This window comes from Sapajus apella, unplaced genomic scaffold, assembly GCF_009761245.1.
Source record: "Sapajus apella isolate SASKATOON/1434 unplaced genomic scaffold, GSC_monkey_1.0 scaffold5, whole genome shotgun sequence".
Lineage (NCBI taxonomy): Eukaryota > Metazoa > Chordata > Mammalia > Primates > Cebidae > Sapajus > Sapajus apella.
In genome coordinates, this window is record NW_022436945.1 from 14738830 (window position 1) to 14810918 (window position 72089).

A 72089-nucleotide genomic window follows, 5' to 3' on the forward strand; every position below is an offset into this window, starting at 1 on the left:
ATGGCCCAGCCAAGTTGACAGATAGCATTTTATTTGCTTATTTTCCTTTTTATTTGTGCAAATTTATGAGGTACATGTGCAATTTGGTTACACGCATAAATTGCATTGTGGTGAAGTCAGGGCTTTTAGGGTATCCATCACCCAAATAATGTATATCATAACCATTAGCCAATTTTTCTTCATCCTCCCCACTTCCACCTCCTCACCCTTTGGAGTCTCTGTTATTCATAAAATTAACCACCACAGTAAAGAAGGCGCTGAGCTGAATAAACCCAGCCCTCTAGAAGGTCATAGGAGAGCAGTGGAAGCAATGGTATGTGCTTGAATAATTGCACAAGTTTGAAATTGATGCATGCTATAAAAGAGACATAGAAAAAGTGCCGGAAACCCGAATGCATTTCCTTCAGTCTTGGGAGGAAGTAGGGAGCAAGGGGCTTTCTGGAGAGGAGGATTTGAGCAGGATCTTGAATCGCGGGTAGGATTTGGATGGGTGCACATGCACATGGAGGGAGGAACGTGACCAGCTAGATGGACAAGCATGAACAAAGAGGGATTAGAATCCATACAGGGAGCATCCAGGAAGTCATTGAAGGCAGAGGAAATACTGAAAAAATTAACAAGCAATATGACAACCAACAGAGTAGACACAGGCCATTGTACCCTATGGGTGCACACCAGCTAGACGTCAGCCTCAGCTACAGCACAGGGTTTTCAACATCTTTCCTGTCCCATTCCTGTGATAAGTGGTCTTATTTCTTTGCACAGTTATACCCAACACTGTGCGAACCAGGCTGCAGGAGGCAAGCATTCCGCTGTTTGCCCCAGCATCCACTAAACCCAGCCTCGGCTTCCCTGCAATCTCCATCCCATGCTCTTCAGTGTGTACTTCATCACTGGCTCTAGATGGGCCATGTGACCCAGTCCTAAGCCAATCAGAGCCTCACGCCCTCACTGCTGGGGCGACTGGTCAAGAACAATGACACCACTGGAGCCAATCACTGCAAGGCTATTGCTCTATGTTCCCGCGTCTGTTCCCATCCGAATATGAAAGGTGATAGGAGTGAAGCCAATGTCCCATGTTCAGTTTGAGACTGAAGCCAAACACACTGATGAGCAAAGCAGAGAAACAGAGGGAAGTTGGGTCCTGGTTCCGTCAAATCCAGCTCAAGCACGTGGAGGAGGCTGTGGGACAGACAGGATGAGTCCAAGATCCACAAGCATTTGGCAACGATTCAACACCGTGATAATAACCTTAACAACCAATGTTTGTTAAGTGCTTACCATGTATCAAGCACTAACATTTTATTTAATCCTTTCAACCTTCAAAGGTAGTTACTATTATCTCTCATTTTATAGCTGAGAAAACTGCCTCAAAAAAAATTTAAGAAACATTCTCGAGGGCCCCCTCACAAGTCAGCAGTGAAATCAAGTTTCAAACCCAGGTCTCTCGGATGTTGAACCCTGAGCTCTTGGTGCCTCAGTGGTTCAGAAATATCTGGAAAGAGGCTGGGTGTGGTGGCTCATGGCTGTAATCCCAGCATTTTGGGAGGCTGAGGTAGGCGGATCGCCTGAGGTCAGGAGTTCAAGACCAGCCTGGGCAACATAGTGAAAACCCATCTCTACTAAAAATACAAAAATTCGCCAGGTGTGGTGGCACACACCTGTAGTCCCAGCTACTCAGGAGTCTGAGGAGGGAGAATCACTTGAACCTGGGAGGCAGAGGTTGCGGTGAGATGAGATCACACCACTGGTAGTCCAGCCCGGGTGACGGAGTAAGGTTGTGAGAAAGAAAGGCAAGGAAAGAAGGGAAGGGAAGAAGGGAAGGGAAGGGGGGAGGGAAGGAAGGAAGGGAAGGGGGGAAGGGAAGGGGGGAAGGGAAGGGGGGAGGGAAGAAGGGAAGGGGGAAGGGGGGAAGGGAAGGGGGAAGGGAAGAAGGGAAGGGAAGAAGGGAAGGGAAGAGGGGAGAGGAAGAAGGGAAGGGAAGAAAGGAAAGGAAGCCGGGAGGGGAAGAAGGGAAGGGAAGAAGGAAAAGGAAGGGGGGAGGGGAAGGGGGCAGGGGAAGAAGGGAAGGGAAGAAGGGAAGGGAAGAAGAGAAGGGAAGGGGGGAGGGGAAGAAGGGAAGGGAAGAAGGGAAGGGAAGGAGGGAAGGGAAGAGGGAGGGGGAGGGGGGAGGGAGAGGGGAAAAGGGGAAGGAAAGGAGAAGGGAAAGGGGGAAGGGAAGGGAGGGGAGGGAGGGAAGAAGGAAGGAAGGAAGGAAGGAAGGAAGGAAGGAAGGAAGGAAGGAAGGAAGGAAGGAAGGAAGGAAGGAAGGAAGGAAGGAAGGAAGGAAAACTTTTTTTTAAATAATAAAGATCCAGGTCAACCCCTAGAGATTTGAGTCACTGGGTCTGGGGTGGGGGCCCAGACACTAGAATTTTTTCAGTGTCCCCAAAGTACTACAAATGAGTAGCCAGGATCAAGAGCCACTGGTCAGGGCATGTGGGATGAAGTTCTTGTTTCTGTAAAGCAGTTTCAGCCATTTGCACAAAAAACAAGTGACACTGACCTTCCAAACTCCCAGCAGCTCAGGGAAACCCCACGTTCCAGTAAACACCTCCCTTCGGGTTACCTACACAATCTCGGCCAGCTCCTGATGGATGGAACTGAGATCTGATTTACAGGAAGCAAGTGAGGAGTGAGAAACGGACGAGATGAGAAGAAGAGAAGCTCTCTTTTTATTTGGCCTGTCATTTCTAGAAAACACACTTTATAGTACTGGGAAGGAACAGAAAGCAGCTGCTTTGGGAAACTCTGGGGGACGTCGGCTTCTGGCTTGTCACGGCTATGATCCACGTTCTGTTCCACTCTACTTACAAGCACAAATTTCCCTGTGAAACGCAGGGTACAGTGTACACAGCTGGGCCCACCACGCACACCGCAGCAAGGACCAGGAAAGGGCGTGGCTTGAGATAGTGCGTGAGCCAGCCCTCTACATCCTGGGGCCAGTTGGTTTTGTAGTTGTTGGAGGAAGGAAAGGGAGTTATTTGGTTTTTTTCCCAGAGGTTGGCTGAATATAATCTTTCAGGAGTTCCTCCCTGAACATTCTTCCTTGCTTTTAAAAAAAAAAAAAAAAAAAAAAAAAAAAAAACCCTGGATTGCAATTTTGTCTTTATGGCCTTTCCCAGGAGATCAGCTTTTATTTCAAAAGTAAAACCCCAGCACAAAGCATAAGGAAGCTTGCAAACCTTTTGAGGATGGCTGTATAGCAAAGGCTTTCATTGAAATGCTTCTGCAACTCCTATATTATCGGGAACGTGGCTTTTGCACTTGTTCTCAAAAATCTCCAGGTTCCTTCTGATTTTATGATTCTGAGTCTCTTGGTTGTAGCACAGTGCCGGGCATATAGTTGCTATTAAGCAGGAAAATGATGGGTGTTTTTTTTCTCTCTCTCTCTCGTGTATGTGTATGAAAAAACAAGAGCAGAAAAGAAAACCTATTGGCCAGGCAAGGTGGCCCATGCCTGTAATCCCAGCACTTTGGGAGGCTGAGGCAGGCGGATCACCTGAGGTCGGGAGTTTGAGACCAGCCTGACCAACATGGAGAAACCTCGTCTCCACTAAAATACAAAAATTAGCTGGGCATGCTGGCATGCACCTGTAATCCCAGCTACTCGGGAGGCTGAGGCAAGAGAATCGCTTGAACCCAGGAGGCGAAGGTTGTGGTGAGCCGAGATCACACCATCATACTCCAGCCTGGGCAACAAGAGCGAAACTGTCTCAAAAAAAGAGAAAAGAACGCCTATTGGCCAACTAGCTTCCTTCTTCATCAGCAAGACTCAGGACTTCAGTATTCCCTGAAATGTGAAATGATTACCAAATGGTTTAAATTTTGATGATACATTTCACCATTGGAGTAAAATTTAAGAAAAAAAAATGCAAATGCAAAATTATCCTATGTTTGTTGTTAGTATTTTAATGTGTTTCTACAAACAAACAGGAAAATGTTAAAACTATATTCAGGGGGTGGGGAGGGAGAGGAGATTCAATCCAGTGCTGGGGAGGATGGATCCATTGCTAAAAGGCAACGAGAACTTTGAACCCAGGATTCAAGTCTTAAGACCTTCCTTTCAAACTGATTCTTACTCAACATTCTTTGCCTACAACCAGAGAAAAATCGACCCACCTGTGCCAGATCGTATTTCTCCTTCCTGTCCGAAGGGATGTTGTGAGGGTCTCTGATGAACATCTCACAAGATCGAGGTCCATCGGGCCTCGAGCATTTCACAAATCCATACCAGACACTTCCCTAACAGAGACAGTGAACCCAGGACGGTCCTGGGGGCTTTTACTCTTTTCTTCTGCCAGTGTGCCAAACTGCCTAACAATTTTACAAGGGATGAACACCACTCCAGCCTGGAGTTTCTACAATTTACTCTTTTTTCCTTAAAAAGGAACTGCAAAAGCGCTCTCCATCCCTGGTTCTCTCCTGCCACTCCCATACGTTGTGATTCCTCAGGGAATACTGACAGCAGCTCTGTGGCCATATCGGCAAGTTTTTCAGTGTCTTAGGATGCAATTTAGCTGAGCTTTGGACATGGATAGCAAGAACTTAAAGGAGCTAGACATTTTTTCACTATCCTCCCGATCTGAAAGATCAGTTTGCCTGTTCTCTAAATAGTTGCTCTAAAGGTAAGCGTCTCTGAAAGGCTAAAAGCAGGCCCAGCATGATTATAGTCTGTTCTGGGCTTCACCACTTGCTCACTCTCTACATAACAGCTACGCTTACTGAAGAGCAGAGTGCGTTGGGCACTGAGCTGAGAGCTCTGCTTACAGGCTCGCAAGGAATCCTTGCAACACCCCTGTGCAGTGGGTACGGCTGTTTCCCCCTCATGCAGAGGACAAAACTGAAGTGCAAACAGGGCAACTTTTCCAAGGTCACACAGCTCGTAGATGACAGAGCTGGCAATGCAACCCCTGTCCTGAACCTCCATGCAACTCTGATCTGTTCCTTGTCACTTATTTTGGGCTTAGCTTGAAAAGTCCTTCATGACTGGGGGGCAGAATTATGGGGAATGATTTTCTCTTTTCTGTTCAAATGTTTTGCATCAAATGATTGTTTGTAAAGCCCTTTAAGATAGCTCTAGCACCCCGACTGGCCCCAGCCTTCGTGGAACCTGAGCCTTCCTCTGCCAGCCCCTGGCCTCCCTGTGTCCTTCAGGCTCCCCATGGCTGACAGCATCAGTCACGGGGCTGCTGCCTCCTTCACTCTGCTGTGGCAAAGCCCACCCGGCTCCTTGCCTGTCTCCTGACTCATCCCTCGTCAGTCCTTTTGGGAGCCACAGGCCTAACGGAGCTGGATGGTAAAGACCAAAATCTCTCCCCTGGAAGCATCATGACTCCAAGAAAAGACTTGAAATTATGAGTTGAATTATGTTCCCTCAAATTTATATGATGAAGCCCTAACTCCCAGCTCCTTAAAGAGTGACCTTATTTATAAACAGGGTCATTAAGATGTAATTAATGAAGATGACATCATAGTGGAGTTGAGGGGCCCAATCCAATGACTGGTGTTCTTACAGAAAGGGGAAACTTGATCACAGATACACACACAGAGCACCATGGGAAGATGAAGGCAGAGATGGGTGATACATCTACAAACCAACGGACACCAAAGACTGCCAGCAAACCCCCAGGAGCTGGGGAGGCAGGGAACAGATGCTGCTTCACAGCCTCAGAAGGAACCAGCTCAGCTGACACGTTGATCTGGGCTGAACTATCACACACTTCTGTTGAATATACCACCCGGTTTGTGGTACTCTGTTACACAGCCCTAGGAGATGAATATACGGAATATCACATGATAAAGAGGAAAGAAGAAAATTCCAGTTAACAAAATCCCCCAGCTCTCCTCTTAGATTCCCTTCTCTTGAGAAGCCTTTCCAGAGCCCTTGACCATGGCCCTACAGAAGAGGGGACTGGCAGAGCCCCCTGGCAGAAGAGAAGGCCAGGACGTGGCGTTGAGATGGTGTTGTAGGGATGACATGCTAGTGTGTTTATTCGTGGTGCCCTTGGTGGAAAGCTTGTGAGGCTGGGAGGAAACAGAGGCACCTCCGAGGCACCTGCCGGGCTCCATCCTGCCCCGAGTCTGGGGAAGGGCTCCCTCCACGTGTTTCCTGCCTCAGCTCCTTAGGCATCCCCCCCTTCCCTCCCACCACATGGCCTGAAGATCGTCTCTTTCCCTCTTGGCTCCCCCACTAGACTCGCTCTCAGGACCAGACTGAGGTCAGGACGGGCCCACTGGCTCCCCGTTGTATCTGCCTGGCCAAGTCACAGTACACATCTGTTAGATGAATGGCCGGATCATGTGAGTATAGGAGGAAAACACGAGTCAAAGAGCTCCAATGATGAAGCCAGGTTTTGGTGGCTCATACCTGTAATTCCAACGCTATGGGAGGCCAAGGTGGAAGAAGAGCTTGAGACCCGTGTTCAAGACCAGACTGCACAACAAAGCAGAGCCCCGTCCGTCCAAAAAGCTTAAAAATAAGCAGCTGTAGTGGCATGTATCTACAGTCTCAGCTACTTGGGAGGCTGAGGACGGAGGATTGCTTGAGTCCAGAAGTTCAAGGTTACAGTGAGCTATGACTGCACCCTTGGCCCCCTGCCTGGGTGACACAGCAGGGCCCTGTCTCAAAACACAAACAATAAAAACAAAAACTACAAAGACGAAAAGTAGAAAGGGAAGGTAATGAAGAAGCAGAATATTTTAAAACTAAGAGGAGGAGTGAAAAGGGAGAGAACAAGGACAAAGAACAAATGAGAGAAGGAGAAGAAGAATATGCACTTTTCTGATGCGGATCCACAATTCCTGGTCTGATATTCTTGGGACCAGGTGTTTTCCATACTGAGAATCTGGGGTTTTTAAGGAGGGTTACTGTGGGGCATAGTACCCATATGGAGGCAGACTCCTGTACACAAACACGCATGGACATTTCTGCAGCAAAAACGTATGTATAGTCACACAACGTGAAGAAACAAAGACTAGAAAGAGCCTCGCGTAGTTGGAGTCGGGTCAGATGTTCTTAGACCGTAGGTTTGCAGAGGATTTTGGACTTAGGAGGATGTTCGTGGAGCGTGGCTCTGTCATGGAGCCTCTGTAGCCCAAGCCAGGCTAAGATGGAGGCTGCTCACACTTCTCGTGTCTAAGAAGGGAAAAGGCCTGGGCCGAGAGCCTTTCCCCTGCTGTTGTGTTCTCATGTCTCATCCAGGGTGAATTTTGGGCCAAGGGTTCCCAAGAAAGGATTGAGGACAAATCATTTATTCAGCCTAAAAAAAGACAGGGCTTTGTTCACACTCAAAGCCAGAGGAAGAATGAGAGACAGGGAGAGAAGGCTTCGCATGGAAAATCCAGTCCTTTCAGTGCTAAACTCTTCACTTTTCCCCACGAATAGGCTCCCCATTTGCCATTGTTCTTTTCTGGGAAATGGTTCCACAGTCATTTTTCCCAGCGGCTGGCTGCCCCCCCCACCCCACCGGCTGTCCCGGCTGCAGATGACCTGGGCAGCATCTGGTGGAAGCCCCATGGGGCCTCCAAGCATTGAGAGTGCTCCCCTCCTACAGGATCTGTCCTGGAAGCAGCTGACCTTATTCTTGAATGGCCTGAGGCGGCTGTAGACATATTTCAGCTGTCACTCAAGAATGCTGGAGCTAGTCCAAGCCCAACTCCTGGTGTGGCATCTCGAGGTGAGAATCAGGATAGGGCAGAGGAAAGAAAGTAAGATTCTCGGCCAGGCAGGCTTGGTTTCAGGCTTGTCCCTGCGACTTGTCATGTGATCTTAGACACATGACTTCATCTTTCTGAATTTCATTCTCCTCCTCTGTAGAGGTGAATAATGATATTCTCTTGCAGAGCTGTTGTGGAGGGGAAAGGAAATAACATAGGAAAATATACCAGAAGCCTAGGCCCTTTTGAATAGCAGGTGTTCCTGTGTTTGCTGTTCCGTGAACCATCTGTGGACACTTCTTGGGGGAATGGCTTCCTCTCTCCTAGGTGGTGGCAGGGGTGATGGCCGTGGGAAACATCGGAAGACTTTTGAGGCAAGTCTCAGCTTCTCCTGCCCTGGTCCATACTCCCCAGACCTCAGGCAATTCCACAACTTTTGGGACCCACCAGAAAGCTGTTATGCAATTGGGCCGGTTCCTATAAAGGGAAGTTGATTTCAAAACCTCCCCCTCCAAGATGTCAATGGTTAGAAGCAATCCACTGATGATCCCACCAGCTCACTTGACCTGGCCTACCCAGAGGCCAGCACAGCTCCACGGCTGGCCCTGCCCCACACAGACACCTCCACGTGCCTGGGCACATCTGTCCTGGGCCAGCCCCTTAGTGCTTCCCAAGTCAGCTGCTGCAGTGGTCAGCAGCTCACAGAGCCCTTAGGGAGGAAACCCAGCCAGCACTGACCACTGGTATTGGTGCCCAGGGCAACACAAGGCCTCCCCAGTTTCCAGTTCCCAGGACTCATCTGCATTAGGTTGAGATTCCATTCATTGTGCATGGTCACTATTGTCTGTGCAGTGCTGTTGGCTCCTGGCGTCTCTCTGTGGCGTCCTCACGGTCCAAGATGGTTGCTGCAGCTCCAGCCACCATGTCTGTGTTCCGCTTGCTTCCCAGGAGCCTCCCCACCCAGTGACTGTCACTGAGCACACATCTCACTGATTCATGTGGTGGTTCTAAACAAATCTATACATTCTTTGAGAAAGGTGGGAGTCTGTTCCCCCTCCTCCTGAGACTGGGCCAGCCTTTGTGTCTTGTCACCAATAAAGGCAATGGAAGAAAAGCCGCATGCCTCATCCCAGAAAAGTCATGCAGTTTCCAGCTGGTACTCTTGTCAGACTTGCTCTTGGGGACAGCCACCACTAAGTTTGATGCCCCAGAATCACCATGGTAGAAAAGTCACACCTGAAGGGAGTTGTGTTGTTATAAAGTCTACTGGATAGGGCCAGGTGCAATGGCTTACTCTTGTAATCCCCGCACTTTGGGAGGCTGAGGCAGGCGATCACTTGAGGTCAGGAGTTTGAGACCAGCATGGCCAACATGGTGACATCCTGTCTCTACTAAAAATGCAAAAATTAGCCAGGCATGGTGTCACGTACCTGCAGTCCCAGCCACTGGGGAGGCTGAGGCAGGAGAGTTGCTTGAACCCGGGAGGCAGAGGTTACAATGAGCAGAGATCACGCCACTGCACTCCAGCCTGAGCAACAGAGCCACTCTCTCAAAAAAAAAAAAAAAAAAAAAAAAAAAGAAAGAAAGAAAAAAGACTACTGGATAGGAGTCAGCAGGTCCAGTGCTGGTCAGGCCGCAGTTCCTGAGAAGTGGCTCCACTCTCTGCCCTCCTGTGCAAGCAGTGGGGGCAGCTGGCAGGAGTGTGAGCTCTGGAGGCTGAGTGCTGGGAGTCACATGCCGCTTCCTCTGCTTCCTGGCACGTGTCCTTATGCAGGCAATGTTATCCTCCCCGGGCCTCCTTTTCCTCATCTGTAAAATGGGTATGATACTTGTCAACACCTCACAGAACTGATATGAAAATTAATACATGAGACATTCTCAGAACTGTGTCTCACTCAATATCACCTGTTTTCTTTACTTCATGCCACCAATTATTTTGTAAAATTACCATTTCCACATGTATAGCTTTCTCTCCACTAGAATGTGTCTGCGCAGGGCTGACACCATGGTCACCATGCTGGGGACCATCCTCACTGATGGGTCCCCACCACCTCAAAGAATGTCTGTCACACTGCAGGGACTTGAATTAGTTTGGATCAGGTTTTTCTTTTTCTTTTTGGGTTTGGATCAAGTTTGGCTATGTGTAACAGATAAAACAACAGTGGCTTTAAAAGGGAGCAGTTTATCTGCCTCTCAGGAATAAGAGGTGTCTGAAGGTGTACGCCCCAGGAAAAGGTTTGTGAAACTGTCATCATCAGAGGTCCAGACTCCTTCCACCTTTCTACTGCAGCAGGTTTAGTGTAAGTAGACACTTCGTGGTCCAAGATAGCTGCTTGAGCTCCAGCCATCACATCTGAATTCTGTGTCAGGAACAAAAAGAAACAAAAAGGTGTAAAAAGGTACACCACTTTTCCTTTAGGGAAACTTTCTAGCAGTTCTATACAATAATTCAGTTTACATCTCATTGGTCTAACCTTAATGCACAATCACATCAGCTAGGAAGTTTACCCCACTGGGAAAGGCAGCATTATTCTCAAAGTTAGAGTTCTCAGGAACAGGAGGGAATATTGAGAAGAAATGAGCAGTCTCTGGCCAGTGCTCAGTAAATCTCAGACAGATAGATAAATGGTCCAGCCAGACTCAGCCCTTTCCACCCACGCCCTGGGGGTTCTCGCTGCCCTTCAGGCCAGCTGACTTATGATTCGTGCCAGCTTTGTCTCTAGAAGGCTGTGCCTACTGCCTGAGTGGGAATCAAAAGGTAGGAAGGAGGCTGGCTCAGGAGAGGGGCATGGTGCAAGGCAGAAGCAGCCACTCTTCCATCCTTGACAATGACACCGTCATCAGTCATCCCCTCCATGCCCAGGTCCTGCTCTGGTGGCAACTTTGGGGACTTGATCCAAGGGAGGGAGGATGGCTAAGGATAAGACCAACCTTCTTTATTTCCTAGGACTTCATCACCCCAGGACTTCATCTGCTTGGTTACCAGATGGTTCTCACCATCCACCCTCACAGGACACAAGCTGTCACCTGGTGGCCACCGTCAGTGGGAGTCAGCAGTCCTCTGGGCAGGTGTGAAGGTTCCAGCTGATGTATGGGAAACTTCAGACCAGAGAAGGAGGGCAGGAGCCCTACTCAGCCTCTTGGGTCCCAAGAGCCCTGCATCCTCTTTGACTCAAGGTGCAAAATCTTCTGAGGTTTGCCCAGAGTGGGTTCCAGAAACAGGTGCCAAGTCACAAGCTTCTGCTTCTGAAAGGGGAGAGCAGGGAGCTGGATTTGGGCAAATCTAGGCCATGTTCACACATGCTGAGTGAACAGTCTCCAGCTCCTACCTGGATCCTGCTCTGCAGCTTTTTCAGCTCAGTCATCATCCACCTCGCTCCATCCTGGTATCTTCTGCTGATCGCCAGAGCCCCACAGATCATGACCTCTGGCCTGGGCTGATTCCTCTGGGTGCTAGGAGTGGAGGATTCCCAAAGTACACAATCTCCTTAGTCCTCAGGAATAAAAGGTCCTGCTTGGCTACTAGGTGATTCCTCACCATCATCACCAACACCAATGCCAAGATCAAGGGCAAGACCATCACAGGTCTCTTGAGGACCTGAGCATGGAGGCAGGCACCAATGACATGCAGAACACTGAGCTCTTCGTCAGCCTTGGCAGAGTGCTTGTCCCATGCCAAGCACCATACTATGCACTTTGCACCTAGCATCCTATTTCGTTTTCCCATCAACCCCATGCTGTCGAGACCATTGTTATTATCCCCATTTCACAGATGAGGAAACTGAGGTGTAGAGAGATAGACTTGCCCAAGGACAACCCCTACAGGGAGGCTCCAGTGACCGTGGGGAGGTATAAAAGGACATCACACCAAGGTGTGATCTCATGTTGGTGGCAGGCGCCTCGCTAGCACAGCAAGAGCATTGCAGACGTGAATCTGGATCTAGATATTTTGGTTATCACCTGGCACGACAGAGTGCTAGAGGTGCATGGACCTGGGAGAGGACCAAATCCAAAATTCTCATTATACAGATGAGGAAACCGAGGCCAGAGTGGGGAAGCGCCTTGCCCTGGCTTCATATCAGCAGGTTCAACGTGCAGCCTGTTCTCATTTAGTTTGGTCATTTCTTGTCCCTGATAAGTTGCTATTTTTTTTGAAGGCTTTTCTTTGGTTAAAAAAAAAAAAAAGTATTTCTGTCCTGTAGCATGTTTGGATTTCCCTCAACTTTTCACTAGCACCAGGTGCAAAAAAGGCTGAGGTTGCACAGAGACAAGCACCCCCTATCGGTATATTTTGGGAGGACAGACAACTTCAAGGGACTCCACATCATCTTATCATGACACCTCCCACACCCAAGAGTGATCTACGTGTCATGCTAAACACTTCACAGTTACTGCATGGCATCCCCTAGTCCCTGAGGGAGGAACTCCTCCTTACCTTTCCTATCTTGTAGCTGAGGACACTGAGGTTTATCCAGGGAACCTATCCAAGGTTACACACTTGATAAACAGCAGAACCAGCTCTGAAGGAGGGTTGGCAAACCACAGCCCGTGAGCGAGATCCAACCAGCTGCCTATTTTTGCATGGCCCATGAGCTGAGAATGGTTCTTACACTTTTAGAAGATTTGGGGGGGAAAAAGCATGCAAAGAATACTTCACGACTCATGAAAATTATATGAATTTCAAATGTCAGTGTCCATAAATAAAGTTTTATTGGGACACTGCCATGCCCATTCATTTACAGATTCTGGCCACTTTCGAGTAGGTGCAACAGAAATGGTATGGCCAGCAAATCCTAAAATATTTACTGCCTGGCCCCTTACAGAAAATATTTGCCGACCACCCCTGCTCTAAAGCAAAGTCTCCTACCCCGTGTTTCAGTGCTCCAAGAAGGCTCCAAGGCTGGTGTCAGAGCTGTGAGCACCAGTTTCCAGACCATATCCTTAGAATGACGCCAGACAAGACAAGCCATGGAAGTCACCAAACTTCACTGGGGCTTAACTGCAAAATAAGGATAATCATCACGCCCTGCCTGGCTCCAAAAACTGTCAGAAGATGAAAACAAAATAATGTGCATCAAAGCATTTTGTAATCCAGAAAGCACTCTACAGAAATGGGAAGGATTAGTGCATTATTTGATTCAGAGAAAGAGGGCTGGTATGAAGGAGAGAATCCAACTGGAGGAGGTAGGGGTGGGTTTGCCTTGCTTTTGCAGGATTCATTAATAAAACAGACCAAGCCTGTTAGGAACGGCCTTTGTCACAAACCCTGTGCCCCTTGCACCCCATGGAGCGTATTCTTTGACCCTGAAGCATGGATTCATCTCTTAAACATTTACATTTGGGGCCAGTGTCTTCTGTCCCAGAGAAATGGCTTGCAGGCGATTCCCAGCTTTGGGCTTCTTCCCAAGGTGTGAGGAACCACGAGGCAATTTTAACGTAGGAAGAGTTCCCTGTCCCCAAATTCACTCTGCTCTTTTCTGCTCACTGACTGGCAAAATTTCATAGAGATTCATTTCTATGATTATTCCAAATCTGTTAAAACAAATATTTCTGGACCAGGTTAACATTAAACACTGTTTGTTATTTCTATAGTGTGAACAAATCAGTTGATCATTTGTTCAAGAAATATTTGCTAAGGTCCCACAAAATGTAGGAGATCAATGGGCATTCAAGGGACAGGCAGGGGAAGTGAGGAGGGTGAAATCGAGGTCACCACTCTGTCCAGCCAGCTCCATTTATCAAAGTGTTTAAGAAAGAGAAGGGAGAAGGAAAAGAAGGTGTGGCAAGAGTTCCAACAGGCAGGGTTAGGGCTGGAATCCTTCTGTGATGGAGAAGGGTGACTGTGAATATTTGGAGCTGCTGCCTGGTAACTCCGGAGTGGAGTCCATCGATGCCATAATCCTCCTCCCACTTACAGGGGAACCTGCTGTTTTCGACTGTCAGCACAAAAGCCAATCTGAACCGACAGCAGCCCAGCTCTCCTATCACTCCCCACCCCCAGCCACAGCCCCCCTTCTGGCACCATGGATGCCTGACACTCAGCTGATCTTTTAAAAGTGAGAAACAAACAAAACTGTGTGCAGAATTGGATGTTTATTTCCACCATCTGCATGGCAATACAAGTTCAAGTTATAATGGCATCCGCTCTCCATCAGTATTAGGCAACCATTAAAACATCTACAGCCATTTACTGATTATAAACACACACTAAAAAAAAGGCGGCAAGTGGCATGTGGCCCCGCACCTGCTGCCTCTGTGTGCGTCAGTCAATTTCATGCCTAGGAAGCTCTGGGCTCCATGGGGATGGATCTATAAAGCAGTTTGGTTGGTTGTGGGTTTCACTTTTTTTTCCTGGAAACAGCATAAACCAAGTTGGCCCTAAAATACACTTATTGCAAATAGATGGAAATAAATGGAAAATAGACAATGATCATAAATGCAAACCCAAAAAAATGCTGAATTTCCTAATGTTAAAAGGTTCATTTGCTTTTAATTAGAAGATAAAAACTGATGAATGTTTTTACTGGCCTTTAAAAAAAGTTTGCAGGGATTACTGTTCAAAAGCTCCTGCTCGCCACCACCCCCACCTCTCCCACCCCAGGAAGGTCTGAGTCACCAGGCAAGGACGAACAGCACATCAACTGGATGTGGGGAGAGAGACACTGGAAACAAGAAATTGAGGCATTTTATAGGGAATCAAAAGAAAACCTGATCCAAAAACCAGGAAAACGTTTTCTGGATCAAGATGTTGTCTTGCAGGTTTTTCTCTACCTCCTTCAGATCTGCCCCTGGCCATCACAAGCCGTTGTTGGCTGCAGCCTGAGACCTGCCTCAATGCCATCCTGAAGGGGCTGTGTGGCTTTGGGTTGTCACTCTCAGAATCTGTTTTATTAGCTGGGAAAGCTAAAATGGGGAATTTCATTAGACTAATGGATTCCTAGGGACACTGGATCCCATACTTCTAGGTTAACTTCTCGAAGTCTGGTTTGGTTTGTTTGAGAGTTTTCCAATGAAAAGTACCTTCTGCCACTGTGGTGTAAAGGACCCACTTATTGCCTATGACCAAGTTTTCTGGAGGAGGAGTGGGAATAGATCTCTCTCAGCTTTTGATCTGGTCTCAAGCAAGTTCTCCCAAAAGCTCCTTCGTCTCTCTCATGATCCCTGAAGTGAATCAGGCGGACTCTTCCAACAGGAACACCACGGTCAGCTCCTCTGCTCCACCTCGGGTGGTGCCTCTCTGCTCCCCTTTGCTCTAAACACCCATTTTGAGATGGTGTTCTGCCTTCTCAGCTCATTGAGCCGGGCTGGCAGGAGCCCAGCATAGCTTGCTTTGTCTTCAATCTATTTTAGAATAAAAGATAGCTCTATATAGCTACGACGATTACCACCCCACCACCAGCACATTACAGGCCTAATCCTTTTTGGGGTTCTAACTTAAAGCCTCACATTGGGAAAGCTGGCATTGAAAGTGAATTATTACACGCCAGTGTGGACTCAAGTCCATTTCTCATGATAACCAGCAAAACTTGAAGCATGTCAAACTGTAATTTCTCCAGCATCCTGAAAGATCTTTGGGAGTCTGTGTGGAGGTATGAACATCTCCTGTAAATTCAGTATTATTAACCCAGGGGAAAGTTGTTTAAATAACACACAAACACTGTCTCAAGTCTCAGACACTTTCAACCTCCCCTTTCAGTACTTCTCTACTTGTCACTGGTTCCTAATGCTTCCTGATTCCCTCCTCTTACCCTTTTTCCACTAAAATCTACCCTTCGGTGATCTTATTTGGATCCCGACTCAAAGGTAAAAGAAAGGTAATTGCAGAAATGAATACTGACAGCATATTTTATGACATCAAGACATTATTGTTAAATTTTTCAGGTGTGATAATGGTATTGTGACTTAAAACAGCAAAATGAGACCTTTCCTTTGGTGACACATTTTGAAATGTGAGCTACACCCAGAAATGATGATGAGATTTGCTTAAAGTGATGGGGGAGGACTAGCTGGTGGTGTAGGTGAAACAAAATTGGATTTGATATGTGCCAAAGCTGATGAATGGATGCTGGGCATCATCATATTTTTTGGTATATGCTTGAAAGTTCCTATAATAAAAAAAATTTTTTTAAACAAAAAGCCTACTCTTAGGGAAACATCTGATAAATACATCCAAAGTAAGATGTCGCCAACTAATAAGGATAAATAGCAGTTATCCATTTCCTGAGGCATCTGCATTTAACAGGAGACAAAAGCCTTAAGACAAAGAAATGAATCCAACAGCGCCAAGTCAGGCGGGAGCAAAGGAGAGGGCAGCGAGTGGTCATCTCCAAAGTGCTCTGAAGAGGGTTCCAGGCTTCATTTTCTTTCTTTATCGGAACAGGATTTAATAAAAATCAGGGCCAACAAAACACAACTACATTTTACAAAGGCTGTTTCTGGTGCTATTTTATTGACGATCTTTTTCAGTTTTTTAAAATAAGGTTCATTTAATAATAGCTACTATCAGACCACATGCTAGATGGGACTCCTTGCTAAGTACTTTATATATGATAGATTCTTCCATTTGATCTTTATTTCAATCCTGTGAGATATTATCCCCATTTTACTGATGAGTCAAAAGTTAAGTTGTGCAGTTTCACTCGGTCACTAAGTGGCAGAGCCAGGGCTGAAGTCACTTTGTGATCACTGTAGCTCCTGGGAGAAACCTCTTCCCAAAGGTTGGTCACTCAACAACTAACTGATTCACCTTCTCATGGCACATGGACCACTTATCAAAGGTGTGATACATCATTAAATCAGGAACTGTTCCTCAAAACAGTAATTAGTATTTTTAAATGATCAAACAGCTAAAAAATGATGCCAGGCCAGAACAATGGCATAATCTGTGATAGCCAACATAGAAAAGATTCATGAGGCTAATCAACCTTACTGAGGATTGATGTCACTGGAATACCACTAAGTGGGTGCAACTGGGTTTAGCAGACATGCTTAGAGCAAGGGAGAGAACGGGTAGAAAGGTGTGCAGAAGAGTGTAGCTTATTTTGTTGGCCACGGGTATCAAAGGTTGAATTCTCTGGGAGGCACATACTGAGGCAAAGTTAAGAGAGCAAAAGGTTTGTTGAGGAGTTAACACCTGAAAAAGAAAAGGGGGAAAGCAGGCGAGGGCAGGGGAGCCCTCAGACTGGGATGCAGACCCAACCAAGCGTCTGCCAGCACAGCAGGGTGCTCCAGAGCCGCACTGGGTGGGAATGGCTGGGCCCTTGGACCTGGGCCTTGCTCAGAAATTGGCTGAAGGCCATGACTTTTGGCTCAAAGACAGGTTTGAGCTAACCTTGAAGGAGGTAACAGCAGGAAGGCTGTCAGCTAAGCATATTCCTTGCAGCTGGGTAGAGTCTTTCTGTGCAAGATCTGAACAGAACCTCTTTGTGTCTATCACCCAAGTAAAATTTTTAGAGCTCTAGTCTAGGAGAGATGGAAAACCACTGAGAAGTTTCAATCAGACATGATGGCATTTCATATATAGTTATATAAATATTTAATACCTATTGAATCATTCATGCAATAAATATTTTGAGTGTCTATCATGTTCCAGGTGCTGTTTAGGTGCTTGGGATACATGAGTGAACAAAACAAAGATACTGCTTCAGTGGAGTTTATGTCATAGCCAGAGAGGGAGAGACAAACAGTACAAAATAAATATGTGGATGAATGGTATGGTGGACCTCTGCTCCTCAGTGCATCATGGGCCAGCACTGCAGGCATGCCCTAGGGATTTGCTAGAGATGCTGCCCCACCCCAGACCTAGAATCTGAATCTACATTTTAACAACTCCAGGTGATTCTCACAAACCCTAAAATTGAGGCCCCACCCTCAATTTTTACCCAATGTTAAGGGAAGGGGGGAGATAGCTACAGTACTAAAAAGGGTAGTCAAGGTAGAGCTCACTGAAAAGGGAGAACGTTGATAAAATGCATGAAGGAAGAGAGTTAGCCAAGCATCTGGGTTAAGAGATGTTTCCAGGTGGAAGGCCCAGCTTGAGCCAAGGCTCTAAGGCTAAGCATGCCTTTGAGGAACAGCAAGATGGCCAGTTTGGCTGGAATGGGGGGGGTTAATGATGAAGTCAGGTCAGAAAGATGAAGGGGGAGTGGTTACAATGGCCAGTGCTGTAGGCCTTTTTGGGACACAGCAAGGCCTTGGGCTTATACGTTGAGCGACATGGGAGCTACTGCAGGAGTCTGAACAGACACGTGACAGGACCTATGTTTCCAGAGCATCACTCTGGCTGTGAGAAGAGATGGTAAAGGGACATGAGTAGAGCCAGGGTAACCAAGAGTAGTCATCATTCAGACAAGAAACACTGGGAGTTCAGAACTAGCTGGTTACAGAGCAGGTGGGAAATGACTTGATTCTGGATAAATAAGTAGCTACAACATGATTTCTTGATGGATTTGGAGTAGGATGGGAGAGAGAAAAGTGGAGGATTACTCCAAGGTTTCTGGCCTAAGCAACTGAAGAGAAATATGATTTACTAAGGTGAGGAAGGCTGTGGGTGAACAGATTTTTAGGGCAGAAGATCAAGGAATCATCTTTGGCATGTGGTGGTTAAGATGTCCATCAGACACGCAAAAGATGTTGACTAGGCAGCTGCATTCAAGTGTGGGGCTCAGGAGGGAAGTCTGCTAGAGATACCCACTTGGGAGCCATGATCGGCTATTCTACTATAAAGTCATGTAAGAATAGGGCTAAATATACTGAACAATTGCCATGCCTGCAGATCTGCCTATTATACCACAAATTTTAGTCAGATAATATAATCAGTGTTGAAGTCATTGTGTATGAACTTTTTCTGTATATCTTTTCTGGGTTGTAATCTGAAATTTCAGGTAATTAGTCAATGCACTTAAAATACGGTTTTTAACAAAATTCTCAAAAATGCAAAACTAAAAAAAATCCATAAAAGCCAAAACAGAAAAACCCTGAAAATAAAAAATAATGGTCATCTATAATCAACTACGTACTTTTAAATTAATTTGCCGACAAAACTCATTGATGACTCCCCCTCAAAAAAAATTCTACTGAATAAACTACATAATAATGAATACATTTAAGTCTAGCAAAACTTATGATGGTATAGCTTTTCGCAAAGCGTAATAGTAGTTATTAACAGTAAGTACTTTATGCAAAGGTACTGAGTTACACTCTACCATATATTATCTCATTTAATCTTCACTCCTATAAGGTTGTATCCATTTTATATTTGATGATACTGAGATTCAAAGAGGCTAAATATGTGACCTCACATGGTTAATAAGTGCCCATGCTTCTAAGTACTTTCTACAGTCAACACAACGTTTGCAAAACGGTTGCTGGAATATCATCTCTTTCCTTCTTCTTCTCCTTTTTTTAATACAATTTAGCCCCCGGCCATGACTCATGAGTCTCATTATAGGTATGACTTTCCCTGCTGATTTCTCAACAAGCTGATACTGATGACTGAATCAAAAATGGGCAAGTAATTTACTGTCAGTTATTTGTATTCTCAGATTTTATTTATCATAAGGATTAGGTAAAATAATATACTGTCAGTGCCTTATTAAAAATTTATTTCATGTAATAAATTATATAATTTATTTTTATTTTTAAACAGTCTACAGCAAAAACATTTTTGGAAACATCTTTTCCTTTTGGAACAACAGGCTGGTTAGCAGGCTGACTTCAGCTTCATGATCTCATGGCTAATCCCCACAGTTACACAGGTAAGCACAACCTTTCTTGGTACTTCTCAAGTCGACACCACTTGATAAAAAATAAAACAACATAAACATTTCTAGATTTTGCCTAAGGCCTTAGCTTTAACTGCAGAATAGTGAGAAGGAAATTACAAACACATGTTCATTAGCCTTAAACTTACCATCTTACATGTGTACCTACCATAATGGCGAAAGGAAAGTAAAAAGTAAGGCACAAGAGGATGCAGCGAGTGTTAGGTCTGTCTGCTAAGACTGGCCACAAGAGACATTTAGCCAACATGACATTGCAGACAAGGAGAAAACTGACTAATAGAACCTCTTCTTAAAAAGCTGTTAGTATCATATTCAATTATTATCAAATTATTCAGTCTGTGAGACTTCTAAAGTAACCAAACTTCTGTGTATGCAAAACTGGACTTTTTTTCAGTTGCAAAATAAGGTTGGCCTCAAAAATGCAAAACATAACAAAATTATTTAAGAGCCTGGCACAAGTTAGTATATCTCAGAAAGTGGGAAAAGAAAACCCAACTCTTACATACACCAAATGTGTATGTATTCCAAAAACTTTCTCCCAGTGAAATATGAGTCAGACTCACCAGTTTTATTGTTGCTGTTTTCAGCTGTTTGTTATTTTCCTCTGTGAAAGGACACTTGAATATAACTCTCAGGATGAACTGCTAATTCAAAATTAAAGTAACATCAGCAGTAAACACAAATTAACTCTGTTTAAATTTTACAAAAATCTATGGGAGTCGCAGACATAGTCTAAAAGCACATTCTGTAGCCCAGTCCTCAACGAGAGTTCTTATTATGAGGCGGTTAAAGACACAGAACCACAATGGAGTTAAGTACTGATCATAATATTAGAAAAATTTAATTTATATTTAAATTTACCATTCTGTATATCAAGTGCCTATTGGCTGAACAGAACTGCATTCAATAATTCATATTCTTTAACTTCATTCAACTAATACAAAAAGCTCAACAGAAAGATTTACAGTCAAACACCAGGTTCCTAAGGCTGGTGTCACATATCATTCCCTGATAGAGTGAGAATTCATCAGCAGAGGACCTAAGAACCAAACTGTGGGTTTGATTTAAACTTCCTTTCCCTGCCATGTGTAAGTAACACATTGTGGAGAGACTGAAAGAATATTCTGTTTCTCAATTTTCTTTTCTAGGCAGACTGCCATAGCCCAATGGCTTTAAAAATCTAACTCCAAAATTTTACCTGGTAGTTTTAATAAGGGTAGTTGGGTCACAAAGATAGAAGAGGTTATCTTCAGCAATGATTGGAAATGTATCATCCACTGCCTTTGTCACAGTGCAAATATAACAAAGGCCAATGATGAGCCTTACCAATCAGTACTACCAAATTATAATAAACACATCCTTTTTAATACTTACATGTGGAAATGGGAGTAAGGGAAAATGACACTAGGGTGAGGACCAAGGAAAGCCTGAATAGACAGAACTCTTCTAAAACTGTTGTGAATTCCATGATCTCAGAGTCAAATTTTAAGCCAGAAAGAATAGAGCTAGAATTCCAAAACCACAGAAAAAGAAAGGGTTAATACTAAAAACCACAGCTGATTTTATGCATCAGGAATGAAATGTTGTAACATATCTATCATTCACATGTGAGTTCATGTAATTTGTCTTCAATTAGAATTATTATCTATTCAGCAGCTGAAGCCCAAGAACTGCTGATATACTGCAGATGAAAAAACATTTGCGAGTCTCCCAGCTCTGGCCTTTCTTAAGCTAAATGATGATCACAACAATATAGATCACTTGCTCTATAAAACAATTTTGGCTTACATGTGTGGTAAGCTGCACTGCCAGCATTTACATTTGCAACATCATTTCAATGCTTTTCTTGACTTTAGAGTTTGCAACTCTTCAGCTTTATCGGCTCTGCAATTTAGTCCCAAATTCTCATTAAAAATTTACACTTTTTAATCCAGTATTTATTCCCTTGAAATGAGTTATTACAACTATGTAATTTTTTTAAATGTTTGAGCCCCAAAGATAAAATAAATACATTTTAAAATAAACTTTGTGATATTCATAATTAAAAACTTTATATCTCAAAATAGTATTGACTTCCAAGGCGGTCAAGCCAGTGACCATAGGAGTCTACCTTACACATTAAAGGAAGAGGTATCTATCTGAGCTCATGTTTACAAACAGTCTGGGACAATGCACAATGTCACCAAAATACCAGAAAATCCCTTTCTTATATATAGGTTACAATGCCAAATCAATAAGAAAAATGTAACCCAGAAGGCAACATACCATTCTCTACTGTAGTGTTTTTAAAAGTATGTTCAATGGGCTGTTAATAAATACTTCACTTTAAAAAATAAGTTTCTCTTTGGATAAGGATATATTCAAACTGGGTTAGTTAGTGAAGCAATTCTTAGAGCCTTTAATATGCCAACAGGCAGGTTTGCAAAGGTGGCTCCCAAATTTATTTGTCTACAGAACATTTTCTCCCCATGAGCACCTTTTAGGAACAATGATCCACAGAGCTGGTTTTGAGAAACATGGCTTTGGCATGGTGGCATGTTTAGAAGCTTCAGTAACTCTTCAGGCTATGACATATCAGTCTATTTCTTAAATTAACAACAAAATTATTGTTAATGCAAGTAAGTCTGGAATTTCAGACTTAGAAAAATGAACACATGGGCAGAAAGGGGGCAATACCCCTGTTTATCACACTATATGATTTTCCCCTTCCTAGCAAAAATGCGTATGTTAGCCAATTTTGATGATGTCTGTGCACAACATCTGAACAAACTAACCAATATTCACAGGCTGCTTAAAGCAAAAACAGTAAGTGGAATAACGGTTTCCCTTACCCAAATGGAAAAATGCACCAGTGCCATAATGACGTGTTTAGAACCCATGACCCTAGTTATCACTTAAGATTCTCTATATTTGATGACATTTATAAAGCTATCTTCTTTGAAGTACTACTGAATAATTAAAGTTGCTATGGTAAACTTCTCTTTACTCGGGGGAGTTTCTCTGCTTTAGAGGAGTATTTCTCAACTTCAGCACTGCTGACATTTTGGGCTGGGTAATTCTTTGTTGTGGGGAGTTGCCCATGCATTGTAGGATGTTGAGCAGCACCCTGGCCTGTATCCTCTAGATGCTAATGGCATCCCACCAGTTGTGACAACCAAAAATGTCCGCAGATGCTGTTTGGATAAGTGAATCATCCCCAGTTGAGAACCACTGCTTTTGGGTCACAATGGAAGTTTTTATCTTGTCTCTGCTTCCCTGGGGAATGTCCATTTTACAGGCACATTGTGACTTACACATTTCAACAAACAACTAGTATCTAGTAGCATAAGAGACCTTTCTCAATTCTGTGTGATCTGCATTTCAAAAATAATTGAAGGTAATATTACTGTCATTACACTAGTAAAAATTATCTGATCCATGAGGCTTAACTGACAGATATCCTAACAATTAGAAAAATGCTAATTGTATATTATAACCTGTTAAGGATCACAAGGATTGAAGCAGTCTAAGAATGGAAAACTTAACAATCACCCATGGCTAGTTCAGACGACAGTCTACTCCTTGACTGAATATTCTCCATGAAATTCTCAATTCAAAAATCTCAAGTCTTGTCTTTAAACTACTTGCTTGTACTACAGCTTTATCATTTCTTTCAAATGATCAAGAAGAAACCCTCTGCATGTCATGAAGAAGCATCCTGGTGTGTGTCAAGAAGTACATTATCTAGTTTTAAAGCCATTTCTTCAATATCCACATCTTCAGTTTTGTCATAATTGTCATCACTCTCTTTACTTTGTTCTTTTCTTACTGTCTTTAAACACCTGTCAAGTCTCTTTATGAACAGGTCCACATCCTGCATCTTCATTCCGATGGCTGATGCAGCATTGAGGTAAGCACAAGGGTAATTATTTGTATGTGACATAAAGCCTCTGAAAGTATAGCCACTCACAGTTTGCACAGACCCAAGAGGCACAACCCTGAAAGAGGAAAGATTTACCAATTTAATATGTCTGGTAATGGTAACACAATGTCACCCATAAACAAAAGATATGTGTTACAAAGCCTTATATCCACTTATTAAGAAGTTTAAAAACAGCCATAAATCACAGCCTACGAAAATAGAACGGGTTGACTTTAGAATGATTCTATAACACACTGCTTTTTTACACAGAAAAACTCTATCTCATGATTATCATTTACTTATCTTCTCTGAAAGATCTAAAAGTTCTAGGAATCTCTTTTTATTTATTTTATTTTTGCCAGTGTCTTTTTCTCTTTACCTGAAGCTCTAGGAATCTCAAACACCTCTACATCTTCTTCAAAGAGGTAAAAGGAAAATTATTTGGTTTTGTGCCAAATCTGGAAAATTACTTCATATAGGCACAGTTTACTGAAATATTGAAATTTGCAAGTCAAACCACTGTAATTGTCATGTGTTACCTCAAATAATCAATAAACAAAAAGTCTATCTGATCAATGCATTGCAATGGACAGTTTTAAAGCAAAGGTCCAGAAGAAGTTAAGTAACTGTTTATAGTGGGGTGGTGGTCAGCAAACAGCAATATTCAGCATAGGCAACTGCATTTTTAAAGCTTTAGTTCACTGGCATATTAGATATAAGCAGATTTCTAATAGTTTAATCATTTTTTTTAAGGAGTCAATTAAGCTCAACCTAAACATAAAGACAAATAGTGGCCATACTAAAAGCAAAGTCAAGAAAATCATTTTAGAAGTGTCAAAACTATACTGCATATAGATAAGAGTTCATCAAGCTGTCCTGTGATATAAAATCTCTATCTTCTGGTAGTTAAAGAAAAATTCTTGTTATAAGAGAAGCATGTAAAGAAAAGTATTTACAACAAGATATTTCTTTTCAAGTCATTTTTCTCTGACCTCATCAAATCTAAAATGAAAAATGAGATTCACTTTCAGACCATGTATATTTGTAGAGGAAAAAATACAGTTTTCTGAGGCAGTTAGATAGGCAAGGGTTGCATAATCTTTTTTTTAGTTTAGGAAGAAGGCTTTTCCTTAACAACACTTTCACTTCAATTTAGTGATGAAGATGACTTATTTCTAATGCCATACTGTGACTCGCCAAAGATCTTCTAACAAAGGAAATAAAGACAAAAAATCTGTGAAGAGAGGTAATAAAACTTTGTTTCTGTACGTCTATGAAAACAAACAAGGTTCAGGCATAAGCAGTCCACAAGTGGGTATATAGTAGCCTTACAAATCCTTTTTTTGACTTTTTGTGACTATTTCAGGCATAAGCAGTCCACAGGTGGGCATGTAGCAGCCTTACAGATTCTCTAACTCATCATTCTTTACTCCATGATGAATTCACAGGTATAGTTCAGCATATACTTGGGGGACCATTGTTGAGGAAAGATACTTTATTGGAATTAACTTTGAAAAGCCAAATAAATCCATGTCTCTTTTAAACATACTTACCTGGCTCCAGAAACCTGTCTGGTAAAAAGCATAGAGCCAAGCTGAGTGACAGCTTTGTCATGGTGTTTATCTAATGTTTTAAGTGTCACAGCTGAAAAAGAAAAAAGTATCCCAATAAGCCTTGGTTTACTGGCATAAAAATCACTCAATAATAATAGTAATGATGAAGACATTACTTTTTATTCATTGTCAAGTGGCACAATTTCACTTTAATGTACTTAATGAATTACAGAAGGGATTTTTTTTCACATATCAGACAAAAATATTTTAATGTAAATTAACATCTCAGAATACAAAACAGAATTTCCACATCATCCTTCCAGAGAGTAAATTTTTCCAACTAAATAGGTGGAACAATAACATCATCAGCATGGCTGTTCATTCAAATCCAACCAAGTTTTAAAAACTTGTAAAGTGAGGATGTGGGATATATTTCAGTACATATATAAAACTAAGTGAGATCAACTTCTACATGTAGAAATGGCAATGGTCATTCTGAGGCTGCGTGGGTAAACCGGATTGCATACATAGCACCACTCGTAGCTACCATTTACTGACGACTCACCATGCTAGATGCTTCACAATCTCAACCAATCATTTAGCAATTTTGCACGTGAGGGAAAAGGAGGTCACAGGCTAGTACATGGAAGAACCAGAATTCAAGCTACGCAGTATCGCCTTCTATAACATCTACATAGACCATAAAACAGCAAAGACTGGTTGGGTGGTTTTTATTATATATTGGTGTTCAAATGGTATTCCGTAGAAGCCCATTCCTAAAAAAGGCTTCAGTTACAAATGATTCACTTTCCTTACTTTCTTCAGATATATGTGAAATATGAAACATTATATTACATATATTCACAATTTAAAAGGGGGTAATTTGAAGCTTAAAAGATAATTAAGTGAATAAACATCAATATTTATATTATTGTTTTTAGTAGCCTCTATATTACATGACAAAAACACATAGTCCTTACATATACAAGTGAAATTATCATAAATACAGATTTCTCTAACATCCATAGGCTAAAGAAAATAAGCAATAATGGCATTAAAAACAACATAAGATTTGATTTCTGATATGCTGATGTTTTGTTAACTAGAGAACGTTTTATTTATTTGTTTAGTTTAACTAATAGAAACAAGGTCTCCTATGTTGCCCAGGCTGGTTTTGAGCTCATGAGCTTACGTGATCCTCCCACCTTGGCCTCCCAAAGTGCTAGGATTACAGGCATGAGCCACCACACCTGACCTGGAGAAAGTTTTAATTATTTATAACTAGAGTTCTGGTTAGAAACAGGACTTTAAGTATTTTCTGCATATTCATTATAATACTTAATACTGATTCTCGTTCTCTCAGTGCATTGGCTTTATCTCAGAAATATATCAAAGCATTTCAAAAGGCTAAACTTCTTCAATTTACAAATTAAAATACTGTGATGAATTTAGAAGTATCATTATAACCAGAAAGAGTTCTCTCACTTTCTCTAGAAATACCAGCTTCTTCCTAGAGATGGATTGTAATATTTGCTTTTCTTTAGGAAAAAAGGAATTACCTAAAGATATGGGATTGTGAGGTGTATGCAACAGTCTTTCATTGTAGGCTTCTGACAACTTCTTTATTTGGTTGGACAAATATGAAAACATTTCCTGCAACAATAAAATGTCACATTTAAAACACATCAAATATCTACTGCAACTTGCCAGATTTAGAAAGATAAAAATCTGATTGGTATGAAGTCTACACTGTAAATTAACTCATCCATTTGCCCTAAGACCAATTCTCTCCTTTGCCACAATACAGTGAAATTCAAGGCTGCCACAAATATCACAAGCCACAGGATTTCAGTAAAGGCAAAAAATCAGCACATTTTCGTCCTTCACTATTATGTATCTATCACAAATCCATCTTCTTCTCAGAACTTCCCAACCACTCTGAACCATGTAGCCATCAACCTCTTCCCTGGACACAGCAATAGATCCTAAAAGATTTGTCTGCTTGTTCTCCACTCTTCTATAATCTGTTCTATATTCAGAGACTAGATAGGTCTTTTCAAAAGCACACTAGTTCATTTCCCTCCCCGATGACTTCCTCCTACAACTATTAAAAAGCCACACTCTTCATCTCTAAGGCTGCACATCATGTGACCCAGCCAATATACTCAACCTAGTGACTATCATTTCCCCTGGCCACTACACACCAGTTACATTAGCCTCCTTTCCAATCATTCTAGTGTCTTTGTGCTTGCAACTCTCTGCATTCCCTAGATCATTCCCAAGTGGTCCCTCTTGTCAAATGCTTAAGACACCTTCCTTGGTTAATTTCACTATTAAAACAGCTTTCCAACTCTGCCAATTTCCTTCCCAATTTCAATCTCCTTCCAACATATTACCTATTTTGGTTCCTTCACTATACTTTATCTGAAATTATCTCACATACTTGCCTAAATGAATATTGCCTATTACTACCTATTACAAGGGAAAAACTTCTTGAAGACGAGGACTTAGTCTTCTTTACCACCACTGCCCCAACACCAAGAAAAATGTGCCAGACTTTAGTATGCAAATTGCTTAGGAAAAGGTAGTTTATAAATGTATGTCCTTTAAATCACACAACATTAAAATGAACAATCCCCTTAATCAATTAAAAAGAATATACCAACTCCCATAGTCCAAGCTTGAGCCCAAGAGTTAAACACCAGCCTGGGTAACAAAACAGAAAAAAAAGGCAACTAAAACTAAAAATTGTCCCATTCTGAAAAATAAAATATATTCAATAGTAGAAAATATAATAAAAATATACAAGTATCAAATGTCACATGTATATAAGTGGCAGTTTAATAATTCTAAGTCAATATTAAGTTGGCAACTATTTGACCTAAAATTTTACTTTCTTCCCCTTATAAGACCTTTAAAAAGTGTTGAAATCTGTATCTGCCCAACTGCATCTGCAGCTAAACAAACCCATTTGCACTGAGCTTCTCTAATCACAGACAAAACATATAAACTCTAAGGATACACCAAACAGCCAGGGGCTCACAGAGTACCCAAGTGGAGAAAGCAAGAAATGACACTTCTCCAGCTTCAAAGGCCAAGATACTAGGATCCCACACTGAGTCCCAGAGGAATTTTTTCATGCCTGAAGCACATAGATGACTAACTCCATCTTTTGTTAGGTAAAGATTAAGAGGAAAATTCATACCAGGTTTATGAATTATTAATGAGTCTACTTAAGACCAAAACCATTTTCACTTCTGTCAATCAGTACATATATTTTATACTCTGACCTAAAAATTTTTGAATTATCATTTTAAAATTTTAGGATATAAGATTAATTATCAGAATGTTGGAATTATAAAAATCTTAGATCACTAAAATTAATTCATTCCTTTTATAGTCAAAAAGTTAACATCTACAGTGGCCATACCTAATGAAGCTATTAATAAATGTTAGTTATATGTGATAAGCCTTTCTCTTCTGTTATTTAAAGTATAGAGAAATATTTAAAGAGACAAAAGTCATTATCATTTCCAGAAACAAACAAACAAGCATCTTTTCTTAGACATATAAAAATATCCTGGGCCAGGAGCGGTGGCTCACACCTATAATCCCAGCATTTTTGGGGGGCCGAGGTGGGTGGATCACTTGAGGTGAGGAGTTTGAGACCAGCCTGGCCAACATGGTAAAACCCCGTATCTACTGAAAATACAAAATTAGCCCAGACATGGTGGTGGTCACCTGTAGTCCCAGCTACTCCGGAGGCTGAGGCATGAGATTCACTTGAGCTTGGGAGGCAGAGGTTGCAGTGAGCCGAGATCATGCCATTGCACTCCAGCTTGGGCACAGCGCGAAACTCTATCTCAAAAAAATAGAGTGAGTGAGTGAGTGAGTGAGTCAGTGTGTGTGTGTGTGTGTGTGTGTGTGTGTGTGTGTTGTGTGTGTGTGTGTATCCTGGTCCCTCCTTTTTTTTTTGAGATGGAGTTTCGCTCTCGTTGCCCAGGCTGCAGTGCAGTGGCCCGATCTTGGTTCACTGCAACCTCCGCCTCCAGAGTTCAAGCGATTCTCCTGACTCAGCCTCCAGAGTAGCTGGGATTACAGATGCGTGCGCCATCACGCTTGGCTAAGTTTTGTATTTTTAGTAGAGACGGGGTTTCACCATGTTGGTCAGGCTGGTCTCGAACTCCTGACCTCAGGTGATCCACCAACCCTGGCCTCCCAAAGTGTTAGGATTACAGGCGTGAGCCACCGTACCTGGCCCTGGTCCCTCCTTCTTAAACTAATATTCCCATACTATGAAAAGTGAAACAATAAGATAATTAAATGGAACAAATCAACAGTTTTTCCAGCAATTAGAACAATTCATAATTTTTCAGTACCACACCAGGGTTAATAAAGAGGAGAATTCCTGTTTCATTTATATATTTTCATCTCCTATAATTAGGTTACAAATTTAAATGCTGAGTATTTTTAAAGCAGTTACGTATTTTCATTTAGATATTAAATGCTTATTTTTCTTCACTTATGTTATTTACCAAAGTCTTAACTGGCTTCTGTCTATCTAATTTACTCTGAAATTCATCAACCTCCCATAAGCAGAAACAAATCTCACAGGCAGGAAATGCCTTTTACAGAGCCCTACCTGTAAAAGCCACCTAACAACAACAACCCACATCCATCCTTCATTTACCCTCAAGCATATATTAATGAAGCAAAATTGTCTCCAGTTTACATATTTCAGTGGTGAAGACAATTTAAAATACTATTCTATCTACTTTGGCAGCCACATTAAATACCAATGTGGTCACATTTGTGAATAAGCAGAATCTGATGAGTAGTTAATTTGTACTCAGGTTAGCTATTTCTGAAAAAAGAAGGAAATGTTTCCTTAGTAACACCCCTAGAGGGTGCTTTTAAACTAACTGATGTATACATGGCTATTAAGAAAGTGAATCTGCCCAATGTTCAGCTTCCAATACTTTAACAAATTAGTTTTAACCAATTCTATCAATCACTTGCTAATGCCACGAGAATTCAGTTTGAACTGTAGGTAATATTAGGATAGTATTTTTAGACTACAAAGATAACACTAAAGTAATTAAATCTTCTATCACTAGTAGGAGAGTAATTAGATTAAAAAAATTTTTGATGCAAGTTCACGCCCATCAACAAATGTTTGTAGTATGTCTACTCTGTGTAAAGGGTTATGATAAATAGACCAATAAGGAAACGTTTTAAATATCTTAAAGCACAGTATGCTGAATTCTACAATATTCCGCATGTTATAGTCCTAAATGCTCTCCTATTAATATTACTACATTTTAAAAATATTGTTTAGGAGACTATACCACTATCCTACACTGATACTTAGCTAAGCAGTTTTTTACCTGATATATTAAAGCTACTACAGAACCTGTACTATTTTTTGCTACAGTTAAATCTGTAACTGACATCTATTATAAAATACTTGTGTAAAGAAAGAAATTTATAAGCAACCCAAGCAAGTATATATAGAAAGATCTTACTTAAACGAAATGAAATATTATTGATTTTCCATGTTCTTTGTGCTGTATTTAACTTAATTGTAAAAGACTTTTCACTAGAGATAAACTGAACTATATACCTGAATGCTAATGTCAGCTATATTTCTAGAATAAAAATACAAAACTTTACACCATAGTTCAAGATGTTAATGGAAGAGAAGTTGAATTATATTAAGTATTATCCTTCACAGAGCCTTTTGCAAATTGATTTGCAGTCACGAAATCTGACATCTAGGCTGTCCCTCCCAGAATCCAAAGACGTACAAAATCCACTACATTTTAACTGAAATGGTCTTATGTAATCTGTCTTTGGAAACATACCATTTCATGTTATAGGATAAGATAAAAATGGAACCTCACATATTATTACAATATATCTCATAAGGCAGGTAATAAACCAAAATAAACCAGGAGTCTACTATTTCAAAGACAACATGAATGGATGGATGGATGACCAACAGTAGGTAAATATCAAGGCTGACAGATGTCCATATTCGAGGAAAATAGCACTAAATACAACATGCTGCTATGACTGTGGCCAGCTACGAGGATCCATGTGCACTCGACAAGTCTTGACTCCGAGGCTACACCCATCTGCATTCAAGCTGCTAAGGCCCCATATGTGGGCTGAAATCAGATGCTTCTGTGGAGATTCAACTACTCCACTTACAGGGCCGCAAATTTACTAGTGTTTCCAAACTTAGCTCTGTTATAAGGACATTGTTTGAAGTGTAGGATGTTCTTTTAAAACTTACTTTGTCCCCCAGTTTTTAGCTCACAAATTCCAGCCACTGGAGCAGCCACAGTGCTGTTATTCTTCCACTAATCCAATTCAGCAGATATGTGCAACAATAAATGACTACCTGACTGCCCTGTTCAGCAAAGCACTCTTCTAAAAGGAAGGCAAAACAGAATAATGATCTTCTCCAGAAGCAAAACAGAAGTGAGGATAAACTTCTAAGGCCATAGACTTTCTTTCCGCATAGATAAACTAAAAGAAACAGTCTACGTTTTAACCCCTTTTAGAAAAGGGGTTAAATTCATAGTTATTTCTTCCCTGGATGAAGCAAATGTGTTGATCAGGAAGGGGATAAGGACAAAGAGGCTCAATTCACACACAGAGTTCCACTCTCTCTGATCCTTTCACCCCTTAAAAAAGAAAGCTTAAGAAGGAATGACTTCAAGCTGAGTTCTTGTCTGCCACTACTGTGAAAAAGATAAAGCCTTTTCTGAATAGATATAGCTACATGAAATAACCTCTAAAAATACCATCGTGGTGAATAAGGGCATAGAATAAAAAAAAAATGCTAAGTTTTCTTCTAACATTCCTTTTTTTAGTACACAATAACACCAATAATATAAAAAGGAGCTCTCAGTGATGGTATATAAATAGCTCTGGCTGAAGCAAAATAGCTTTGCCTCAGCTTCTCCAGAGCTGAACCAATAAACTATCACGATTAAATTTTCACAGTTCAAAAGCAAGTCCATTTAAACAAAAGAGGCCCTTATTTCTGCAACAAATCCAATAAAAAAACAATATTTATGCTACATGTATGCAATTATGGTTTATGGAGGACATCCACATTTTTCAACAGAAAAACCTGCCTACTGAATGAAGTTGTTAAAAAAGCAAACTTTAACTCACAGTGACAGAGTTCTCAAATGGGCATCTTAATACTTTGAAAATTACTCCTATAGATATTCTCTCTTATAAATAAATTCTATACACAGAATTTTAAATAAAACCAATTAGTACATTAGAGAGCCTTTGGAGTTTTACACATCTCCACTAGAGAGAGTGGGAGGGTAACAAGATCATCATCTTTATGGCTCAAAAGCCTAGCACAGAGCGAGTGATCACCCCCAACGTCGGATGAGTGACTGGAAGCAGTGAGAAGAGAGTGGTAAGACAGAAAGTGCAGAGACTTTACCATCACACAGACTTGGGTTTCAATGGCAATTTTGGTACTTATATGTGATACCTGGGTGAGTACTTAACTCCTCTGGGCCTCAATTTTACCTGCAAAATGGGGATAATTCCTACCTCATACACTTGCTTTGGGCGTTACACAAAATAACAAATATAATGAATCTAGCACAGTTCCTGGCATACAGCAGAGATTCACAAAAATGTTAGCTCCTCACCCACCTATTTTTCCCCTAGCCTAAAAAAGTCTTCAGGAGTAAAAAACACTAAAGTTAGCTAGCAGGATGCCTATAGACACATGATAATACATTGTACCTATAATCCTGTTCTTGTCCTATTCCTGTTTATTCTATTCTACTCTGCATATCTAGATAAAAGGAAAAGAACAAACTACCGAATGTTACAAAGAGAGTTAACTCCTAATATCTGAGATGAAGGCATCTAATTAATGAATATTACTCCAACATAAAATTTCTCCCATAAAGTGTTTACCCAATGATAATAAAGAACAAAGTCCCAATGAAACTGAGCTGCCTGCTGGATTCACTCACTAGCTGAGCTACATATTGCTGCAGGTCATTCTCAAAGCAGGTGGATTTTCATTTATGCTAAGCAAAATGTACACATGCATGGGCCTTTGGAATCATCTACAAGCAGCTGAAAATCTTTTTTTTTTTTTAGGTGGAGTCTCACTCTGTTGCCAGGCTGGAGTGCAGTGGCGCAATCCCAGCTCACTGCAACCTCCACCTCCCGGGTTCTAGCAATTCTCCTGTCTCAGCCTCCCAGATAGCTGGAACTACAGGCACACACCACCATAATCAGCTAATTTTTGTATTTTTAGTAGTGACGGGGTTTCACCAGGCTGATCTCCATCTCTTGACCTCATGATCTGCCCGCCTCAGCCTCCCAAAGTGATGGGATTACAGGCGTGAGCCACCGCGCCCAGCCGTAGTTGCAAATCTTAAAGGCAAAACATCAATGTCACAAGACAGAACAATCAAGACATAACAGATTCCAAAAAGATGACAAAATTCCTAAAATTATCAATTCCAAAATCTTAAGGTTAGAAAAGTGCTTCTGCTAGGCAGGAAGTATGATGTCTGTTATATACAACAGGTAATCACCATTCCTTTTCACAGGTTTTCAACTATATCCATATAGTTGAATATTTAGAGAAATGTTTTTTATAAGAACATAGAATTATATAGTAGATTATTCCCTTAAAAAAGAATAGGCTGGGTGTAGTAGCTCACGCCTGTATCCCAGCACTCTGGGAGGCTGAGGCAGGACTGTTTGAGCTCGGGAGTTCAAGACCAAACTGGACAACATGGTGAAATCCCGTCTCTACAAAAAGTAAAAAAAGAAAAAAAAAAAAGAATTAGATGGGCATGGTGGTGTGCAACCACGGACACCAGTGACTCAAGAGGCTGAGGTGAGAGGATCACCCGAACCCAAGGAGGTCGAGGCTGCAGTGAGCTATAATCATGCCACTGCACTGCAGCCTTGGTGACAGAATGAGACCCCATCTCAAAAAAAAAAAAAAAACATAGAATTCATAATGGAAATCAGTATCAAAATATTATTTGCAAATGGACAGAGGTACATGCCTATAGTCTTAGCTACTTGGGAGGCTGAGGAGGACTGCTTGAGCTCAGGAACTTAAGTCCAGCCTGGGCAGCATAGCAAGACCCCATATCTTTAAAAAAATGTGTGTGTGTGTATGGTGTATGTATGTGTGTGTGTATAAAATTTGCTTTCTTACTAATTTTCCAGAAAGATACTTACTCTATATAAAATAGGAGATGATGATACAACAGTTGGCTCAGGTGTTCTTAAATGCCCTGTGTTCATTCATTCAACAAACATAGGACAAGTGTCTACCATATATCAGGTAAGGTATGCTAAGTATAGAGGGATGGATGGCAAATTCCAAGGGGGTATTAGCCTACCAAAGTACTCATAATTAAGGACTAAGTTTCATTTCAAACACAAAATAGTAATTTTTAGGAGTACACTCAAATTCTCAGTTTAATTTGCTAATTAAATAAGTTTAACTGCAAAATTACTACAGATACTTTATTAGTTTATTGTAGTAAATATTGCACATTACTATTATTATTTATGGTTTCAATTCAAGAAGAACAAAAGCAAGAAATACTAAATAACATGTTTATTTGTCATTATAATGACAGCATATAGAAATCTTAAAATTTCACTCATCAGCAAATGCAAAAGAACTGAAATCATAACAGTCTCTCAGACAACAACTAAATTAGCACTCAAGGTTAAAAAACTCACTCAAAACCACCCAACTGAACAATCTGCTTCTGAATGACTCCTGGGAATTAAGGCAGAAATCAAGAAGTTCTTTGAAACTAATAAGAACAAAGAGATAACATATTGGCATCTCTGAGACACAGCTAAGGCAGTGTTCTGAGGGAAATTTATAGCACTAAATGCTCACATTGAAAAGCCAGAAACAACCCAAATTGACATCCTAACATCACAACTAAATGAAGTAGAGAACCAAGAGCAAACAAAACCCAAAGCTAGCAGAAGACAAGAAATAATCAAGATCAGAGTGGAACTGAAGGAGACAGAGACACACACACACAAAAAAAAAATATTTTAAAAAATCAACAAATCAAGGAGCTTGATTTGAAAAATTAAGGTTTCTTGAAAAATTAATAAAATAGATAGACTGCTAACTAGACTAATAAAGAGAGAAGAATCAAATAGACACAATAAAAAATGATAAAGGGGGTATCACCACTGACCTTCAGAAATAGAAAACAACCATCAGAGAATACTATAACCACCGCTGTGAAAATAAACTAGAAAATGTAGAAGAAATGGATAAATTCCTGCTTACATATACCCTCCCATGACTGAACCACAAAGAAGCTGAGTCCCTGAATAGACCAATAACAAGTTCTGAAATTGAGGCAGTAATTAATAGCCTACCAACAAAAAACAGCCCAGGACCAGATGGATTGACACCTGAATTCTTCCAGAGGTACGAAGTGAAGCTGGTACCATTTCTTCTGAAACTATCCCAAATCACTGAAAAGGAGGGTCTCCTCCCTAACTCATTTCACAAGGCTGACATCATCCTGATATCAAAACCTGGCAGAAATTAACAAAACAAAATAAAACTTTAGGCCAATATCCCTGATGAACATCGACGCAAAAATCCTCAATAAAATCCTGGCAAACAGAATCCAGCAGCATATCAAAAAGCTTATCCACGACTCAGTAGGTTTCATCCCCAGGATGCAAGGCTGGTTCAACATATGCAAATCAATAAACGTAATCCATCACATAAACAGAGTTACAGACAAGAACCACACAATCATCTCAATAGATGTAGAAAAGACCTTTGATAAAATTCAACACCCCATCATGTTAAAAACTCTCAATAAATTAGGTACTGAAGGAACATACCTCAAAATACTAATAGCCATTTATGACGAACCCACAGACAATACCATACTCAATGGGCAAAAGCTGGAAGCATTCCCCTTGAAAACCAGCTGAAGACAAGGATGCCATCTCTCACCACTACCAATCCACAAGTATTGGAAGTTCTGGCCAGGGCAATCAGGCAAGAGAAAAAAATAAAGGTATTTAAATAGGAAGAAACGAAGTCAAACTGTCTCTGTTTGCAGATGACAAGATACTATACCAAGATGCTATACCCATTGTCTCAGACCAAGTTTCTTAAGCTGATAAGCAACTTTAGCAAAGTCTCAAGATAGAAAATCAATCTGCAAAAATCACAAGCATTCCTATACAACATCAACAAACAAAAAGAGCCAAAGATCATGAATAAACTCCCATTCACAATTACTGCAAAGAAAATAAAATATCTAGGAATACAGCTAAAAAGGGAAGTGAAGGACCTCTTCAAGGAAAACTACAAACCACTGCTCAAAGAAATTAGAGAGGTCACAAACAAATGTAAAAGCATCCCATACTCACGGATAGGAAGAATCAGTATCATGAAAATGGCCACACTGCCCAAAATAATTTATAGAGTCAATGTTATTTCCATCAAACTACCATTGACATTCTTCACAGAATTAGAAAAAAGCTATTCATATGGAACCAAAAAAGAGTCTGTATAGCCAAGAAAATCCTAAGCAAAAAGAACAAAGGCATCATGCTACCTGACTTCAAACTATACTACGAGACTACAGTAACCAAAACAGCTTGGTACATACTGGTACAAAAACAGACATATAGACCAATGAAACAGAATAGAGAAATCAGAAATCAGACCACATCTACAACCATCTGATTTTTGACAAACCTGAGAAAAACAAGCAATGTAGAAAAGATTCTCTACTCAATAAATGGTGCTGGAAGAGCTGGCTATCCATATGCAGAAAACTGAAACTGAACCCCTTCCTTACACATTATACAAAAATTAACTCAAGATGGATTAAAGACTTAAATGTAAACCCCCAAACTATAAAAACCCTAGAAGAAAATCCAGGCAATACCATTCAGGATATTGGCACAGGTAAAGATTTCATGACAAAAACATCAAAAGCATAGATTGACAAATGTGATCTAATTAAACAAAAGAGCTTCTGCACAGCAAAAGAAACTATCATCAGAGCAAAAAGACAACCTACAGAATGGGGGAAAAAATTTGCAAAGTAGCCATCTGACAAAGGTCTAATATCCAGAGTTTACAATGAACTTAAAACAAATTTACAAGAAGAAAATCAACCCCATTAACAAGCAGGCAAAGGACATGAACAGATACTTCTCAAAACAAGACACACATACTACCAACAAACATGAAAAAAAGCTCAACATCACTGATCATGAGAGAAATGCAAATCAAAGCCACAGTGAGATACCATTTCACGCCAGTCAAAATGGCGATTAAAAAGTCAAGAAACAACAGATGGTGGCAAGGTTGCAGTGAAATAGGAATGCTTTTACACTGTTGATGGGAATGTAAATTGGCTCAACCATTATGGAAAACAGTGTGGGGGTTCCTCAAAGATCTAGAACCAGAAATGCCATTTGACCCGGCAATTCCATTACTGGATATATATCCAAAGGAATATAAATCATTCTATTATAAAGATACATGCACACATATGTTCACTGCAGCACCACTCACAATAGCAAAGACATAGAATCAACCCAAATGCCCATTAATGATAGACTAGATAAAGAAAATGTGGTACATCTACATCATGGAATACTATGCAGCCAAAGAAAGAAATGACTTTCTTTGCAGGGACATGGATGGAACTGGAAGACTACCCCAGCAAACTAACACAGGAACAGAAAACCAAACACCGCCATGTTCTCACTCATAAGTGGGAGCTGAACAATGAGAACACATGAACACAGGGAGGAAAACCACACACACGGAGGCCTGTCAGAGGGGTGCAGTTGCAGGGAGAGCATCAGGAAAAATCGCTAGTCTCACTCTGTTGTCCCGCTAGAGGGCAGTGGCGCCATCTCGGCTCACTACAACTTCTGCCTCCCAGGTTGAAGCAATTCTTCTGCCTCAGCCTCCCAGCTACTCAGCTGGGATTACAGGTGTGTGCCACCACACCCAGCTAATTTTTATATTTTTAGTAGAGACAGGGTTTTGCCATGTTGGCCTGGCTGGTCTTGAACTCCTGACCTCAGGTGATCCACCTGCCTCAGCTAGGATTACAGGCATGAGCCACCACACCCAGTCCAATACTTAGGTGATGAGTTGATGGGTACAACAAACCACCATGGCACATGTTTACCTATGTAACAAACCTGCACATCCTGTACATGTACCCCAGAACGTAAAATAAAATTTTAAAAAATCTTAAAAGTTACTATCTATATAATAAAGTATACTTTTTAAATGACTTATTACTTTGTAATAAGAGAGTCATAATATCTTCCATTTATTTAGTTTAAAAATAAAGTTAGGCTCATGCCTATAATCCCCAACACTCTGAGAGGCCAAGGGAGGAGAATGGCTTGAGTCCAGGAGTTCGAGACTAGCCTAGGCAACATAGCAAGACCCTATTTCTATTTTAAAAAAACTAATTAATTTATGATTTTAGCCAAATCTGAGAAGTCGTCAATATAAAACAAAAAGCAGCTACGAAAAAAGAAAAAAAAAACACCTAAGAAAAAAGACTACAAAAGATCAGAAATAAATAAAGATAACTAATGTTGTATTTCCAAGTTTTGATATTTGGGATATTTATGCATTCCATCTCAAATACCATAAAATACTATTTATCTATGTATAAGTGTTAAAATGCTATAACACTGTATGTTTCCTCTCCAAGTTTCTGTTATACATATAAGTGACCTATGTGCCCCAAAACAAAGAGTATCAAACATCAATCTGCACCAAAATTCATCAGGAAAATTTTGCTAAAAATGCAGTTGTCTGAGCCCTCCTTCTAACCTAATGAATCTGAATCTACTCTAAAAGAAAGCTAATTTTATAAAGTGACTCAAAACATAAACCCTCAAATGGCTGCACAATACTTTGCTTTCTAGACTCAGTTTAAAACACCTTTTCAGTGTTTTACAGTTGTACTAGCTGTCAGTACTACCTTAGGACCACACCATGACTCTCAATGAATAAATGCACTGTCTTCTCCAGGGAGACTTTCCCTGACCCTTCCAGAGCTGGGGTAGGTGCCCCAGCTGGGTTTGGTGATAGATGCTCTCAAACACTCTTGCTTTCCTTTTCTAATTCCCATTGAATTTGTAACTATTTAATATCTAGAATTTCCCCCAAAACTATAATTTCCATGGGGGTAAAGACTAAATCAGTCTTGTTTGTGAATTTAACTTTAGGGCCTACACATAAATATTTGTTGGAATGAATAAATATGTGAGTACGGACCAACACTGTTTTTAAAAGGGATCAGATTACAAAAGATCATTATGGTAGGCTAAGGAGTTTGAACTTTGTCTTGCAGGCAACCAGAACCCAAAGCAAAACAACTTGAAGAGCTGCGTCTTTAGAATATTAACCTGAAACTGCTCTACAATATGACAAATTAGAGTAGACCAAGGTTGGGGAACAGGAGAAGTGTGAGTAAATTATTGTAACCATCAGGTGTGATGTGGTAAGGACTTAAATTAGGGAGTGGTAGCAGTGGAAATGGAAAGAAATGAATGTTGGAAACATTGTGAAAGACTTAATGATATAAGGGCTTAAAGGTATAAGAGGAATCAAAAGTATCAGCATTAGAAATCTAGTTTAAAACAGAGAAGGGAATTTACTGCTTCATCTAACAGCCCACTCTATAAGCAGACATGGCTGGATAGAGTCTCAAATGACTTAATTATGTTTTCCTTCTTATATTCCCTAGACTCAAGAAGTCTCTCTTGGCATGGCTAGTAATATGGCAGCTGGCAGTTGTAAGATTATATCCTTGCAGCTTACTATCTGCAAAGCAAGAGGTCCTATCTCTAAAGGATCGATCAAATCTACCGGAAAGACACTATCTCCACATGCCTGTGAACCAGGCTAGCCAGATTATTTGCCCACCCTACAAAAGAGAAGGAAGGAATACTATAATTGACAGACTCAGTAGGACTACCTGGAGGCAGGGAGAAGCAGTTCTCCAATGACTGTGATTCTGCACCAGCAAACAACATATATTCTCTCTAAAATATAACTGAACTTTTTTGGCCAGAGCAGCTAGATTTATTCACTGTTTTTGTCTCCGTTAGATATTAGTAGACCTGTACTTGAGATTTATAGCCATATAAATAGCTCCATAGCGACCAGCCTAGATTATTATCTTTATTTAAAAAGGCAGTAGAATTTAGAAGTGAAGACAGAGAACAGGAGGCCCAATTGCCTAGATTTAAGTCCATATTCCACAATTCACCTCATACGTTACTTCTCTATTTCCTCTGAAAATGAGGATAACAACACCTCACAGGAATATTTTGAGGATTAAATGTATACATATAAATGTACTTAGAAAGTGCCTTCCATAGAGTAAGTGCTCAGTATTATGTGTAATTATTTCATATGTACATAAATTTATAAGAACCTATATGGTATTTGTATAAACACAAGCTTCGCATGGAAAGACTATGTTAAGAATGATTTTTACATGAACCCTTTCTAACCAACGGTCAAATCTTAATGCTCACCCTACCTGACCTATCAGTGCCATTAGCTATGCTAATCACTCCCTCCTCCATAATACACAGTTGGTCCTCTGTATTATGAGTTCTGCCTCCACAGCTTCAACCAAGTGTGGATCAAAAATATTTGAAAAAAACATTCCATCTATGCTGAAAATGCACAGACTTTTTCTCTTGTCATTATTTTCTAAACAATACAGTATAACAACTACTTATATAATATTTACATTGTATTCAGTATTCTAAGTAATCTAGAGATGATTTAAGGAATACAGGAGGATGTGCATAGGTTACATGAAAATACTATGTCATTTTATATATGGGACTTGAGTATCTGCAGATTTTGGTTTCTGAGGGATGCCAAGGGAAGACTTAGGACTCCACACTCATGGTCTTCCTCCTAACTGAATGCTCCTTCTAAGTCTCCTTTGCTGGTTGTTTTTCTCAGACCTCTTAATGCTGCAGTACCCCAGAGCTCAGTCCTTATACCTGTTTTCTGCTTAGACTCACTCTCTTGCAATCTTATCTAGTCTCTTGGTCAATGAACTTCCAAATTTTAATTTTCGGCCCAATTCTCTCTCTTGATCCTAGACTTACATATCCCACTCTCTACTTTGTAACTCTATCTTAAGGTCAATTCAAATTCAATTTTGTCCAAAACTGAACTCCTAGTCTTCCTCGAAAACCTCAGAAAATCTCAGTTATTCTTTACCTGTCTCTAACACCCACCAGGAACTCCTACTCACTCAATCTTTAACACAAACCTACACTCTAACCGCTTCTTATTACCTCTACTGCCACCATCTAGCTCCCAGCCAATATCACTTCTTGACTACTATAAAAAGCTCCTAAGTTAGAAGTATCCATCCAGCTTCTACCCTTGTCCCACTAATCTGTTATCAAAACAGCAATCAATGTGAGGATTCAAAGCATGTTAGATCATTCTACTCAATTCGAACCCTCCAATGGCTCCCCATTTCACTCAGAGTAGGAGACACAGACACCTTACTGTGGCCTAGAAGGCCCCACATGATCAGCCCCACCCTCATTACCACCCTGAACTTAACTCCCACAGTTCTCCTCCTTGCTCCAGCCACACTGGCCTCCTTGCTGCTTCTCAAATACACAAGGTCTACATCTGGCCTACGGTCCTGATACTGGCTTTCTGCCTGACACACACTTCACCACCATATGTGTATATTCCCTCAAACTTCAAGTTCACTCAAATATCATGGTCTTGGGCTGGGCACAGAGATCCATGCCTATAATCCCAGCACTCTGGGAGGCCAAGGTAGGTGGATCACGTGAGGTCAGGAGTTCAAGACCAGCCTGGCCGACATGGAAAACCCCTGTCTCTACTAAAAATATCAAAACTAGCTGGGCATGGTGGCACACACCTATAATCCCAGCTACTCAGGAGGCTGAGGTAGGAGGATCACTTGAACTCAGAAGGCGGAGGTTGCAATGAGCCAAGATAACACCACTGCACTCCAGCCTGGTGGACAGAGTGAGACTGTCTAAAAAAAAAGCCACCTTCTCAACGAGGCCTGCCCTAACCACTGTATTTAAAAATCAGTTCCCACCACCACCACATCATCCCAAATTCTCCTTAATCTGTTCTTGCCTTTTTCCATACTACTTTTCATCTTTAAGCAAACTTTGTAATTTCTGTATTATGTTGCCTGTTTATTGCTGGTTTCCCCCATAGGCAATGTGTGCTCCACAAGAGCAAGTATCTTTATCTACTGTATTGACTGCTGTATCTTTATACATCTATATGCCTGACACATACTATGTGCTCATTAAACATACAGCAAGTTAAGTATTTACTGAATGAATCTTTCCCCACATTCAACTTTACCTTTGCATTTCCATACTATAGACCACACTATTTTAAGTGTTCATTCAGATGCAAAGAAGGAAGCCAAGACAGCCTGATAAGGGTAGAAATGGGTATGAGGTAACACGAAACTGAAGAGATCATGTGTTAAGAAGAAAAAGTCGGCCGGACACTGTGGCTCACGTCAGTAATCCTAGCACTTTGGGAGGCCGAGGTGGGTGGATCACCTGAGGTCAGGAGTTCAAGACCAGCCTGGCCACCATGGTGAAATGCCACCTTAAAAAAAAAGAAAAAGTCAAATTTACAAAATGTCTGATTTATATTATCAATATGCCTTATACTGGATTACTAAATTACAGACCAATTCCCATATTATTATGTCCAAAGTCCAGAGAGCAACTCTTTTAAGAAATATTCTAGAGTCTTTTAAAACTAGAAGTGTCCTGAGATGGCAATTGTCTCCTTCACCAAATAAAGTGGGGAAATAAAATCTTTAAAACTTTTCCAGGATAAAACAACTAGTTACACGAGAGCTCAGAACCACTGGCATCTGAAACAACTCAACTCTCATATAAGCAGATGACAAGTTTTCCTCATCTATAGAAAGCTGTCATCTGACACATGGATCTGTTCCCTTGAAAGATTTGCCAAGGTCTTCTCTTGGCTACAACAATCTATGACCACGAGTGATTACAATTTGGAGTTTATAAAACCAGAGTTTTATTTTATTTATTTATTTATTTATTTATTCTTGAGACAGAGTTTCACTCTTGTTACCCAGGCTGGAGTGCAATGGCGCGATCTCGGCTCACCGCAACCTCCGCCTCCTGGGTTCAGGCAATTCTCCTGCCTCAGCCTCCTGAGTAGCTGGGATTGCAGGCACATGCCACCATGCCCAGCTAATTTTTTGTATTTTTAGTAGAGACGGGGTTTCACCATGTTGACCAGGATGGTCTCGATCTTTTGACCTCATGATCCACCCGCCTTGGCCTCCCAAAGTGCTGGGATTACAGGCGTGAGCCACCACGCCCGGCCCCAGACTTTTATTTTTACTGTATAAAAATTCATTGTCAGACTCACTGAGGTATAATTCACTTACATATAGTAAAATTCGGGGTGTCTGTTTTTTAGGTGTTCGCTTCTATTAATTTTGACAAATACATACAGTCATGAAACCACTACCACTATCAAGATATAAAATGTTTCATCACCCCAAAAAGTTCCCTCCCCAACCCCTATCCTTTAGCAACCATTAATCTTTCTTCTTGCCTTATATTTTTAACCCTTTCCCAGATGACATATAAATGAAACCATATAATATGTAGCCATTTGAGTCTGGCTTCTTTCATTTTGTATAATGCATTTGAAAGTCATTATCTTGTTGCATATTTTGGTACATAAGCCAAGCTAAAAGGTGTGTAGTGGTTTTTCATTGCAGTTTTAAATTTGCATTTCCCTAATGACTAATGCCATTGAGCATATTTTCCTGTATCACGTAAATCTTAAGAAATGTTCTCACAATTAAACAACTACTTTCCCACTGAATGAATTAGCAGGGGAAAGAGGGCTGGGGCACAAGATTTTTAAACTTCTGTTATGTATTCATCATAAGGCTATGAGAAGATCTATGAAATAATACATATGAAAATGTTTTAGAATATATAAAGTACTATTATAAATATAAGGGACTATAATTGTTATTAAGTACTAGAAAGTTACCAGATATAAGAAGTGCACCAGAGGACTCACTCTCTCCCACATAGAAGATGAATAAAACACTGCAGTCTGACCTGCCCTAGCTATACTATCTCTGTCTTTTGGAGTTGTCCTGAATTAAGCTAGTTGTGTTGGAGATAAAGTCCTGTTTTCAAGCATAAATGTTACTTTTCTTTTCATAGCCAATATAACCAAGCAGTTCAACATTCAATAATAACAAGAGATAAATTTATTATTTTAGTGTAAAAAGATAGAGCTAACTTCTGAGCTGGTTCTTCCTCCTGTGACTGACATCTCACACCTAAACAAGTTTTCAGGTTCCTGAAAACTAAAAAGATGACTTCTCCATTTGTCTTTTAAGAGCCTCTACCTTTAAGTGATAAATGAATTGAATTTTACTGAAAAAGAGTCCCTAATGCAAGAGTTTCTAACAAGTAAATAAATAAAAGCAAAATCACCTATTTAAGATTCCTCAAAACATCTGGATAGACAGGCTGACAAAAACTAATAGGAAACCACCTACGGGGACTCCAGATCTGAATAAATACTGTCAGACCGTACTAGATATCTCCCTCCCAATGCAAGCAACTAATAGGCAGAAACACCAATGATTTAGAGTACGGTTCCAGTTGAGAATATTATTCGACACCTAAAGGGAAAGCTTACCTTTCTTTCTTTTAATAGTTTCTTATAGCCATTTGATCCAAGTGATAATAAAGTAATAAGGACATCTAAAGAAGGTGAAGCTGAAGCTCTTCCTGAAATAAGAAGGATACGTTACATTAAGGAGATTAAGGGCGGTGGCTTTGGAAATTAAGATTTATTACAGTAGCCAATGTACAAATGGATTTTTGTTTATTACTTTTTCTGAAAAGCAGTTTATTTATTTACCTGGATACATCTTGCTGATTTCCTGAATGAAGGAATCATTAAAGCCAGCAATTATAGCGCCACCTACTGGAACCATAAAATTTTTGTCCAAGCTCTGAACAAAAGCATCTATTCTACCAACTCGAGCCCCCTAGAATCAATATAATAGTACATATTAGTTGGAAAACAGACAACTGCTATTAGCAAATGAACACCATAACAAAAAATTGTATTGGGGTAATTAATATATTAGCCTGATTTAACCATTTCACAATATATACATGCATTGAATGTATATATTGTACATACATCAAATTGTACACCGTAAATATATACAATGTTTGTCAACTCTACCTTAGACTAAAAATAAACACTATTAAAACAATGCATAGAAATAAAAAACAATTGAAAATTTTTATTTCCTTTGTTATAGTGCCAATAAAATGTTTTTAAGTATTAAACCAAAATTTTTGATGGTGCTCCTTACATGTGGGACTTTAATTTACAACCTGCTTTCACACATAAATCATTTAATCTTCATAACAACTCTGTGAGGCAAACATGGTTTAAGTATCAGCTCAGGTGGGAACTTTAATGAAACGGAGCTTTACACCTTAAAATTGGGTAAGTGAGAATGAATTCATCCCTTGCCTCCCATCTGTACTCCTTTTTTGACAACGAATGTCTACAATGGGTCCTATAACTATTAAGTGGTTTTAAACACCCTCTGTGAGTTCAAGGGTGGCCACCATAACCTAATGGACTGTAGTCATCCAAGTTGCCAAAGAGTTAATTATACATGTGCCTCTCTTTAATGCTTGGACAATCTACTACCTATATGACCATTTTAAGCACTGAGATAACAAAAAAGAAAAGCAAAACTTTTAACATTACTTATTGGAAATTTCATTTGATTACTCTTGGCAATCCTAGAAGCAATGTTTCTATGTAACTCATACTCCCTAATATTATAAACTTAGATGATTTCATTCCACTGCAAATGAACTTCCAGTGAAAATCTAATATTCTGGTGAAAAATTGAATACTTGCCTACTAGAAATGCAAAACTCAGTTCTGGTCCCCATCCAACACAGTCTATGACCTTCTGTCTAATGTGCTTCAATTTTCTCCTCTTAAAAATAGAGATACTATCTAAATTACAACTAAGATAGTCTTTATCTGTAGCCACAGATTTTCAATCTGTATTCACAATCTGCATTCCTCTTAATATTATAACCATATTTGACCTTCATTTTCACACCTCACTATCTCAGGGAGAATAGAAGGAGGAGATAGCTGGCCTATCTAAGAGTCCAGATCCAGGCGTAGATGAAAGCAGCCAAAGCAGGAAAGAGGAGTGGCTGCTCTGGAGGCCATGATACAACTGTTCAAATCTTAACCTTCCTCTTCCTCTTCTTTCTAATTTCCTAATAAACCATGATCAGAGAAAAATCTCACCATATCACATGAAAACAGAAGCAGATAAGACTAACAGAATAAAAAATCCTGGAAAACATGTGAAGTAGTAGCATATAAAAATAAGTGGAACAGAGTTGCTTTTGAATTAACAGTAATGTCCAAGGCTTCCTGAGAGAAACAGGAATCTAAATTGGAAGCAGAAGTGCTGGAGGAACCAGTGCACCAGACTTTGCTAGAATCCTTCCATCACTAAAACACAGAAGGTATTCAAAGGGCAGCATACTCTGTGGCAAGAAAACAAACAGGCCAGACCCAATCTCAGAAGTGGTTCAGAGACCCCCTCTTTCAGCTACATAAGTCACCAGTATATGATCTAAAATTCACACTCAAAATACATCTGAATAAAACCATTTATTACCACCTTCACAGCTACTACCCTGGCCAAAGCCACCAAGAAATTTCATATGGGTTGCTGCACTAGCTTCTACGCTTGCCTCCCTACAGTCTGTTTCCCACATAGCACATCACTCTTTCCTGCTTGAAATCCTTCCACGGCCAACGATCCTATCAAGAATCAAATCCCAAACCCTTAACACACCTTAAAGCTCTACAACCACTGTTCACCTTGTTCATTATGGTTCAGCCATATTGGCCTCCTTGCTATTTCTCACACATTCCAAGCACACTCCTGCCTAAGAGTCTTGGCTGTTAGCTTCTGTCTGGAATCTAGAGAGCTTCAAAGCTTCCTCCTTCACGTCATTCAGAGCTCCACTCACATTCTTGAAGAGCGCTTCCTAGATCACACCATCTAATGATATCCCTCCCTCCCAAATACCTGAGCATTTATCCAAGACCTGTCATACTCAAGGTTTACTGTCTGCTTTCCCACAAAAAAAACAGAATGCTCCATGACAGTTAAAGATTTTGTTGGATTCACTATTTCATCTCCAGTTCCTACCCTCGTGCCTGGTACACAAGTAGGAACCCAGTAAACATTTGTTGAATGAAGTGACAATTAGGTCTGTGAATAAACAGTAGTAACGCCTACTTCCCTCAAGTTCTTAATAGGCAAAGTTGCTGCTTCCCACACTTTTGGAGTTTTACAATCCATTATGGCTCAAATAATTAGTCTCATACACATATTTTTGTGACTTTACTATATCCCTCTCCATTAATCTATTCTAACATCCATACTCCATGAATCTCTTAGTCATTGTAGTAAATATAAACAGAAATATAGGTTATTCAAAACTAACTTCCCTGGGGGCTACATGTGCATACAGAACACTCTATATGCTCAGTATTAAGGTATTCTGGGGTCTCTCCTTAAAAATAAAAAAAATTAAAAACATCTTAATAAAAATAAAAAACATTTTATAGTTTTTCTTCATATATTTATTGTAATATTATTTTCTCAAGAAAAGACTTACGGTATTAGCACTTTGTTTTTCAACAGAAAAATGGGACTTTGGAGTCACACTGAACTAGATGGGCTATTTTGTAGCTACAGACCCTGGGCAAGTCACTTAACCCCATTTAGTTTATTTCTCTGCGTGCAGAATGGGAAGTAGTAGTACACCTAAAATTGTTAGGTCTCAGTTAACAACTTTAAAAGCCTAGTAAGATGCCTGACACATGGAAAGTGTAGTAAATGGTAAATATTAACAATAAGGACTATTGAGATGAATTAAAGCTAACTGTAATTTTTTAGACTGTCATGAAACAGCAACCAGCACTCAATAAGACTCAAGTATTTATTTGATTTAAATCAATAGTGCCACAAACTCTTTTGGTGAACGCCAATTTGGGAAAAATAGAATGTTTATGTATTTGCTCTTTTTGTTTTAAAGGAATGTCCAATTTAATAAGTTCTCATGTTCAACAGCACAGTAAAGATACTACAGTTAACAACAACATATTGTATATTTCAAAATACCAAGAAGAGAGGATATGAAATGTTCCTCTCTTCTTGGTATAGCCTAAATACTCTGACTTAACCATCACATAATCTGTACATGTATCAAAATATCATATGCACTCCATAAATATATCCAAATATTATGTATCAAAGAAAAATTTTTAAAGGAATGTCAACTTTAGAAGGTAATACATTATCTGCAACAATGTCTGCATTTAAAAGTTTATTCACCCAACTTATAGTTTTATGCTTTGGTTAAAATGTTAGTAAAATCGCCTCACAAATGCAGAGAGGTAATGACAAAGCAGAGTATTGAAGATGCACAGCTCCAAGGGCAGCTTTCTTATCGTATTCTGGAGCTTTTTTTTTTGTCTTTTTTTTTAAAGAGATGGTCTCACTCGGTTACCCAGGCTGGAGTACAGTGGTGTGATCATCAGTCACCATAACCTCGAACTCCTACGCTCAATTAATCTTCCTGCCTCTGCCTCCCACATAGCTGGGATTACAAGAACACATCACCACACCCAGATTATTTTTTCCTAATTTTAGTTTTGTAGAGATGGAGTCTCACTTTGTTGCCCAGGGAGGTCTCAAACTCCTAGCCTCAAGTGATCTGCAAGCTTCGGCCTTCTAAAATACTGGAATTACAGGAGTGAGCCACTATACCCAGCCTCTTTTAGTTTTAATCTCTTCAAGTGCACCACCAAATTTTCTAGTATTTAAAAATATGTTATGAGTATCATTAAAATGATCATTATGAAGACTTTACAGGCATCTGGAGAGTACAGAAATATAATGTTAAAAAATTAAATGTACACAATTAATATGACTATGTAAAAGCAATATGCATATGAAACGAGAAAAAGTAAATATATAAATTGTTAAGGGTATTTCTTAGGGTTATAGTGTTATGAATTATCTTCTACTCCTTCCTCATTTTCCTAAACTTTTAGTAATGATGGTATTTGACTTTTAAAAGAAGAGAAGCTGCTAAAAACTACAGAGAAGAAGAGCAAGGAGGAAAGGGAGGGGAGGAATAAAAATCAATCACTGAAATAAAATGTTCTTCAAGATTTCCAGTGTAGAAAATTGTACACCCTTCCTCTATGACCATACGAGTTAGATACAATCTAGTATAGATTAAGTGAAGAAGCCTTAAAAAGTTAGGGTGTAACAAAAAGAAATACCAAGGAAATGGTAAACAGTCTTTCTCTAAACGTTTTAAGAAATCCTGACATGCCATGCCTACAATCCAAGCCACCTCTGGACTTGCTACATAAATTAATCCATTTCCTTATTGGTTTAATGCACCTTGAGTTGAGTTTCTGTTACTTGCTGCCAATGACATACTAACTGATACAAACTTCAGTAAAGAAATTAAGCAAACCAGCGATTACTATTTCATATAAACCACATTTATGTAAAAGATGATACTGATATACTCAAAATGACATAAAAGACAAAAAAATAACTAGATAGTTATCTATTGTGCTTCAGAGCATTTACCATATTGGAGCAGGCCACAGGTAATCTGTGAATAACTTATGCCCACATAACACAAATCACATGTATGTCAAAACTGAATATGTATATTAACATCATTACGCACACAAACTATGTAGCCCATATCATACATGCATAAATACAATACTTCATTTATTCACTGACTCTATTTAATAACCAGTTATTGATTGTCCATTATGTACCAAATTCTGTCTTAAGTATTGAGGGCACAGCAGTGAACAAAACAAAGTTCTACCTTCTACCCCCAACAGAACCTTAATTCTAATTACTGTCAATAACTAGACAATAAACAAACATTACATCAAGTGTTGATAAGTGTTCTGGAGAAAAATAGCAAAAAGTCAACAATTTTAAAAAGCATCATTATTTTATATGTCACTAAGAAAAAACATTACCTGTTAACATTGTAAGACACCACTGACTATAAGACATCACAATTTCAAATGTCAAAATGTAGAACACTACATCTTAAAATCAATGAACATGGTAAAAAAAGAGAGAGAGAGATAGAAAATGCTAGCAAGGGCTAGACACAGTGGCTCCCATCTATAATCCCAGCAATTTGGGAGGCCAAGGTGGGAGGCTCGCTTGAGCCCATGGGTTCAAGACCAGCCAGGGCCACATGACAAAACCTCATCTTTAGAAAAAATACAGAAAGTTGGCTGGGGTTGGTGGCGCACACCTGTGGTCCCAGCTACCCGGGAGGCTGAAGTAGGAAGATCACTTGAGCCTGGGAGGTTGAGGCTGCTGTGAACTGCAAATGCACCACTACACTCCAACATGGGCAACAGAGTGAGACCCTAATCTCAAAAATAGAAATAAAAAAGTAGAAAATGCTAGTGAGAAAGGGGAGGTGTTAGATAGGGTTTGACATGTATGTCAAAACTGAGTATATATATTAACAACATTATGCATATAAACTATATAGCCTGTAACATACCTGCATAAATAAACACAGTATTTCATTTATTCATTCGCTTGGTTCAGTAATCAGTTATTGATTGTCAATAATAACAATCACATATAGAGTTTCTGAGGAAGTCTCACTGACCTAAAGAAAGTTATGCAGCTCTCTAGAAGAGCAGTCCAGTGAGTGGGATAAGCAAGAGCAAAAGCCTGGAAATGCACACATACGACGAAATGGAAGAAAAGAAAGGCAGCAAGGGTGGTTGGAGCAGAGAAGGCAAACGGAAAGCAGTAGAAAATGAAATCAGTAAATCAGCAAAGGCCTTAATATACAAAGCCTTGCAGGCCATAGTTCTTACTATAAGTGACATGGGAAACACAGACATAATTTCAAAATTAGAACCTAAAACAAATGACCAGAATCTAGTTGATGCTTAAAAAATAATACAAAAACCTGCCAATTCCATAGCTATACTAGAATGTTTATAAATGAAGTCATTTCTAGCCTAAGATAATAAGGTACAATAATTCCTTAAATATAGAAGAAATCACATATTTTTAAAAATGGTATAATCTAGTATATTAGAAAAATGAGAATGAAACATTCTCAGAAAGTTAAAAGCTAAACTACTAAAGTATCTCTATGTTGATTCTAGTCTACTACCAAAGCTATCAGTCCAATTACCACCATAGTACAAAGAATAATGACTTTGACTGAGAGATTATCAGATGCAGATTCCTAATACTCCCTAAAGCAGATGGTGATAAATAACTGTTTTTACTCTATCAATTTGTAGAAAAAGTAACAATCCTATAATATGTGAAAATGAATTTTTCCTTGACATATATATCATTTTAAATTCTTACCTGCTGAATGAGGTGCATACACTTTGAAGACTGCACTCCATAAGCATTATTGACTATATGTGGAATGCCAAAATTAGCACAAATCACAGCCAGTTCTTCTAGTCTATAAACATAAATATTCAATAGAAAGGCATACTCACACTGTGCTTTATAAATGATAGTGCAGAAACTTAAAAAAAAAAATTAATAGTTATCCTTAATGTACACCAAGGGAAAAAACGATAAACACTGAGATTTCTATTGCAGTAAACTAGGAAATACATAGCAAGCTCTTTCGAATAAACCTAAAAAAGCTGTTAATGTTATCAATAAATGGAAAAAAATACAAAAATTTATGGAGATGGTAACTTTTAAATCATCTTAAAATTAAAAATTCCCTAAATAGAAAGCCAGAAGATTATTGATAATGACCCTCACAAGGTGGTATGAGCTTTTTCTCCCAACACTTTTGGTTGCTTACCATTCTGAAGCTTGTATCTGCAAAATAATTAGCAACTCTGGAAATCTTAAGAAATCTCACATTAAACATCTCATAAAATAAAAAATGCATTCTCAAATAGACTTTAATGTATTAAAAAATACAGAACATTAAAATGTGTCATTACCAAAATAACATTTTCCAACAACTTGAATACTGAGGAATCTTTTAAATAGCTACTGGTTTTAAATCCACCCTTATCTACTCTTACTTTTTCATTTTACACCTCTCATATTAATCTAATTTGACAGTCTAACTTTATGCAAAGTAAGGTAATAAATTTCAGTGAGAGCATAATAAATAGATGTTCTTTCACAAAGCCAAATACTTCTTGTGACTGAGCTCATCTTTAATAGAAATGTCCTCCTGCTATGAAAGTAAAACTAAATCCTATGTTTTAGAAAAGTTATTAAAAGTTTTCTCTCTAAAGTATAAAGAATTTGAAAGCATTTTTATACAAGTAAAGTCCTTTCCAACAGGATATATTTCAAATATATAGTCTGAATTACCTATTTACGCATAACACATGTTCTTTACCTACTAGATGTCATTAATATATTGCTAACTATAAGGAGGAATAATACTATTATGTTCATCTGTCACAAGTTTTCTTTTTTTGTCCAGTTTGCCTCAGACCAAAAGCGAGTTATCAATTTGCTTCCTTGAAGTCTCATGAACTCAAAACTCATTTTATCACTCATTTTTACAAACCCTACAAATAGACACAAAAATCATTTTTGTTACTTCAAACTAATCAGATGATTTTTTTTTACATAACAGACCTTCTGGGATACACAGAAGTATTTTCTTCATAAAATAAAGGGTGCATGTTCTAATGAAAATATTCCTTAATAAAGGACTTCTTTGAAAATAAGGCTCTATAACACTACATTCTATTTAAAAAATTAAAAAAAATCACTTGTGAGTAGTTTTAAATAATCTGAATTACTTAGATCTGTTAATGGTTAGGGTGTGTTTCAAAAAAGTATTTAAATGAAAGAAGAAACAGAAAAAATATTTTTCATATGAATCAAACTGTTTTCTAACTTAGAAGCCAATGTAAGGTGTTTATCAGTTAGAAGAAATACTCTTCTTTTTTGTAACATTTCCTTTAAGTGAATTTCCTCCACAATACTTTTTGTCTGATTAAATAACTAATAAAAACAAAATGTATACTGCACCCAAAAAATTAAGACTATAAAGGAATAAAGCTTGATGTAAAAAAAATCAAAACATAGTTTTAAAACTTAATAAAGTCAGAAATTCAAACATTACTGTGCATCACCCTTTTCCTACTTCACTCCTACTCAGAAATATTCATTACACAACAATGACAAATTAAAATTTTTCTAACTGATAAAAAACTGTATGAAATTTTTTCTAAAGGAGATAATACAGGTAGAACACTTAACACTGTGCCAGGCATACTATAAAATTCAAAAGACATTAGTCAAAATGAAACAAAAGGAAAGTATCCACAAGGATAAATAATCCAATTAATACAAATATCCATATGCTGTTTTTCAAAATGTGATTTCTATCACATTAAAAATTTTATAGATATCAAAACCATCACTAAAAAAAGATGCGTATTTAATATTTCAATACAAATTTGAAATCTGATTGGTAAGTGATGAATAAACCACAATAGCATATGCAAAGTAATCTTAAAATAGAGTTCGCAGGCTCATGAATGTAACAAGGTAAATTTTTAAGAGCCTAGTTTAAAAACTGTCTCCTACAATCTGCCTATAAGATAATAAAAGCCAACATGGCATTCATCACTGCCAAATAATGTGATTCCATGAATTAAAACCAAAGTATAACTTTATGCTACAAGAAAAGTCCAAAGTCAATATAGTTCTTACAAATTATTACCACTTCCATTCAAAATGTTAAAATGAACCAAAAAAAATTGTAGTCAAAACCAGAAATCTTATTACCAAACCTGAGTCTATTACATTTGCAGAATAAAAATCTGTGACTATCCTTTAGAAAAGTAAACATTTGCTTTCTTTCTTTTTTGCTTTTTTTTATGTTTATATCGTTCCCAAAATGTAGACAATGACAACCACTATGCACATGTAAGTATACATCTGAGTTAATCTTCCAATTACAGAAATTTGAAAGTGAACAACCCTAAATATTTTTTAATTAACACTGATAGCAATGAAAAGAAGTAAACCCAATATTTATCTTAGAAAAGAAGCTTCTATTAAATAATAAGAAAAAAGATGCTAAGAAACCAGAAACAGGATAAAGAGCAAGAAAACAAAGATGGCCTGCATCTACTCGGTGATAAAGGGCGCTCCCAACCCATACTAGTTGTTTTCCTTGTTCTATTTCAAATGTTTATTTTCCCAAGCCACTCCCCTATTTCTCCACAAGGTCAATCTGTTCTCTTAGAACAGGCCATTCACCTATTTACTACGAAGTGTTATTTAAGCATATTTGAGAATTAGTATATCATACTTTATTTAAAAGACTGATAAACAGCTAAAAGACAATATTCACAGATCATTTACCTATCAGGCACCCTCGGAGCAAAACAGGATGTAGTAGAATGAATACACAGAATGTTATCAGGCCCAAGTTCCTGGACTTTAGCCTTTACTGCTTGCAGGTCTGTACGCAGCTCGTCACCTTCCAAAACATTTTCTATCACCACAGGCTCAAAACCTAACCAACCAGAAAACAAAATGTTAGTGTGAACTAAAATAAGGGAAGATCCTGAAACTCTAGGAAGCATGCTATTTTACACAAGAACTCTTTAATATTTTTGTTGGTAGATTAACCTTCCTCTGGTAATAAACATGCGGCTCACTTCTGGTATTAGTCAAAGGAAGGTCAAAATAATGTGAAGGACAACTACACAATTTTAGCACCATATGTCTATTTAACACTTCAATATGACAAGAATGAATTCTGGAAAGTAAGGAAAATAAAAGTTAAACAGATATCTATAGAAGTAATAACACAGACACTGATAACAAAAAGGATCACTTTAATCCAGTTCGATTTCAATCCACAGAAAAGTAAGTCCACTCATTCTCTGGCAATATTTGTTTTATTTTAAAATTCACTTTATTTCAGACAGGACATAAATAATAATATAATTCAATTACTGAAACAAATCACAATCATCCACTTAATGTTTTATCTCCAAAGAAAAACATAATAAATTTCAGCAGCCTAAGGGTCACTGATTCATCTCACAGCCTACAAAAGCCTTCTATTAAAACAAAATGTATACTGTAAATTTTTCATAATTTAAAGATAAAAATTGTTTTCACACTTTCAATTAAAACAGGACGCTTAACTAGCATATAAGCAAAGGTCCCTCAACAAGTAATAATTGAGTAATATTTTATGGTAGATATTTATCCATAAACTTAAAAGTTACATAAAGCAATACAAACACTAAATTTTTTTACATATATTTTACCACAATTTTTTCTTTAAAAAAAGCAATAGGGTACAGATTTAGTTTATTTTTCACTTATCTATATTTATATAAGAAGTCTGAATTTTCTAATTGTGATGTTTAACACATTATATATGACAGTTCTCTTACCTGCAGTGATCATGGATTTAAAGCAGGACTTCTGGTCTATTCGTGGCCATATAATATACTTTGCCTTTGGTCTTTTGTGTCGTAATGTTAAGAAACATAGGGTTAGACTCATACCAGTTGCCATAGGAACTACAAAGCAGTTGGCTACTGTATGGGCACCTACAAATAAGAAGCAAAACGGAAATCTGTTATCCCACTAAATACCCAGCACCCTTCTTGAAGAAATAATATACTTCATCTACAAACTAATAAAAGTTGTAGCCCTATTGCTTCTGTTTCTGTACTCACTCCCAGGAAGTTCAATGCCAAATTCAACTTCTGGGCTTATGGCTCTGATTTTCTATCTTATTCTAAGATATTTTATTTTTTAAAAATACTCTTTTTTGGAAAAGGGCAATAATAAAGGAAATGTGTCAATGGTGTGTTGTGTGTCCAGTCAGCCAAAAGTATTATGATTAAGATAGTACATACCAGCCAGCTTGATAATGTCCAGGACCAAAGAATTGGTAATTTTGTTCAAAAGGCTAGAGCCTGCAGCTTTTGGTTGCACAGCAGAAATATCACCCGATCGTCCAATCCCATGAATGAACCTAAGCAAAAAATGAGCCAAAAACTGGGCAAATACATTCAGCATTCTAAGTAATACAATGTACAAGTACGCAAATAAAATAACCAAAAAAACAACAGGAGCAATATTTGGCTGTTACAGATACATGTTGTAAACTATTAACGATGTGGAACTTAAATTGAAACAACTTTATCAATCATGCTGTGATAGCTGGTTTCCAAAGGCAGCCACCATCAATTCTTTTTCTCCCTATGCCCACATGCTACTCCCACACCAAGTGATGGTGTCTACTTCCCCTACTGAATCTGGGCTGACCTTAATGACTTGCTTGGCCAGGAAGAATCTAGCAGAGTGACTGTGTGAAATTTTCATGCTAGGCAAACCTTCAGATGACTAAACTCTCAGCTAGTATCTGACTGCAACTACATGAGAATCCCAAAGCAATACTCACCCTGCTGAAACCAGTTAATCCAAAGAACTATGAGAGATAATAATAAACAAATGTTTTCAGCCACTTAATTTTAGGGCAGTTTGTTCTGTAGCAATAGAAAACTGGAATATATGAAACATTAAATTATCTTTTTTCTTTCCTTTTCCCCTAATCACATAGTGGACTAAGTTCCAATGAAGATAAGCTGATGTTCAAATATTGCCTTCATTTTAAAAGAACTATATGCTCCTAGAAAATCAGAGTGCAAATCTACTCATTTTAAATCAGATGATATTATACATTGTTTAGATACATCTGAATATTCCTTAAAATAAAAAAAAAAACCCTTTTGTAATTTGAGTAATTTCTGATTGACAGTAAAACATATCAGAATTTCTGCACAGGGGGATTATCAAAGAATACTAGTGTTGTACTTCCTCACCACTGAAATCTCATGTACAAAACATTTGTTACATATATTACCCACCATGTTATCAGCAAACTGTTAACTGAAATTTTCATCTGAATTAGGCACTATCATCAGTTTTGACTGCAGTGGTTTTGACTGCAATATAAATTCTACTAGGCCCAGGAAATTTTCATTATAATATAAAAGCATGGAAGACAGTAGTTTTATTTAAAAGAGTTTACACTTTACAGAAAGGTTAGTGGACAAAGAAATAAGTGATCATATTTGGAACAACTACCAATTAAATTGTTAGTTTAAATGAATTGTTAGAATAAATGAAAAGTTTTCTTCAATAACGCAAAAGAGAAAAGTCACTTAATAATCTATTATACTTATTGCAACAGAGAGGTATTTATAAAATGGGATGCAGTTTAAACACAGTTTAAAACAAAGTTTAAAAGTTCTAACTATAAATCATTCTCAAAAAAACAAAAACCCTACCAATGTTAGAAAAGAAACATGGAAAACTATAAACAGCCTTAACGGATTTTAAACTTTTAAAACCAGATATGTTTATCAGGGTAACAATTCCTAACAAAACGTATAGCCTGTGTTGTTCACCCAGAACCTTACAGGGTAACCCTCATATATTTTTAGTCTATTGTCTTTGAAAAGCACTTGCTGAGATAAAATTGTTTCCATCTCCCTGTTGCATCTGGTTTACATATCCATTTGAGCAGGGGAGAAGTGGTTTACAAACAGACATTTGATAATCTAATAAGATGAATACTGCTGTCATTGTTTTGAACCCAAAATAAATAAACGATAGGCGACCCGTACTACTTAAAAAAAGATACCTGTAATGACGACGAGCAACTAATGCGGATGCAACTCTCCCTTCCCTTTCTCCCACACCACAATTGCCTAAGAAATTGTTGCTGTCCATGATTGCAAGTTCATGTAAAAAGAGTTCAAGTGTACTTTCATCCCAGCCATTCTCTGGACATTTGCCCTTAAACAAAAAAAAAAGTATGATTATATTTAATAAAACTATGGTTCTCTAGAAAACAACAGGAATACATTTTCACTTTTTAATGTGTATTTTGCCATGCTCTTTGTTTGCTAAAATTCAGGCATAAATTCAGCACTATATAGAGACCGCAAATAGACAAAAAGTTTGTACATTTGATTACAATTATTAATAGGTTTGGAAAAGTGATGATAAATGCATACGATGACATTTACTCAGATATTTAAATTTTCATAAGTGAAACTAACTGAAAACCAACATGCCCCAACCCCGATGAAGATGCTTCAAACCAGGGCGTTATGATTGGGGGGTGGGGCGTGGAAGAGAGCAGTGGCTGTCAAACTTCAATTAAATATTGTCTCACGCCTGTAATCCCAGCAGTTTGGGAGGCCGAAGCGGGCGGATCACTTTAAGTCAGGAGTTTGAGACCTGCCTGGCCAACATAGTGAAATCCCGTCTCTACTAAAAACAAAAATTAGCCGGGTGTGGTGGCACACGCCTGTAATCCCGGCGACTCGGGAGGTTGAGTGAGGCACGAGAATCGCTTGAACCCGCGAGGCGGAGGTTGCAGTGAGCCGAGATTGCGCTATTACACTCCAGCCTGGGAGAAAGAGCGAGACTTTGTCTCAGAAAAAAAAACACACACACACAACAAAACTTGCAGTGAAATTAAAATTCAGGAACGCAGACAGGAGGGACGGAAGACCCGTGAAGTTCCGCGGAAACCTCGTAGTTCGAGTTAGCATACAGAGGTCTACAAACACCTTATGTGCTCTGAGTCCTACAGGGTGGTGAAAGACGGAGGCGCGAACTTTGCCCTTCCGCAGAAAAAAAAAAAGTAAACTGGAACTTTCCCTCACTTTTGCATCCCGAAGTTAGAAACAGCGGGAGTCAAAACCCCTACCCCAACGCCCCCTCCTAAGAACAGCCTTTGTCTTTCACTGGCTTTGGCAAGGCTGAGAAGGCACAGACCGCAGTCAGTCAGCGAGGACGAGCCAAACTGAGACAGACTCGGGACTAGTCTCAAGCAGCAAAGAGCTTCCGAAGAGGAAACACCAGGAGGGACGCCGGGTGGAGCCTGAGCCCCGGGGTCGCGGCGGCTGGGGAGGGGACCGACAGCTCGGTACCTTCTCCAGAAGCAACCGTATGAGGTGCTCATGCGAGCGGCGGGCCTCACAGCCCTGCCTCACGTAAGCCGGCGACACCAGTCGCTCGCCCGCCGCGAAGCTCTCGCGGTTCATGACGGCGGTGGCGACCGTGGTCAGTGGGAGAACCAGCTCCACACACCAGGGACACGACAGAACCAGAATGCAACTCGCCGCCTGGACGGTACGGCAGCGCCTTGGGACAAAAAAAAAAACACAACAAGCCACCAACCACTTCTCGCTCCTGCACATGCGCAGATCGTCTCAGATGGCGCGAAAGGAGGACGTTGGAATATTTGAGCATGCGCAAGGGAGCCCGCGCTTTTCGCTGACTTCGGGCAAAGGATGAACTGCAATTAGCCCCGCCCCGCTGCAGCTGATTGGTCTAGTTAAACCCTGGTATTCCTGACAGGAACTTCAAGAAAGGATTTTGCGCTTGTGCAAATCCGGCGAGCCGAGTAACGACCAGATACATGGGGTCTTCTAGGTTGTTCTGTGTTCCAGTCCTGTTGGATGGTTGAGATCTGTGCAGAGTTTGTGCTTTTGCCTTATTTAAACTGATTGTCAGATGCCAAACAGTTCCACACTTATTACTGCCTGACAATCCCATAGGAAATAACAGTGCCCCGCTCCTTTTCCCCTTTGCACTACTCAATGTTTAACCATAGCACTTACCACTCACCACGTGACATGCCAGGCGTTCGTTCACACACACACCCACACACACCCGTGAATGTAAACTCTCTAACCTAACGGCAGGGACTTGGTTTTTGCTGCAGTGCCCTCCACCCCAGGCACCTAAAACAGAATAAAGCAAAGCCTTAAAAAATCGATAATGAATTAACGAATTACTTTTGACCGTTCTGAAACTGTCCCCAAGAACATTTTGTAAAATTGATTAAGGGGGAAGAAAAATTCAAGTAGGCTTACAGCTGCTATTATTAAGCCAGCTTGCCTTATGGCCGACTTTCCTGTAACTGATTGCTATTTACTACCCTAGAAGAATGTGGCCCTTGTCACAAGACTCTTCATTCTTTTTCTGTTTTATAGATAAAATCTAAGACATTGTGAGAAGGTAAGCTTTCTGTTTGCTTGGCTTCTTTAGGTTCTGCAGAACAACAAAACTAAGGATGCCAGCTTGTCTGGAAGGCCCAATAAAAAGCTGATTCTTGGAGAAATGCAGTTGTCACATCCTGATGATTTCATCCCCTTACCCCTATAAATTGATGACCCCAAGTTTTCCTTTCACTGTCCAGAAACCCCCTTAAAAACCTTTGCCTAGAAGCCCTTGATGAAATGGATTGAAGCTTGAGAATTCTTCCTGTTTCCTGGCTTGTAACTTGTGATTATTAAACTCCTTCTCTGCTGCAACCCCACTATCTGTATATTGGTCTGTTCCTGCACAGCAGGCATAGAAACCTGGCAGTCCTGTAACAATTCAACAACCTAGAGGTTTATTGCTGGAGATCTCTGCCTTCAGTTGCCTTACAGTCTTCATCTTATGTGAGCCTACGGTAATTTCTGACATTGCTCTCACTTGGTGGTATGCCCACTTGCACTGATTCACATCACTTGCAAGAGATGATTGTTAAGTGTTCAGTAACTTTGCGAGCTAGTTTTTAAATACAGCCACTCAAAAATTAAATTATATTAAAATCAAAAGTAAAAATACTCAAAATCCATCACTTCCGAATTATTTTACTCCATTTTACTATTATGTATGCTCTTCAGGTTATTTACATGCGTTTTATCTATATGGTGGAAATTCAATATAATGTACTACTGCACATCTTCCAACTCCACTTTTGATGATGTCATGTTGGCCACGGTGGGAGCATTTACACCATGAAAATCAGTAAACACTGCAAATCAAGCCCTTACCCTCCAATCCACTCCCCTAGAAGTCTGTTGTTCACAATGTACCAGCTCATCACTGTTTCTACTGTGTGTTCCCAGGGCATCCAGCTATTAATATACATCAGTCTACTTATGATATTTGTTGAATTGCATTTCAGTTGTTAATTTTCTCTCTCAACTAGACTGTGAGCTTCTAGTTGACAAGGGCTATATTGATACCTGTGTTCAAAGCCCAGCACTAAATACATAATAGGTGTTTGATAAATATTTGTTGAATGACATAGACCACTTAGCTACATAAAACTAAACAGAAAGGTAAACCACAAAACAACAAGAATTTTGCTTACTTTCTAAAATGAATATTATCTTTTAGACTTGCAGAAAGTTGAGTTCTTATTCTCAAAATGCAACTATTTTTGCAACTTCTTTGGAAAGGCCTTCAAAGCTGCTTTGTCAATCACATGCAAAATGTGCAAAAATCCCAAAATTAACCTCATTACTAAATGGACTGCTAGGTTTTTGAGCCAGCTTGTTCTCTCACCTTATTCACCATCCTAATTCAGAAAAATGTTTGTGTGTTTCCAAAAATTAACTAACCATCATCAAGATATGCATTTGTTAAAAGTATTCCAAAGATGCCAGCTTTGGAAGAAATTTCAAGAGAAGTATTCCAAAATTATTTTCGTCCATTCACCACCCAACAACTATTTATTAATTACATATTATTTTTATTTATTTATTTATTTTTTTTTTTGAGACGGAGTTTCCCTCTTGTTACCCAGGCTGGAGTGCAATGGCGCGATCTCGGCTCACCGCAACCTCTGCCTCCTGGGTTCAGGCAATTCTCCTGCCTCAGCCTCCTGAGTAGCTGGGATTACAGGCATGCGCCACCATGCCCAGCTAATTTTTTGTAGTTTTAGTAGAGACGGGATTTCACCATGTTGACCAGGATGGTCTCGATCTCTTGACCTTGTGATCCACCTGCCTCGGCCTCCCAAAGTGCTGGGATTAGGGCAGCATCAGAATAATCTCATGGTCTTTACGAGATGAAGCATCATTTAAAATAGGTCCAGAACACACAGGTTTAAATTCTGCTAGTGTCACTAGTTGTATAACCTTAAATACATTACTCAAACTTCCTGAGCTTTGCTTTCCTCAGCTGTAAAATAGGGATATGAAAGAGGCAGTTACTATGATTAAATGAGAGGTAATTGCTCAATGACATCTTCTTGATAGACTGACTATACACATGGATAACGGCCAGATCATATATGATAACAGAACTCTCACCCACAACCTGTTTAGCAACCAGCCTTCCAAACCACCACCACTGCGGCAATCAGCCAAGAATGGTTAAGTCTTGGACAATGACTGCTAGCTTCCCTCTTTTATTACTGCTTCTAACTTAAGGCCAACCAGAGAAGGCCAAATAGGCTCCTTTAAAAAAATCACATAAGGGGCCGGGCATGGTGGCTCATGCCTGTAATCCCAGCACTTTGGGAGGCCGAGGTGGGTGGATCACGAGGTCAAGAGATCGAGACCATCCTGGCCAACATGGTGAAACCCCGTCTCTACTAAAACTACAAAAAATTAGCTGGGCATGGTGGCACGTGCCTGTAATGCCAGCTACTCAGGAGGCTGAGGCAGGAGAATTGCCTGAACCCAGTAGGCGGAGGTTGCAGTGAGCCGAGATCGTGCCATTGTACTCCAGCCTGGGTAACAAGAGCGAAACTCTGTCTCAAAAAAAAAAAAAAAAAAAAAAAAATCACATAAGATGCCCTGTTTCTAGTCAGGCAACCTCTAGTTTCTCCTTGCCAACAGCTCCAATCAGCACACCATAATTCTTCCCTTTACCTGAATCTTTCACTATAAAGCTTTCCCACTCTCCTGCCTGCCTTTGAGACTCTGACAAACACAAGTGATGGCGGCTGACTCCCTTCTCTAACAAGCCCTGATTTTCTACAGTTTTCCCAAAGACTCCACTGAGACATGGTCTGTGCTGTCCATGGCTGTGGACCTCAGCCTTCGGCCACTTGTGCCCACAGGGGCTCCTTGTGCCTCGTTGCTATGGCTTGTCAAGTCCATGCCAACATGGTAAGTCAGTGGTGGCTTGGAACTCCTCCCTCTTTGCCTTGAGTTCCTAAACTATTCATTTGAAGTTTGATATTTGGATTCTGTTATTGGTTACTGTTTTCATCCTTAGTGGAATCAGGCAACTCCTTTTCATCCTTTGTGCTGTCCTATGTACTTCTCTTTCGTATTGTGCTGTTTAAAGTGTTTCCCATAAGAAGGAGAATCCTAGGATTAGAACATGGTCATGGGCCCTACAACCCTGTTGTTCAAGCCAGTTTCACAGATCGATGAGTTTGCAGTTCTCACTAGACTACATCCATTTGGACAAACTTTGTTGTGAGTCACCAATAAAACTGGATGAGGTTCTCCCTTCATCTTGATTTTTTGTCCTGTGGGCTTGCTTTTGATCCAAAGAAAGAGGTTATTCTGAGATTCTTCCTGCCAGGGGGCACAGATTGTCCAGTCTGTGTCCAAAAGGGGCAAAAATCAGGCTGGGTGCTGAGACAAAAAAAGCAGAGCATAACTTTCAACATGGTAGCCAGCCCTCATGGGGTGTTCTAAGTCTAAATTGTCTATGTCCTCTCCTTCACCAGGAAAAACTTCTGCTTCTTATACATACTCTCATTACAATCCTAATGCTTGTGCCTATCTCTCTAAGTGGCATAACTTCAGCAATGAGGAGTTGGGCCTTCAGTAGCCACTCTGGGGACCACTTGACTTGAACAAAATTTTTTATTTGATGGGCAACTTAGAAAAGAAAGGGAATTAAGATTTCTTAGGCCTCACGGGCAACAGTTTTTGCGCGATACACAGAGGGCTCCACAGGAAATTCTGATTCAATAATTATTCCACTAAATCATGCTTTGGCCAAAGCTAACAGGCAATTTGACAAACATAAGCAACAACAACCTAGACTCATTTACCAGTAAATCTTCCCCTTTGGGTTGGCCCCGTATATCCAGATGTCCCCCTTCATCCCTTAGCCTTCTGATCTCTCTCTTTCTTCACTTTCATCAACTCTCCCCTTCTCTTCCTCTTGTCCAGGCCTCCTGCATTTTCTCAACAACTCCCCTAAAACTCCAGAATGTCGGTTGCTTCTAAAGATCCATCTCCCCTCAAAAGCAAGGTATTCAGGCAACTGCAGAATTTAAACTTTGCACCCAAGATGAATTAAGAGCAATAATCAAGGACTTCTCTACTTCCAAACAAGACCAGCAACTATTTGTAGAAGAATTTAGGATTTATTTGAGTTCATATGATTCAGGGTTACCTAACCTAAATATATCAATGTATATATATATTGGCTAGATCCTCAGGTGTTAAATCTCAAATTTAAAGAAAAGCTGGTTGGACTGACATGGGTAGGGATCTACAAAGATCACTCTTTCCCTGATAAACTTAGAATCTGAGAGAAAAAAAAAAAAAGCCCTAAAAAGGAGAACAAAGTCTCCTAAACATTTTCTATAAAAATCTGTTGTACCATAATTCAATAATGCAAACCAAGACAAGATGGAATTATAGGAGATTTTCACAATAGACTATAATATACCTCCTTACAACATTCGAGAGTTAACAAAGGTGCCACTGTAACAGCAGCCCTTCCATCTTATTTTGTCAATGGAGTTAAACCCGAAACTAGAAGCCTAATTCAAAAGTAGAATTTGAATGGGAAATAGCTCTTTACCTGAACTAAATACCTATCAGAACATTTTGAAAGGGCTTTAGAATAAAAATGACACAAGACACAAAATAAACTTTTGAAAGGGCTTTAGAATAAAAATGACACAAGACACAAAATAAACTATGGTCTTACAGATCAAACAGCTAAGTGGCCCTCTTCCCACCAGCCATTTTGACAAGGACACGTACAGATATTGTAAACCAGAAAAAAAGATTGTACTATCTTATACAAGAAAAACCAAGACAAAAAAAAATCCCTCAATCCCAATCAATGAGAGTGTTCTCAGAAGAAGAAAAATGCTCCCAATATTCTGCCTTGCCCTTAAACGCTCAAATGAATTAACTATACAGATGATGCTATAGTCTGAATGTGTTTCCCAGAATCTATATGTTGGAAACTTAATCCCCAAGGCAAATGTGTTGGGGAATGGGGACTAGTGGAAGATATTTAGGTCATGAGGGTGCTACCACAGGAATGAATTAGTGCAACTATAATAAGAACTTGCAGGATTAAGTTCATTCTTTTTGCTCCTCTGCCATGTGAGGACACAACATTTGCCCCCACTTGCCCTTCCACCTTCTGTCATGTGAGCATGCAGCAAGAAGGCCCCTAACAGACACCAGATACCAGCACCTTGATCTTGGACTTCCCAGCCTCCAGAACCATGAGAAATACATTTCTGTTCTTTATAAATTACCTAGTATTCTGTCATAGCAGCATAAGTGAAGAAAGATGATCAATCTCATCAATTCCTTGTAGGTACAAGTGCTGCTCTTTCTGCATTAAACTTCTCCACCTTTGCTGAGCCTTCTCCTTAGAGCAAGCATACACACAAGTGATAGGTCTCTCAAATAACCCACAAATTTTTCCCGTCTCCCAGCCCTTAACTGTAACCCTTGGGCCCTTGAGTGAAAACATCCCTTCCTGCTCTGTGAAACTACCCCTGCAAATTTAATAGCCCCCTCTTTGCAAATAGAATCATAATATTAAGTGCACAAGACACAATTGTTTCTTAAAGTTCCAGAAAACTCCTCTATTCATAAGCAAGTTGTGCCTACTGTGGATACATATTTGCCTCCTCCATTATATTTGATACATAACCGCACATGAAGGTCTTGACACTGTACCTGACATTCTGTGGCCTTAAAAGTCCACTGACATAGAAAAAAAAAAAATAACGAGTAGAACCTGAAAAGCACATATCTTGTACCAAACTGTTACCCAGTCAACCCCAATATCCCTTGAAGACAGAGCAAAGGAAGGTTTCAAAGCTGCATTTGAAGGCCTTATATCTAATGATCTTTTCAAAACCTGCACTAGCAATTGTAACACTCTAGTCTTGCCAGTAAAGAAACCAAATGGATGAGAATATCAACTTTTCAAGACCTCAGGACAATCAACAAAACTTTTGTTCCTTGCTTCCCAGTAGTACGTAACTCAGATACCATCCTGGCATTAATTCTACCTGAAGCCACTTGTTTCGCTGTAGTGTATTTTTGCTCTGCCTTTTTTTTTTTTGAGGAGGGTGTGGGGGTGGCTATGCCTCTAGACCACTCATAGGACAGTCAGTACCTTTTATCTTTCATCTGGAGAAGATAACAATATACCTGGACAATCATGCCTCAGGGTTTTATTGAAGCCCCCCTCCTGTTTTTCCCAATTCCTCAAACACCTCTTAAAAGATCTAAATTTCTCTTGTGATTCAGTTCTGACATCACATGTAGATGATCTGTTTCCTTGAGAGAAAAAGAAAACTTGTAAAAGGGCTCCATTTACTTGCTCTCAGCTTTAACAGAAAAAGAACAAAGCTTCAACAGATGCATTTCAACTTTCCAAAGTACAATTCATTATTTAGGACATGGTATGTCTAAGGAGGGAAAAACATTCTCTCATTAGGCAAGAGATTATCCAAACTTATTTTAGACCTCTCACTAAATGACAAGTGATAGGACTTGGTTTAACTAGATATCACATACAAATTTTTCTGAGATTGTGACATCCCTTTACGAATTGACTCAGACCTCAGGGAGAGACATTTTCTTCTGGGAACCCAAATATGGAATAGGCCTTCTGTAACCTTAAGAAATTTCTTCAGCAGCTTCTTTAACTGAGCATCCTTAACTACAAAAATCCCTTTGATCTATTTATGTATAAGCTATATGGACAAGCCCTTGGGGTTTTAACTCAACTTGATCAGAACTATCAAAACTCATAAGTTACTATATATAGCCCTACCTTTGATCTGGCTGCAAAGACTTTCCTCTCTTATCTGTGTCAAAAGCTGCTATTAAGAAAATAACAAAAATCGCTTGTCCATACTTCTGCTGAAATAGTTCTAGGTTCTCCTCTTGATCTCATGGCCCCTCACATAGTACTGATGTTACCACTGACTGAAAACACACAACATTTTTCAGCCAGCTGGTTAACTTATTAGGATATTGCTACTCTCTTCCTCTCACATTACATTCACTACTGCAGCACCCTGAATCCTGCCACTCTTCTGCCCCTAACCAGAAGGGGAGCCTCACAATAGTCTCGCCTTGGGAAACTTTGTGTATTCATATTTACCGGAGACTCCGAGTGAGAACCCTGACCTAATACTATTTGTTAATGGATCATACCTCAAAACTGAAACTGGCCGAGGTAGGCAAATTGCTTGAGCCCAGAAGTTCAAGACCAGCCTGAGCAACATAGTGAAACCTTGTCTCTATAAAAAGAAAAACATTAGCTATGTAAGGTGGTGCATATCTGTAGTTTCAACTACTCAGGAGGCTGAGGCAGAGGATCTCTTGAGTTCAGGAGGCCAAGGCTGCGATCATGCCACTCCACTCCAGCCTGAGTGACAGGGCAAGATCTTGTCTCAAAAACAAAAACTGAAACTGGAGTTTATCTAGCAGGATATGGTATCACTAATTACTCTTTAGAATATAGTCTTCTACCTGGGTAAAAATCAGCACAAATCCAGAACATCATGCATGAATATTATACCTTGTCAATTAGTTGAAGACCAGAGAGTAAACAAACGTACAGAAAGCAAATATGCTTTTGGAATAGTACATGACTTTGAGATGTTTTGAGGAAAAAAAGGGAGTTTCTCATCTCTGCGAAACTCCCAGCAAAAATAGACAACAGGTTAAGGAACCTTTCGATGCACTCCTGTTTCTTTGAGTGGTGGCCATTATAATGTAAAGGCTCATGCAAAAAGAGAAAATATGAAAGATAAAGGAAATGCTCTAGCAGATCATTGTGACAAACAAGCAGCCTTAACCAGTCTTGCCTGAGCCCTCAGAGGATAAATCTCTGGAGGTACCCAAAGAGACAATTATAAAATATCAATTTTGGTGGGCACGGTGGGTCATGCCTATAATCCTAGCACTTTGGGAGGTCAAGGCAGGTGGATCGCCTGAGGTCAGGAGTTCAAGAACAGCCTGGTCAACATGGCGAAACCCTGTCTCTACTAAAAATACAAAAATTAGCCAGGCGTGCTGGCACATGCCTGTAATCCCAGCTACTCAGGGGGCTGAGGCAGGAGAATTGCTTGAACCAGGGGGTGAAGTTTCAAGTAACTTCTCCATGAATTTCTCCATCATGGTACAGACAAATTGCTTACTTCCTTATATGGACATTAGTTGGGAAACTTGAAAAAGACAGCTGAGGTTATTTTGGGGTCATATGTCACCTGTCAACACATAATCCTGAAAAATCTGTAAAGGTGGGACATGGCCAAAAGCCAAGGCCTCAACAGCCCTTTCCACACCTTCAGATGGATTTTTTAAATGTTTTAAATCTATGTCCATTTTCAGAGTATACTGCAGCATTTCTCTTCCAAAAAGCTGCAGCCCTTACAGTCTCTAAAGAGCCACGTCATTTTATGTTTCCAACCTGGGACATAACAATTTTTATATCAAATAACTAAAGCATGCACTTTATGGGAACTATTATAAAATAACTCTGTAAGGCATTACCCCTTACTCAAAACTACACTATCCTTGCCACCCACAATCTTCTGGACAGATTGAAAGAACCAGTGGCATCCTTAAATTTTAATCAGCAAAATTTTCAGAAATCTTTGAGCTCCCTTGACCAAAGATACTCCCACTTTCACTAGCCTTTATGGTTACGTGGTCCATTATTCCCCTGGGACTATATCGCCCTATGAACTGGTAACTAGAAGACCCATACTTGAGAGATTTCACTTTAGATGATAGACTCTGTCCTGCTGCACACAAAAATGACAATATTTCAAGGAACTCATGTACCATACCCAGGTCTATCACCAAGACCATTATGCCGGTATCCCCACAACATCTTCCTAAACAGCCTCTTCATGATCTTCACCAGGAAATTTTACATATTTGGAAGTGACATCAGAAAGAAGCTGTTCTTGAACCTCATTGAAAGTAGCCTTATCTAGCACTGTTAATAGCAAACACAATAATGAAACTCCAAGGAGTCAATCCTGGGTTCACATTTCACAACTAAAGAAGTAATTCAGAACTCTATACAACTGAAAGGCTAATCTAAAAAGATACTTCAAACTAAGGATTCTTAGAGATCCTCTAGAAGAAGGCAGTCTTCTAAAGTTGGTAGCTGACTCTCAGAACCCAAGACCTTCAGAAGAAGCTGATGGCCTAAAGTATTGGGCAGCTTCCTCCCAAGACATTGAACCAAGATCTCTAATTCTTATTTTGTTCTTTACCTGCTTGCTTATAATCATTCTTTTCCTCATTTTATATAGAACCCTGGCTTTGTCCTCCCCTAATGGTCCCTTCTCCTTTTTCCTTTCTCCCTTTTTTTTTTTTTTGAGACAGGATCTCGCTCTGTCGCCCAGGCTGGAGCACAGTGGCACTATCTCAGCTCACTGCAGCCTTGACCTCCCAGGCTCAAGTGAACCTCTTGCCTCAGCCCCCAGAGTAGCTGAGACTACAGGTGTATGCCACCACCCCTGGCTAATTTTTGCATGTTTTTGTGGAGACAGGGTTTCACCATGTTGCCCAGCCTGGTCTCAAACTCTTGGGTTCAAGTGATCCACCTGCCTCAGCTTCCCAAAGTGCTGGAATTACAGGCATAAGCCAGTGTGCCTGGCTCCCCTTTTCCTTGTATTCTCTCCTTAGTATAATGATGAGGTCAAAACATGCTTATCATAATGCCGTTCTTTGGTTATTCCACTCGGTATCCACTTCTCTTAATCTTACTGACTGTTGGATATGGCTTCCATTATCAGACCTCCATGATAAAAGTCTCAGAACATCTTTAATCTCATTAATCAAGATCATAGGGAATTATTAAAAAATACATTTCCAATTGTAATTACATGGACAAGTGGTCTTCAGCAAATCAACCCGCAACTTTGCTAGTGTCTCTCTCTCTCCCTGAACAAGAACCAATTATTATAATCTATTGTTCAGACCCTGGATATTCCTAAATTTGAATTCAGTAACCTTGATAGGGTTATTGGCCAAATACTGGAAGAGGCCGATTGAGATCCAGTATGTATCTCAGCTAACACAAGGCCTTGATTCCAACCTTGTACTGTGAGCAACTCCTTTTCTCTTGTATCTCCATGTACCCCTACCAGATACTACTTCCTCGGCGTCCAGGATACCTAGTTCTGTTTGCCTCCAACTAACACCTCATACATTATAGGAGTGGCATTCCAAGTGGTATTGTCTGTGCATAGAGACTTTAATTCTATAAGTCACCAAGACTGGAAATCCTGACTCACATGAACTCCAAAACAAAGCCACTTGTGATTATTCAGGTACTTTCCCTAGGGGAGTTACCAGCTCATTGTTCATGCTGTTCCCAATTGTGAGAATTATTCCAATAGAAAAAAACTAAGAAAAGTATCACTAGCTGAAGAATATCAAGGATGCTGCCCTTGCACTAGATGGAACACAGATCAGTTGCAGTTCCTTAGCATGAGCAGTGACAGACAATCACATTGCTCTAGATTCCTTGTCGGCCAGTCACGGTGGAATCTGTGCCATTGCCAAAATGTCTTGCTGTACTTGGATCAATGAAAAAGGCAACATAGGAAAGGCTGTATGTCACTTTAAGCAAAAAGCTACTTGGCTTTCTTTAGTTGACCATCATAGCCTATGATTTTCTTCTCTGCCTGAGTTGGGCAATTATGTCCCTGGCCCTGAAACATATTAAAAGAACTATAACCTGTTCTTGTTTTCATCATAATTGGTATAATGCTGATCCTTTGCATTCTACCCTGAGTCTTAAATTCTTCTGTACAGGCACTCTGTTGCCAGATTATCACCATAATGGTAAAACACAAAAAAGTCCAAAAGATCTCACAATAAGATTGATTGTGGAGGCAACTAAACAATCGCCAAGATCTGGAGATCTGGATCACTAGCCTTTCTTCAACTGGTCAAACTCTTGCAAGTAAGAGAGTGGCCAGAAAGGGGACTGAGGGCCTGAATATACAAGTGAGCAAGGAACCCTGACCCATAACCTCTGCAGCAACTAGCTCAGAAAGCCAAACCATACTCTGCAGTGATCATCCCCAAACAATCAGGACTTGGCCTGTAACCACCAGCTTCCATTTATTTTACTTCCACTTCCAACTTAGGACCAACCAACGAAAGCCAAATGTGCTCCCCAAACCAATCATATAGGATGCCTCATTTCTAGTTAACCTGCCTCCAGCTTCCCAGTGCCAACAGCCTCCATGTGATACATACCTAAACCCTTCCCTTTTTCCTATGATAAAGTTTCCCCACTTCCCTCGTCTTTGTTGTCTTTGAGTTTCTGCCAAATATAAATGATGATGACCCTTGCTATAGCAAGTTCTGAATGAACAGCCTCTAGCTACTCTCATTTGGATGGTCTTCATTTATTTCTGCACCTTCCATAAAATTAAAAATAACCAAACCCAGTCACAGTGGCTCACACCTGTAATCCCAGCGCTTTGGGGGGCCGAGGTAGGCTGATCGCTTGAGCTCAGGAGTTTGAGAACAGCTTAGGCAACTTGGTGAAACCTCATCTCTACCCAAAATACAAAAATTGACCAGGCATGATGGCACATGTCTGTGGTCCCAGCTACTCAGGAGGCTGGGGCAGGAGAATCACTTGAACCTGAGAGGCGGAGGTTGCAGGGAACCAAAATCTTGCCACCACACTCCAGCATGGGCAACAAAGTGAGACTCCATCTCAAAAGGAAACAAAGGGACCAAAAGCTAAAATGTATTGCGTATACAGCTAGAGGATCTCTCTCTAGTACATT

At 39.8% G+C, this 72089-nt stretch overlaps 1 protein-coding gene across 3 annotated transcripts; it reads right to left on the reverse strand.

Annotated features, from left to right (window-relative positions):
- Positions 1-19287: 19287 nt before the first annotated feature.
- Positions 19288-59536, reverse strand: SEPSECS (Sep (O-phosphoserine) tRNA:Sec (selenocysteine) tRNA synthase). Of its 3 annotated transcripts, XR_004267126.1 has the most exons (12): positions 59221-59536; positions 57921-58075; positions 56128-56246; positions 55657-55815; positions 54608-54761; positions 51605-51707; positions 44992-45121; positions 44767-44858; positions 26495-26588; positions 24936-25026; positions 23102-23458; positions 19288-23029 (listed from the first exon to the last, which is right to left on the reverse strand). XR_004267126.1 is itself a non-coding variant. In XM_032273512.1 (11 exons), the coding sequence occupies exons 1-11, from the start codon at positions 59488-59490 to the stop codon at positions 23164-23166; spliced, it is 1662 nt and encodes a 553-aa protein (XP_032129403.1). In that variant the 5' UTR covers positions 59491-59536; the 3' UTR covers positions 19288-23163. The 3 variants fall into 3 exon arrangements, 2 of the variants coding, with proteins under 2 accessions (XP_032129403.1, XP_032129408.1); XM_032273512.1 differs by having other exon boundaries at positions 19288-23458; XM_032273517.1 differs by having other exon boundaries at positions 19288-23458; positions 59471-59494.
- Positions 59537-72089: the final 12553 nt, after the last annotated feature.

Bases quoted from the DNA above. Each gene is read 5' to 3' on its own strand.
- SEPSECS (XM_032273512.1), bottom strand. From the start codon at position 59,490: ATGTGCAGGAGCGAGAAGTGGTTGGTGGCTTGTTGTGTTTTTTTTTTT. The intron at 25,027-26,494 runs GTAATTCCTTTT...TTTCTTTTTCAG, and splicing joins TCACAATCCCATATCTTTAG to CTGTGACACTTAAAACATTA. The intron at 23,459-24,935 runs GTAAGTATGTTT...TTCCTCTTTCAG, and splicing joins AGACAGGTTTCTGGAGCCAG to GGTTGTGCCTCTTGGGTCTG.